Raw genomic sequence first — 72089 nt, forward strand, 5'->3', positions numbered from 1 at the left:
AATGAACAAGGATCAATGATCAATAATGAATGAACGATGAAGAATGAACAAGGATCAATGATTAATGAACAATGAACGATGAAGAATGAACAAGGATCAATGAGCATTGAAGAATGAACGATGAAGAATGAACAAGGATCAATGATCAATGAACAATGAACGATGAAGAATGAAACAGGATCAATGAGCATTGTAGAATGAACGATGAAGAATGTACAAGGATCAATGATGAATAATGAATGAACGATGAAGAATGAACAAGGTTCAATGATCATTGAAGAATGAACGATGAAGAATGAACAAGGATCAATGATCATTGAAGAATGAACGATGAAGAATAAATATGGATCAATGATCATTAAAGAATGAACGATGAAGAATGAACAAGGATCAATGATCATTGAAGAATGAACGATGAAGAATGAACAAGGATCAATGATTAATGAACAATGAACGATGAAGAATGAACAAGGATCAATGAGCATTGAAGAATGAATGATGAAGAATGAACAAGGATCAATGATCAATGAACAATGAAGGATGAAGAATGAACGAGGATCAATGAGCATTGTAGAATGAACGATGATGAATGTACAAGGATCAATGATGAATAATGAATGAACGATGAAGAATGAACAAGGATCAATGATCATTGAAGAATGAACGATGAAGAATGAATATGGATCAATGATCATTAAAGAATGAACGATGAAGAATGAGCAAGGATCAATGATCATTGAAGAATGAACGATGAAGAAAGAACAAGGTTCAATGATCAATGAACAATGAACGATGAAGAATGAACCAGGATCAATGAGCAATGAAGAATGAACGATTTAGAATGAACAAGGATCAATGATCATTGAAGATGGAACGATGAAGAATGAACAAGGATCAATAATCATTGAAGAATGAACGATGGAGAATGAATATGGATCAATGATCATTAAAGAATGAACGATGAAGAATGAACAAGGATCAATGATCATTGAAGAATGAACGATGAAGAATGAACAAGGATCAATGATCAATGAACAATGAACGATGAAGAATGAACCAGGATCAATGAGCATTGAAGAATGAACGATTTAGAATGAACAAGGATCAATGATCATTGAAGATGGAACGATGAAGAATGAACAAGGATCAATGATTAATGAACAATGAACGATGAAGAATGAACAAGGATCAATGAGCATTGAAGAATGAATGATGAAGAATGAACAAGGATCAATGATCAATAAACAATGAACGATGAAGAATGAACGAGGATCAATGAGCATTGTAGAATGAACGATGAAGAATGTACAAGGATCAATGATGAATAATGAATGAACAATGAAGAATGAACAAGGATCAATGATCATTGAAGAATGAACGATGAAGAATGAATATGGATCAATGATCATTAAAGAATGAACGATGAAGAATGAACAAGGATCAATGATCATTAAAGAATGAACGATGAAGAATGAACAAGGATCAATGATCAATGAACAATGAACGATGAAGAATGAACCAGGATCAATGAGCATTGAAGAATGAATGATTTAGAATGAACAAGGATCAATGATCATTCAAGATGGAACGATGAAGAATGAACAAGGATCAATGATCATTGAAGAATGAACGATGAGAAATGAATATGGATCAATGATCATTAAAGAATGAACGATGAAGAATGAACAAGGATCAATGATCAATAAACAATGAACGATGAAGAATGAACCAGGATCAATGAGCAATGAAGAATGAACGATTTAGAATGAACAAGGATCAATGATCATTGAAGATGGAACGATGAAGAATGAACAAGGATCAATGATCATTGAAGAATGAACGATGAAGAATGAATATGGATCAATGATCATTAAAGAATGAACGATGAAGAATGAACAAGGATCAATGATCATTGAAGAATGAACGATGAAGAATGAACAAGGATCAATGATCAATGAACAATGAACGATGAAGAATGAACCAGGATCAATGAGCATTGAAGAATGAACGATTTAGAATGAACAAGGATCAATGATCATTGAAGATGGAACGATGAAGAATGAACAAGGATCAATGATTAATGAACAATGAACGATGAAGAATGAACAAGGATCAATGAGCATTGAAGAATGAATGATGAAGAATGAACAAGGATCAATGATCAATAAACAATGAACGATGAAGAATGAACGAGGATCAATGAGCATTGTAGAATGAACGATGAAGAATGTACAAGGATCAATGATGAATAATGAATGAACGATGAAGAATGAACAAGGATCAATGATCATTGAAGAATGAACGATGAAGAATGAACAAGGATTAATGATCATTGAAGAATGAACGATGAAGAATGAACAAGGATCAATGATCAATGAACAATGAACGATGAAGAATGAACCAGGATCAACGAGCATTGAAGAATGAACGATTTAGAATGAACAAGGATCAATGATCATTCAAGATGGAACGATGAAGAATGAACAAGGATCAATGATCATTGAAGAATGAACGATGAGAAATGAATATGGATCAATGATCATTAAAGAATGAACGATGAAGAATGAACAAGGATCAATGATCATTGAAGAATGAACGATGAAGAATGAACAATGAACGATGAAGAATGAACCAGGATCAATGAGCATTGAAGAATGAACGATTTAGAATGAACAAGGATCAATGATCATTGAAGATGGAACGATGAAGAATGAATAGGATCAATGAGCATTGAAGAATGAATGATGAAGAATGAACAAGGATCAATGATCAATGAACAATGAACGATGAGGAATGAACGAGGATCAATGAGCATTGTAGAATGAACGATGAAGAATGTACAAGGATCAATGATGAATAATGAATGAACGATGAAGAATGAACAAGGATCAATGATCATTGAAGAATGAACGGTGAAGAATGAATATGGATCAATGATCATTAAAGAATGAACGATGAAGAATGAGCAAGGATCAATGATCATTGAAGAATGAACGATGAAGAATGAACAAGGATCAATGATCAATGAACAATGAACGATGAAGAATGAACCAGGATCAATGAGCAATGAAGAATGAACGATTTAGAATGAACAAGGATCAATGATCATTGAAGATGGAACGATGAAGAATGAACAAGGATCAATGATCATTGAAGAATGAACGATGAAGAATAAATATGGATCAATGATCATTAAAGAATGAACGATGAAGAATGAACAAGGATCAATGATCATTGAAGAATGAACGATGAAGAATGAACAAGGATCAATGATCAATGAACAATGAACGATGAAGAATGAACCAGGATCAATGAGCATTGAAGAATGAACGATTTAGAATGAACAAGGATCAATGATCATTGAAGATGGAACGATGAAGAATGAACAAGGATCAATGATCATTAAAGAATGAACGATTTAGAATGAACAAGGATAATTGATCATTGAAGAATGAACGATGAAGAATGAACAAGGATCAATGATCAATAATGAATGAACGATGAAGAATGAACAAGGATCAATGATTAATGAACAATGAACGATGAAGAATGAACAAGGATCAATGAGCATTGAAGAATGAACGATGAAGAATGAACAAGGATCAATGATCAATGAACAATGAACGATGAAGAATGAAACAGGATCAATGAGCATTGTAGAATGAACGATGAAGAATGTACAAGGATCAATGATGAATAATGAATGAACGATGAAGAATGAACAAGGTTCAATGATCATTGAAGAATGAACGATGAAGAATGAACAAGGATCAATGATCATTGAAGAATGAACGATGAAGAATAAATATGGATCAATGATCATTAAAGAATGAACGATGAAGAATGAACAAGGATCAATGATCATTGAAGAATGAACGATGAAGAATGAACAAGGATCAATGATTAATGAACAATGAACGATGAAGAATGAACAAGGATCAATGAGCATTGAAGAATGAATGATGAAGAATGAACAAGGATCAATGATCAATGAACAATGAAGGATGAAGAATGAACGAGGATCAATGAGCATTGTAGAATGAACGATGATGAATGTACAAGGATCAATGATGAATAATGAATGAACGATGAAGAATGAACAAGGATCAATGATCATTGAAGAATGAACGATGAAGAATGAATATGGATCAATGATCATTAAAGAATGAACGATGAAGAATGAGCAAGGATCAATGATCATTGAAGAATGAACGATGAAGAAAGAACAAGGTTCAATGATCAATGAACAATGAACGATGAAGAATGAACCAGGATCAATGAGCAATGAAGAATGAACGATTTAGAATGAACAAGGATCAATGATCATTGAAGATGGAACGATGAAGAATGAACAAGGATCAATAATCATTGAAGAATGAACGATGGAGAATGAATATGGATCAATGATCATTAAAGAATGAACGATGAAGAATGAACAAGGATCAATGATCATTGAAGAATGAACGATGAAGAATGAACAAGGATCAATGATCAATGAACAATGAACGATGAAGAATGAACCAGGATCAATGAGCATTGAAGAATGAACGATTTAGAATGAACAAGGATCAATGATCATTGAAGATGGAACGATGAAGAATGAACAAGGATCAATGATTAATGAACAATGAACGATGAAGAATGAACAAGGATCAATGAGCATTGAAGAATGAATGATGAAGAATGAACAAGGATCAATGATCAATAAACAATGAACGATGAAGAATGAACGAGGATCAATGAGCATTGTAGAATGAACGATGAAGAATGTACAAGGATCAATGATGAATAATGAATGAACAATGAAGAATGAACAAGGATCAATGATCATTGAAGAATGAACGATGAAGAATGAATATGGATCAATGATCATTAAAGAATGAACGATGAAGAATGAACAAGGATCAATGATCATTGAAGAATGAACGATGAAGAATGAACAAGGATCAATGATCAATGAACAATGAACGATGAAGAATGAACCAGGATCAATGAGCATTGAAGAATGAATGATTTAGAATGAACAAGGATCAATGATCATTCAAGATGGAACGATGAAGAATGAACAAGGATCAATGATCATTGAAGAATGAACGATGAGAAATGAATATGGATCAATGATCATTAAAGAATGAACGATGAAGAATGAACAAGGATCAATGATCAATAAACAATGAACGATGAAGAATGAACCAGGATCAATGAGCAATGAAGAATGAACGATTTAGAATGAACAAGGATCAATGATCATTGAAGATGGAACGATGAAGAATGAACAAGGATCAATGATCATTGAAGAATGAACGATGAAGAATGAATATGGATCAATGATCATTAAAGAATGAACGATGAAGAATGAACAAGGATCAATGATCATTGAAGAATGAAAGATGAAGAATGAACAAGGATCAATGATCATTGAAGATGGAACGATGAAGAATGAACAAGGATCAATGATCATTGAAGAATGAACGATGAAAAATGAATATGGATCAATGATCATTAAAAATGAACGATGAAGAATGAACAAGGATCAATGATCATTGAAGAATGAACGATGAGAAATGAATATGGATCAATGATCATTAAAGAATGAACGATGAAGAATGAACAAGGATCAATGATCATTGAAGAATGAACGATGAAGAATGAACAAGGATCAATGAGCAATGAACAATGAACGATGAAGAATGAACCAGGATCAATGAGCATTGAAGAATGAACGATTTAGAATGAACAAGGATCAATGATCATTGAAGATGGAACGATGAAGAATGAACAAGGATCAATGATTAATGAACAATGAACGATGAAGAATGAACAAGGATCAATGATCATTGAAGAATGAACGATGAAGAATGAACAAGGATCAATGATCAATGAACAATGAACGATGAAGAATGAACCAGGATCAATGAGCATTGAAGAATGAATGATTTAGAATGAACAAGGATCAATGATCATTCAAGATGGAACGATGAAGAATGAACAAGGATCAATGATCATTGAAGAATGAACGATGAGAAATGAATATGGATCAATGATCATTAAAGAATGAACGATGAAGAATGAACAAGGATCAATGATCAATAAACAATGAACGATGAAGAATGAACCAGGATCAATGAGCAATGAAGAATGAACGATTTAGAATGAACAAGGATCAATGATCATTGAAGATGGAACGATGAAGAATGAACAAGGATCAATGATCATTGAAGAATGAACGATGAAGAATGAATATGGATCAATGATCATTAAAGAATGAACGATGAAGAATGAACAAGGATCAATGATCATTGAAGAATGAACGATGAAGAATGAACAAGGATCAATGATTAATGAACAATGAACGATGAAGAATGAACAAGGATCAATGAGCATTGAAGAATGAATGATGAAGAATGAACAAGGATCAATGATCAATGAACAATGAAGGATGAAGAATGAACGAGGATCAATGAGCATTGTAGAATGAACGATGAAGAATGTACAAGGATCAATGATGAATAATGAATGAACGATGAAGAATGAACAAGGATCAATGATCATTGAAGAATGAACGGTGAAGAATGAATATGGATCAATGATCATTAAAGAATGAACGATGAAGAATGAGCAAGGATCAATGATCATTGAAGAATGAACGATGAAGAATGAACAAGGATCAATGATCAATGAACAATGAACGATGAAGAATGAACCAGGATCAATGAGCAATGAAGAATGAACGATTTAGAATGAACAAGGATCAATGATCATTGAAGATGGAACGATGAAGAATGAACAAGGATCAATGATCATTGAAGAATGAACGATGAAGAATAAATATGGATCAATGATCATTAAAGAATGAACGATGAAGAATGAACAAGGATCAATGATCATTGAAGAATGAACGATGAAGAATGAACAAGGATCAATGATCAATGAACAATGAACGATGAAGAATGAACCAGGATCAATGAGCATTGAAGAATGAACGATTTAGAATGAACAAGGATCAATGATCATTGAAGATGGAACGATGAAGAATGAACAAGGATCAATGATCATTAAAGAATGAACGATTTAGAATGAACAAGGATAATTGATCATTGAAGAATGAACGATGAAGAATGAACAAGGATCAATGATCAATAATGAATGAACGATGAAGAATGAACAAGGATCAATGATTAATGAACAATGAACGATGAAGAATGAACAAGGATCAATGAGCATTGAAGAATGAACGATGAAGAATGAACAAGGATCAATGATCAATGAACAATGAACGATGAAGAATGAAACAGGATCAATGAGCATTGTAGAATGAACGATGAAGAATGTACAAGGATCAATGATGAATAATGAATGAACGATGAAGAATGAACAAGGTTCAATGATCATTGAAGAATGAACGATGAAGAATGAACAAGGATCAATGATCATTGAAGAATGAACGATGAAGAATAAATATGGATCAATGATCATTAAAGAATGAACGATGAAGAATGAACAAGGATCAATGATCATTGAAGAATGAACGATGAAGAATGAACAAGGATCAATGATTAATGAACAATGAACGATGAAGAATGAACAAGGATCAATGAGCATTGAAGAATGAATGATGAAGAATGAACAAGGATCAATGATCAATGAACAATGAAGGATGAAGAATGAACGAGGATCAATGAGCATTGTAGAATGAACGATGATGAATGTACAAGGATCAATGATGAATAATGAATGAACGATGAAGAATGAACAAGGATCAATGATCATTGAAGAATGAACGATGAAGAATGAATATGGATCAATGATCATTAAAGAATGAACGATGAAGAATGAGCAAGGATCAATGATCATTGAAGAATGAACGATGAAGAAAGAACAAGGTTCAATGATCAATGAACAATGAACGATGAAGAATGAACCAGGATCAATGAGCAATGAAGAATGAACGATTTAGAATGAACAAGGATCAATGATCATTGAAGATGGAACGATGAAGAATGAACAAGGATCAATAATCATTGAAGAATGAACGATGGAGAATGAATATGGATCAATGATCATTAAAGAATGAACGATGAAGAATGAACAAGGATCAATGATCATTGAAGAATGAACGATGAAGAATGAACAAGGATCAATGATCAATGAACAATGAACGATGAAGAATGAACCAGGATCAATGAGCATTGAAGAATGAACGATTTAGAATGAACAAGGATCAATGATCATTGAAGATGGAACGATGAAGAATGAACAAGGATCAATGATTAATGAACAATGAACGATGAAGAATGAACCAGGATCAATGAGCATTGAAGAATGAATGATGAAGAATGAACAAGGATCAATGATCAATAAACAATGAACGATGAAGAATGAACGAGGATCAATGAGCATTGTAGAATGAACGATGAAGAATGTACAAGGATCAATGATGAATAATGAATGAACAATGAAGAATGAACAAGGATCAATGATCATTGAAGAATGAACGATGAAGAATGAATATGGATCAATGATCATTAAAGAATGAACGATGAAGAATGAACAAGGATCAATGATCATTGAAGAATGAACGATGAAGAATGAACAAGGATCAATGATCAATGAACAATGAACGATGAAGAATGAACCAGGATCAATGAGCATTGAAGAATGAATGATTTAGAATGAACAAGGATCAATGATCATTCAAGATGGAACGATGAAGAATGAACAAGGATCAATGATCATTGAAGAATGAACGATGAGAAATGAATATGGATCAATGATCATTAAAGAATGAACGATGAAGAATGAACAAGGATCAATGATCAATAAACAATGAACGATGAAGAATGAACCAGGATCAATGAGCAATGAAGAATGAACGATTCAGAATGAACAAGGATCAATGATCATTGAAGATGGAACGATGAAGAATGAACAAGGATCAATGATCATTGAAGAATGAACGATGAAGAATGAATATGGATCAATGATCATTAAAGAATGAACGATGAAGAATGAACAAGGATCAATGATCATTGAAGAATAAACGATGAAGAATGAACAAGGATCAATGATCATTGAAGATGGAACGATGAAGAATGAACAAGGATCAATGATCATTGAAGAATGAACGATGAAAAATGAATATGGATCAATGATCATTAAAAATGAACGATGAAGAATGAACAAGGATCAATGATCATTGAAGAATGAACGATGAGAAATGAATATGGATCAATGATCATTAAAGAATGAACGATGAAGAATGAACAAGGATCAATGATCATTGAAGAATGAACGATGAAGAATGAACAAGGATCAATGAGCAATGAACAATGAACGATGAAGAATGAACCAGGATCAATGAGCATTGAAGAATGAACGATTTAGAATGAACAAGGATCAATGATCATTGAAGATGGAACGATGAAGAATGAACAAGGATCAATGATTAATGAACAATGAACGATGAAGAATGAACAAGGATCAATGATCATTGAAGAATGAACGATGAAGAATGAACAAGGATCAATGATCAATGAACAATGAACGATGAAGAATGAACCAGGATCAATGAGCATTGAAGAATGAATGATTTAGAATGAACAAGGATCAATGATCATTCAAGATGGAACGATGAAGAATGAACAAGGATCAATGATCATTGAAGAATGAACGATGAGAAATGAATATGGATCAATGATCATTAAAGAATGAACGATGAAGAATGAACAAGGATCAATGATCAATAAACAATGAACGATGAAGAATGAACCAGGATCAATGAGCAATGAAGAATGAACGATTTAGAATGAACAAGGATCAATGATCATTGAAGATGGAACGATGAAGAATGAACAAGGATCAATGATCATTGAAGAATGAACGATGAAGAATGAATATGGATCAATGATCATTAAAGAATGAACGATGAAGAATGAACAAGGATCAATGATCATTGAAGAATGAACGATGAAGAATGAACAAGGATCAATGATTAATGAACAATGAACGATGAAGAATGAACAAGGATCAATGAGCATTGAAGAATGAATGATGAAGAATGAACAAGGATCAATGATCAATGAACAATGAAGGATGAAGAATGAACGAGGATCAATGAGCATTGTAGAATGAACGATGATGAATGTACAAGGATCAATGATGAATAATGAATGAACGATGAAGAATGAACAAGGATCAATGATCATTGAAGAATGAACGATGAAGAATGAATATGGATCAATGATCATTAAAGAATGAACGATGAAGAATGAGCAAGGATCAATGATCATTGAAGAATGAACGATGAAGAAAGAACAAGGTTCAATGATCAATGAACAATGAACGATGAAGAATGAACCAGGATCAATGAGCAATGAAGAATGAACGATTTAGAATGAACAAGGATCAATGATCATTGAAGATGGAACGATGAAGAATGAACAAGGATCAATAATCATTGAAGAATGAACGATGGAGAATGAATATGGATCAATGATCATTAAAGAATGAACGATGAAGAATGAACCAGGATCAATGAGCATTGAAGAATGAACGATGAAGAATGAACAAGGATCAATGATCATTGAAGATGGAACGATGAAGAATGAACAAGGATCAATGATTAATGAACAATGAACGATGAAGAATGAACAAGGATCAATGAGCATTGAAGAATGAATGATGAAGAATGAACAAGGATCAATGATCAATAAACAATGAACGATGAAGAATGAACGAGGATCAATGAGCATTGTAGAATGAACGATGAAGAATGTACAAGGATCAATGATGAATAATGAATGAACAATGAAGAATGAACAAGGATCAATGATCATTGAAGAATGAACGATGAAGAATGAATATGGATCAATGATCATTAAAGAATGAACGATGAAGAATGAACAAGGATCAATGATCATTGAAGAATGAACGATGAAGAATGAACAAGGATCAATGATCAATGAACAATGAACGATGAAGAATGAACCAGGATCAATGAGCATTGAAGAATGAATGATTTAGAATGAACAAGGATCAATGATCATTCAAGATGGAACGATGAAGAATGAACAAGGATCAATGATCATTGAAGAATGAACGATGAGAAATGAATATGGATCAATGATCATTAAAGAATGAACGATGAAGAATGAACAAGGATCAATGATCAATAAACAATGAACGATGAAGAATGAACCAGGATCAATGAGCAATGAAGAATGAACGATTTAGAATGAACAAGGATCAATGATCATTGAAGATGGAACGATGAAGAATGAACAAGGATCAATGATCATTGAAGAATGAACGATGAAGAATGAATATGGATCAATGATCATTAAAGAATGAACGATGAAGAATGAACAAGGATCAATGATCATTGAAGAATAAACGATGAAGAATGAACAAGGATCAATGATCATTGAAGATGGAACGATGAAGAATGAACAAGGATCAATGATCATTGAAGAATGAACGATGAAAAATGAATATGGATCAATGATCATTAAAAATGAACGATGAAGAATGAACAAGGATCAATGATCATTGAAGAATGAACGATGAGAAATGAATATGGATCAATGATCATTAAAGAATGAACGATGAAGAATGAACAAGGATCAATGATCATTGAAGAATGAACGATGAAGAATGAACAAGGATCAATGAGCAATGAACAATGAACGATGAAGAATGAACCAGGATCAATGAGCATTGAAGAATGAACGATTTAGAATGAACAAGGATCAATGATCATTGAAGATGGAACGATGAAGAATGAACAAGGATCAATGATTAATGAACAATGAACGATGAAGAATGAACAAGGATCAATGATCATTGAAGAATGAACGATGAAGAATGAACAAGGATCAATGATCAATGAACAATGAACGATGAAGAATGAACCAGGATCAATGAGCATTGAAGAATGAATGATTTAGAATGAACAAGGATCAATGATCATTCAAGATGGAACGATGAAGAATGAACAAGGATCAATGATCATTGAAGAATGAACGATGAGAAATGAATATGGATCAATGATCATTAAAGAATGAACGATGAAGAATGAACAAGGATCAATGATCAATAAACAATGAACGATGAAGAATGAACCAGGATCAATGAGCAATGAAGAATGAACGATTTAGAATGAACAAGGATCAATGATCATTGAAGATGGAACGATGAAGAATGAACAAGGATCAATGATCATTGAAGAATGAACGATGAAGAATGAATATGGATCAATGATCATTAAAGAATGAACGATGAAGAATGAACAAGGATCAATGATCATTGAAGAATGAACGATGAAGAATGAACAAGGATCAATGATTAATGAACAATGAACGATGAAGAATGAACAAGGATCAATGAGCATTGAAGAATGAATGATGAAGAATGAACAAGGATCAATGATCAATGAACAATGAAGGATGAAGAATGAACGAGGATCAATGAGCATTGTAGAATGAACGATGATGAATGTACAAGGATCAATGATGAATAATGAATGAACGATGAAGAATGAACAAGGATCAATGATCATTGAAGAATGAACGATGAAGAATGAATATGGATCAATGATCATTAAAGAATGAACGATGAAGAATGAGCAAGGATCAATGATCATTGAAGAATGAACGATGAAGAAAGAACAAGGTTCAATGATCAATGAACAATGAACGATGAAGAATGAACCAGGATCAATGAGCAATGAAGAATGAACGATTTAGAATGAACAAGGATCAATGATCATTGAAGATGGAACGATGAAGAATGAACAAGGATCAATAATCATTGAAGAATGAACGATGGAGAATGAATATGGATCAATGATCATTAAAGAATGAACGATGAAGAATGAACCAGGATCAATGAGCATTGAAGAATGAACGATGAAGAATGAACAAGGATCAATGATCATTGAAGATGGAACGATGAAGAATGAACAAGGATCAATGATTAATGAACAATGAACGATGAAGAATGAACAAGAATCAATGAGCATTGAAGAATGAATGATGAAGAATGAACAAGGATCAATGATCAATAAACAATGAACGATGAAGAATGAACGAGGATCAATGAGCATTGTAGAATGAACGATGAAGAATGTACAAGGATCAATGATGAATAATGAATGAACAATGAAGAATGAACAAGGATCAATGATCATTGAAGAATGAACGATGAAGAATGAATATGGATCAATGATCATTAAAGAATGAACGATGAAGAATGAACAAGGATCAATGATCATTGAAGAATGAACGATGAAGAATGAACAAGGATCAATGATCAATGAACAATGAACGATGAAGAATGAACCAGGATCAATGAGCATTGAAGAATGAATGATTTAGAATGAACAAGGATCAATGATCATTCAAGATGGAACGATGAAGAATGAACAAGGATCAATGATCATTGAAGAATGAACGATGAGAAATGAATATGGATCAATGATCATTAAAGAATGAACGATGAAGAATGAACAAGGATCAATGATCAATAAACAATGAACGATGAAGAATGAACCAGGATCAATGAGCAATGAAGAATGAACGATTTAGAATGAACAAGGATCAATGATCATTGAAGATGGAACGATGAAGAATGAACAAGGATCAATGATCATTGAAGAATGAACGATGAAGAATGAATATGGATCAATGATCATTAAAGAATGAACGATGAAGAATGAACAAGGATCAATGATCATTGAAGAATAAACGATGAAGAATGAACAAGGATCAATGATCATTGAAGATGGAACGATGAAGAATGAACAAGGATCAATGATCATTGAAGAATGAACGATGAAAAATGAATATGGATCAATGATCATTAAAAATGAACGATGAAGAATGAACAAGGATCAATGATCATTGAAGAATGAACGATGAGAAATGAATATGGATCAATGATCATTAAAGAATGAACGATGAAGAATGAACAAGGATCAATGATCATTGAAGAATGAACGATGAAGAATGAACAAGGATCAATGAGCAATGAACAATGAACGATGAAGAATGAACCAGGATCAATGAGCATTGAAGAATGAACGATTTAGAATGAACAAGGATCAATGATCATTGAAGATGGAACGATGAAGAATGAACAAGGATCAATGATTAATGAACAATGAACGATGAAGAATGAACAAGGATCAATGATCATTGAAGAATGAACGATGAAGAATGAACAAGGATCAATGATCAATGAACAATGAACGATGAAGAATGAACCAGGATCAATGAGCATTGAAGAATGAATGATTTAGAATGAACAAGGATCAATGATCATTCAAGATGGAACGATGAAGAATGAACAAGGATCAATGATCATTGAAGAATGAACGATGAGAAATGAATATGGATCAATGATCATTAAAGAATGAACGATGAAGAATGAACAAGGATCAATGATCAATAAACAATGAACGATGAAGAATGAACCAGGATCAATGAGCAATGAAGAATGAACGATTTAGAATGAACAAGGATCAATGATCATTGAAGATGGAACGATGAAGAATGAACAAGGATCAATGATCATTGAAGAATGAACGATGAAGAATGAATATGGATCAATGATCATTAAAGAATGAACGATGAAGAATGAACAAGGATCAATGATCATTGAAGAATGAACGATGAAGAATGAACAAGGATCAATGATTAATGAACAATGAACGATGAAGAATGAACAAGGATCAATGAGCATTGAAGAATGAATGATGAAGAATGAACAAGGATCAATGATCAATGAACAATGAAGGATGAAGAATGAACGAGGATCAATGAGCATTGTAGAATGAACGATGATGAATGTACAAGGATCAATGATGAATAATGAATGAACGATGAAGAATGAACAAGGATCAATGATCATTGAAGAATGAACGATGAAGAATGAATATGGATCAATGATCATTAAAGAATGAACGATGAAGAATGAGCAAGGATCAATGATCATTGAAGAATGAACGATGAAGAAAGAACAAGGTTCAATGATCAATGAACAATGAACGATGAAGAATGAACCAGGATCAATGAGCAATGAAGAATGAACGATTTAGAATGAACAAGGATCAATGATCATTGAAGATGGAACGATGAAGAATGAACAAGGATCAATAATCATTGAAGAATGAACGATGGAGAATGAATATGGATCAATGATCATTAAAGAATGAACGATGAAGAATGAACAAGGATCAATGATCATTGAAGAATGAACGATGAAGAATGAACAAGGATCAATGATCATTGAAGATGGAACGATGAAGAATGAACAAGGATCAATGATTAATGAACAATGAACGATGAAGAATGAACAAGGATCAATGAGCATTGAAGAATGAATGATGAAGAATGAACAAGGATCAATGATCAATAAACAATGAACGATGAAGAATGAACGAGGATCAATGAGCATTGTAGAATGAACGATGAAGAATGTACAAGGATCAATGATGAATAATGAATGAACAATGAAGAATGAACAAGGATCAATGATCATTGAAGAATGAACGATGAAGAATGAATATGGATCAATGATCATTAAAGAATGAACGATGAAGAATGAACAAGGATCAATGATCATTGAAGAATGAACGATGAAGAATGAACAAGGATCAATGATCAATGAACAATGAACGATGAAGAATGAACCAGGATCAATGAGCATTGAAGAATGAAAGATTTAGAATGAACAAGGATCAATGATCATTCAAGATGGAACGATGAAGAATGAACAAGGATCAATGATCATTGAAGAATGAACGATGAGAAATGAATATGGATCAATGATCATTAAAGAATGAACGATGAAGAATGAACAAGGATCAATGATCAATAAACAATGAACGATGAAGAATGAACCAGGATCAATGAGCAATGAAGAATGAACGATTTAGAATGAACAAGGATCAATGATCATTGAAGATGGAACGATGAAGAATGAACAAGGATCAATGATCATTGAAGAATGAACGATGAAGAATGAATATGGATCAATGATCATTAAAGAATGAACGATGAAGAATGAACAAGGATCAATGATCATTGAAGAATGAACGATGAAGAATGAACAAGGATCAATGATCATTGAAGATGGAACGATGAAGAATGAACAAGGATCAATGATCATTGAAGAATGAACGATGAAAAATGAATATGGATCAATGATCATTAAAAATGAACGATGAAGAATGAACAAGGATCAATGATCATTGAAGAATGAACGATGAGAAATGAATATGGATCAATGATCATTAAAGAATGAACGATGAAGAATGAACAAGGATCAATGATCATTGAAGAATGAACGATGAAGAATGAACAAGGATCAATGAGCAATGAACAATGAACGATGAAGAATGAACCAGGATCAATGAGCATTGAAGAATGAACGATTTAGAATGAACAAGGATCAATGATCATTGAAGATGGAACGATGAAGAATGAACAAGGATCAATGATTAATGAACAATGAACGATGAAGAATGAACAAGGATCAATGATCATTGAAGAATGAACGATGAAGAATGAACAAGGATCAATGATCAATGAACAATGAACGATGAAGAATGAACCAGGATCAATGAGCATTGAAGAATGAATGATTTAGAATGAACAAGGATCAATGATCATTCAAGATGGAACGATGAAGAATGAACAAGGATCAATGATCATTGAAGAATGAACGATGAGAAATGAATATGGATCAATGATCATTAAAAAATGAACGATGAAGAATGAACAAGGATCAATGATCAATAAACAATGAACGATGAAGAATGAACCAGGATCAATGAGCAATGAAGAATGAACGATTTAGAATGAACAAGGATCAATGATCATTGAAGATGGAACGATGAAGAATGAACAAGGATCAATGATCATTGAAGAATGAACGATGAAGAATGAATATGGATCAATGATCATTAAAGAATGAACGATGAAGAATGAACAAGGATCAATGATCATTGAAGAATGAACGATGAAGAATGAACAAGGATCAATGATCATTGAAGATGGAACGATGAAGAATGAACAAGGATCAATGATCATTGAAGAATGAACGATGAAAAATGAATATGGATCAATGATCATTAAAGAATGAACGATGAAGAATAAACAAGGATCAATGATCATTGAAGAATGAACGATGAGAAATGAATATGGATCAATGATCATTAAAGAATGAACGATGAAGAATGAACAAGGATCAATGATCATTGAAGAATGAACGATGAAGAATGAACAAGGATCAATGAGCAATGAACAATGAACGATGAAGAATGAACCAGGATCAATGAGCATTGAAGAATGAACGATTTAGAATGAACAAGGATCAATGATCATTGAAGATGGAACGATGAAGAATGAACAAGGATCAATGATTAATGAACAATGAACGATGAAGAATGAACAAGGATCAATGAGCATTGAAGAATGAATGATGAAGAATGAACAAGGATCAATGATCAATAAACAATGAACGATGAAGAATGAACGAGGATCAATGAGCATTGTAGAATGAACGATGAAGAATGTACAAGGATCAATGATGAATAATGAATGAACAATGAAGAATGAACAAGGATCAATGATCATTGAAGAATGAACGATGAAGAATGAATATGGATCAATGATCATTAAAGAATGAACGATGAAGAATGAACAAGGATCAATGATCATTGAAGAATGAACGATGAAGAATGAACAAGGATCAATGATCAATGAACAATGAACGATGAAGAATGAACCAGGATCAATGAGCATTGAAGAATGAATGATTTAGAATGAACAAGGATCAATGATCATTCAAGATGGAACGATGAAGAATGAACAAGGATCAATGATCATTGAAGAATGAACGATGAGAAATGAATATGGATCAATGATCATTAAAGAATGAACGATGAAGAATGAACAAGGATCAATGATCAATAAACAATGAACGATGAAGAATGAACCAGGATCAATGAGCAATGAAGAATGAACGATTTAAAATGAACAAGGATCAATGATCATTGAAGATTGAACGATGAAGAATGAACAAGGATCAATGATCATTGAAGAATGAACGATGAAGAATGAATATGGATCAATGATCATTAAAGAATGAACGATGAAGAATGAACAAGGATTAATGATCATTGAAGAATGAACGATGAAGAATGAACAAGGATCAATGATCATTGAAGATGGAACGATGAAGAATGAACAAGGATCAATGATCATTGAAGAATGAACGATGAAAAATGAATATGGATCAATGATCATTAAAGAATGAACGATGAAGAATGAACAAGGATCAATGATCATTGAAGAATGAACGATGAGAAATGAATATGGATCAATGATCATTAAAGAATGAACGATGAAGAATGAACAAGGATCAATGATCATTGAAGAATGAACGATGAAGAATGAACAAGGATCAATGAGCAATGAACAATGAACGATGAAGAATGAACCAGGATCAATGAGCATTGAAGAATGAACGATTTAGAATGAACAAGAATCAATGATCATTGAAGATGGAACGATGAAGAATGAACAAGGATCAATGATCATTGAAGAATGAACGATGAAGAATGAATATGGATCAATAATCATTAAAGAATGAACGATGAAGAATGAACAAGGATCAATGATCATTGAAGAATGAACGATGAAGAATGAACAAGGATCAATGATCAATGAACAATGAACGATGAAGAATGAACGATGAAGAATGAACATGGATCAATGATCAATAATGAATGAACAATGAAGAATGAACAAGGATCAATGATCATTGAAGAATGAACGATGAAGAATGTACAAGGATCAATGATGAATAATGAATGAACGATGAAGAATGAACAAGGATCAATGATCATTGAAGAATGAACGATGAAGAATGAATATGGATCAATGATCATTAAAGAATGAACGATGAAGAATAAGCAAGGATCAATGATCATTGAAGAATGAACGATGAAGAATGAATAAGGATCAATGATCAATGAACAATGAACGATGAAGAATGAACCAGGATCAATGAGCAATGAAGAATGAACGATTTAGAATGAACAAGGATCAATGATCATTGAAGATGGAACGATGAAGAATGAACAAGGATCAATGATCATTGAAGAATGAACGATGAAGAATGAATATGGATCAATGATCATTAAAGAATGAACGATGAAGAATGAACAAGGATCAATGATCATTGAAGAATGAACGATGAAGAATGAACGAGGATCAATGATCAATGAACAATGAACGATGAAGAATGAACCAGGATCAATGAGCATTGAAGAATGAACGATTTAGAATGAACAAGGATCAATGATCATTGAAGATGGAACGATGAAGAATGAACAAGGATCAATGATTAATGAACAATGAACGATGAAGAATGAACAAGGATCAATGAGCATTGAAGAATGAATGATGAAGAATGAACAAGGATCAATGATCAATAAACAATGAACGATGAAGAATGAACGAGGATCAATGAGCATTGTAGAATGAACGATGAAGAATGTACAAGGATCAATGATGAATAATGAATGAACGATGAAGAATGAACAAGGATCAATGATCATTGAAGAATGAACGATGAAGAATGAACAAGGATTAATGATCATTGAAGAATGAACGATGAAGAATGAACAAGGATCAATGATCAATGAACAATGAACGATGAAGAATGAACCAGGATCAACGAGCATTGAAGAATGAACGATTTAGAATGAACAAGGATCAATGATCATTCAAGATGGAACGATGAAGAATGAACAAGGATCAATGATCATTGAAGAATGAACGATGAGAAATGAATATGGATCAATGATCATTAAAGAATGAACGATGAAGAATGAACAAGGATCAATGATCATTGAAGAATGAACGATGAAGAATGAACAATGAACGATGAAGAATGAACCAGGATCAATGAGCATTGAAGAATGAACGATTTAGAATGAACAAGGATCAATGATCATTGAAGATGGAACGATGAAGAATGAATAGGATCAATGAGCATTGAAGAATGAATGATGAAGAATGAACAAGGATCAATGATCAATGAACAATGAACGATGAGGAATGAACGAGGATCAATGAGCATTGTAGAATGAACGATGAAGAATGTACAAGGATCAATGATGAATAATGAATGAACGATGAAGAATGAACAAGGATCAATGATCATTGAAGAATGAACGGTGAAGAATGAATATGGATCAATGATCATTAAAGAATGAACGATGAAGAATGAGCAAGGATCAATGATCATTGAAGAATGAACGATGAAGAATGAACAAGGATCAATGATCAATGAACAATGAACGATGAAGAATGAACCAGGATCAATGAGCAATGAAGAATGAACGATTTAGAATGAACAAGGATCAATGATCATTGAAAATGGAACGATGAAGAATGAACAAGGATCAATGGTCATTGAAGAATGAACGATGAAGAATAAATATGGATCAATGATCATTAAAGAATGAACGATGAAGAATGAACAAGGATCAATGATCATTGAAGAATGAACGATGAAGAATGAACAAGGATCAATGATCAATGAACAATGAACGATGAAGAATGAACCAGGATCAATGAGCATTGAAGAATGAACGATTTAGAATGAACAAGGATCAATGATCATTGAAGATGGAACGATGAAGAATGAACAAGGATCAATGATCATTAAAGAATGAACGATTTAGAATGAACAAGGATAATTGATCATTGAAGAATGAACGATGAAGAATGAACAAGGATCAATGATCAATAATGAATGAACGATGAAGAATGAACAAGGATCAATGATTAATGAACAATGAACGATGAAGAATGAACAAGGATCAATGAGCATTGAAGAATGAACGATGAAGAATGAACAAGGATCAATGATCAATGAACAATGAACGATGAAGAATGAAACAGGATCAATGAGCATTGTAGAATGAACGATGAAGAATGTACAAGGATCAATGATGAATAATGAATGAACGATGAAGAATGAACAAGGTTCAATGATCATTGAAGAATGAACGATGAAGAATGAATATGGTTCAATGATCATTAAAGAATGAACGATGAAGAATGAACAAGGATCAATGATCATTGAAGAATGAACGATGAAGAATGAACAAGGATCAATGATCAATGAACAATGAATGATGAAGAATCAACCAGGATCAATGAGCATTGAAGAATGAACGATTTAGAATGAACAAGGATCAATGATCAATGAAGATGGAACGATGAAGAATGAACAAGGATCAATGATCATTGAAGAATGAACGATGAAGAATAAATATGGATCAATGATCATTAAAGAATGAACGATGAAGAATGAACAAGGATCAATGATCATTGAAGAATGAACGATGAAGAATGAACAAGGATCAATGATTAATGAACAATGAACGATGAAGAATGAACAAGGATCAATGAGCATTGAAGAATGAATGATGAAGAATGAACAAGGATCAATGATCAATGAACAATGAAGGATGAAGAATGAACGAGGATCAATGAGCATTGTAGAATGAACGATGATGAATGTACAAGGATCAATGATGAATAATGAATGAACGATGAAGAATGAACAAGGATCAATGATCATTGAAGAATGAACGATGAAGAATGAATATGGATCAATGATCATTAAAGAATGAACGATGAAGAATGAGCAAGGATCAATGATCATTGAAGAATGAACGATGAAGAAAGAACAAGGTTCAATGATCAATGAACAATGAACGATGAAGAATGAACCAGGATCAATGAGCAATGAAGAATGAACGATTTAGAATGAACAAGGATCAATGATCATTGAAGATGGAACGATGAAGAATGAACAAGGATCAATAATCATTGAAGAATGAACGATGGAGAATGAATATGGATCAATGATCATTAAAGAATGAACGATGAAGAATGAACAAGGATCAATGATCATTGAAGAATGAACGATGAAGAATGAACAAGGATCAATGATCAATGAACAATGAACGATGAAGAATGAACCAGGATCAATGAGCATTGAAGAATGAACGATTTAGAATGAACAAGGATCAATGATCATTGAAGATGGAACGATGAAGAATGAACAAGGATCAATGATTAATGAACAATGAACGATGAAGAATGAACAAGGATCAATGAGCATTGAAGAATGAATGATGAAGAATGAACAAGGATCAATGATCAATAAACAATGAACGATGAAGAATGAACGAGGATCAATGAGCATTGTAGAATGAACGATAAAGAATGTACAAGGATCAATGATGAATAATGAATGAACAATGAAGAATGAACAAGGATCAATGATCATTGAAGAATGAACGATGAAGAATGAATATGGATCAATGATCATTAAAGAATGAACGATGAAGAATGAACAAGGATCAATGATCATTGAAGAATGAACGATGAGGAATGAACAAGGATCAATGATCAATGAACAATGAACGATGAAGAATGAACCAGGATCAATGAGCATTGAAGAATGAATGATTTAGAATGAACAAGGATCAATGATCATTCAAGATGGAACGATGAAGAATGAACAAGGATCAATGATCATTGAAGAATGAACGATGAGAAATGAATATGGATCAATGATCATTAAAGAATGAACGATGAAGAATGAACAAGGATCAATGATCAATAAACAATGAACGATGAAGAATGAACCAGGATCAATGAGCAATGAAGAATGAACGATTTAGAATGAACAAGGATCAATGATCATTGAAGATGGAACGATGAAGAATGAACAAGGATCAATGATCATTGAAGAATGAACGATGAAGAATGAATATGGATCAATGATCATTAAAGAATGAACGATGAAGAATGAACAAGGATCAATGATCATTGAAGAATGAACGATGAAGAATGAACAAGGATCAATGATCATTGAAGATGGAACGATGAAGAATGAACAAGGATCAATGATCATTGAAGAATGAACGATGAAAAATGAATATGGATCAATGATCATTAAAGAATGAACGATGAAGAATGAACAAGGATCAATGATGATTGAAGAATGAACGATGAGAAATGAATATGGATCAATGATCATTAAAGAATGAACGATGAAGAATGAACAAGGATCAATGATCATTGAAGAATGAACGATGAAGAATGAACAAGGATCAATGAGCAATGAACAATGAACGATGAAGAATGAACCAGGATCAATGAGCATTGAAGAATGAACGATTTAGAATGAACAAGAATCAATGATCATTGAAGATGGAACGATGAAGAATGAACAAGGATCAATGATCATTGAAGAATGAACGATGAAGAATGAATATGGATCAATAATCATTAAAGAATGAACGATGAAGAATGAACAAGGATCAATGATCATTGAAGAATGAACGATGAAGAATGAACAAGGATCAATGATCAATGAACAATGAACGATGAAGAATGAACGATGAAGAATGAACATGGATCAATGATCAATAATGAATGAACAATGAAGAATGAACAAGGATCAATGATCATTGAAGAATGAACGATGAAGAATGTACAAGGATCAATGATGAATAATGAATGAACGATGAAGAATGAACAAGGATCAATGATCATTGAAGAATGAACGATGAAGAATGAATATGGATCAATGATCATTAAAGAATGAACGATGAAGAATGAGCAAGGATCAATGATCATTGAAGAATGAACGATGAAGAATGAATAAGGATCAATGATCAATGAACAATGAACGATGAAGAATGAACCAGGATCAATGAGCAATGAAGAATGAACGATTTAGAATGAACAAGGATCAATGATCATTGAAGATGGAACGATGAAGAATGAACAAGGATCAATGATCATTGAAGAATGAACGATTAAGAATGAATATGGATCAATGATCATTAAAGAATGAACGATGAAGAATGAACAAGGATCAATGATCATTGAAGAATGAACGATGAAGAATGAACAAGGATCAATGATCAATGAACAATGAACGATGAAGAATGAACCAGGATCAATGAGCATTGAAGAATGAACGATTTAGAATGAACAAGGATCAATGATCATTGAAGATGGAACGATGAAGAATGAACAAGGATCAATGATTAATGAACAATGAACGATGAAGAATGAACAAGGATCAATGAGCATTGAAGAATGAATGATGAAGAATGAACAAGGATCAATGATCAATAAACAATGAACGATGAAGAATGAACGAGGATCAATGAGCATTGTAGAATGAACGATGAAGAATGTACAAGGATCAATGATGAATAATGAATGAACGATGAAGAATGAACAAGGATCAATGATCATTGAAGAATGAACGATGAAGAATGAACAAGGATTAATGATCATTGAAGAATGAACGATGAAGAATGAACAAGGATCAATGATCAATGAACAATGAACGATGAAGAATGAACCAGGATCAACGAGCATTGAAGAATGAACGATTTAGAATGAACAAGGATCAATGATCATTCAAGATGGAACGATGAAGAATGAACAAGGATCAATGATCATTGAAGAATGAACGATGAGAAATGAATATGGATCAATGATCATTAAAGAATGAACGATGAAGAATGAACAAGGATCAATGATCATTGAAGAATGAACGATGAAGAATGAACAATGAACGATGAAGAATGAACCAGGATCAATGAGCATTGAAGAATGAACGATTTAGAATGAACAAGGATCAATGATCATTGAAGATGGAACGATGAAGAATGAATAGGATCAATGACCATTGAAGAATGAATGATGAAGAATGAACAAGGATCAATGATCAATGAACAATGAACGATGAGGAATGAACGAGGATCAATGAGCATTGTAGAATGAACGATGAAGAATGTACAAGGATCAATGATGAATAATGAATGAACGATGAAGAATGAACAAGGATCAATGATCATTGAAGAATGAACGGTGAAGAATGAATATGGATCAATGATCATTAAAGAATGAACGATGAAGAATGAGCAAGGATCAATGATCATTGAAGAATGAACGATGAAGAATGAACAAGGATCAATGATCAATGAACAATGAACGATGAAGAATGAACCAGGATCAATGAGCAATGAAGAATGAACGATTTAGAATGAACAAGGATCAATGATCATTGAAAATGGAACGATGAAGAATGAACAAGGATCAATGATCATTGAAGAATGAACGATGAAGAATAAATATGGATCAATGATCATTAAAGAATGAACGATGAAGAATGAACAAGGATCAATGATCATTGAAGAATGAACGATGAAGAATGAACAAGGATCAATGATCAATGAACAATGAACGATGAAGAATGAACCAGGATCAATGAGCATTGAAGAATGAACGATTTAGAATGAACAAGGATCAATGATCATTGAAGATGGAACGATGAAGAATGAACAAGGATCAATGATCATTAAAGAATGAACGATTTAGAATGAACAAGGATAATTGATCATTGAAGAATGAACGATGAAGAATGAACAAGGATCAATGATCAATAATGAATGAACGATGAAGAATGAACAAGGATCAATGATTAATGAACAATGAACGATGAAGAATGAACAAGGATCAATGAGCATTGAAGAATGAACGATGAAGAATGAACAAGGATCAATGATCAATGAACAATGAACGATGAAGAATGAAACAGGATCAATGAGCATTGTAGAATGAACGATGAAGAATGTACAAGGATCAATGATGAATAATGAATGAACGATGAAGAATGAACAAGGTTCAATGATCATTGAAGAATGAACGATGAAGAATGAATATGGTTCAATGATCATTAAAGAATGAACGATGAAGAATGAACAAGGATCAATGATCATTGAAGAATGAACGATGAAGAATGAACAAGGATCAATGATCAATGAACAATGAATGATGAAGAATCAACCAGGATCAATGAGCATTGAAGAATGAACGATTTAGAATGAACAAGGATCAATGATCAATGAAGATGGAACGATGAAGAATGAACAAGGATCAATGATCATTGAAGAATGAACGATGAAGAATAAATATGGATCAATGATCATTAAAGAATGAACGATGAAGAATGAACAAGGATCAATGATCATTGAAGAATGAACGATGAAGAATGAACAAGGATCAATGATTAATGAACAATGAACGATGAAGAATGAACAAGGATCAATGAGCATTGAAGAATGAATGATGAAGAATGAACAAGGATCAATGATCAATGAACAATGAAGGATGAAGAATGAACGAGGATCAATGAGCATTGTAGAATGAACGATGATGAATGTACAAGGATCAATGATGAATAATGAATGAACGATGAAGAATGAACAAGGATCAATGATCATTGAAGAATGAACGATGAAGAATGAATATGGATCAATGATCATTAAAGAATGAACGATGAAGAATGAGCAAGGATCAATGATCATTGAAGAATGAACGATGAAGAAAGAACAAGGTTCAATGATCAATGAACAATGAACGATGAAGAATGAACCAGGATCAATGAGCAATGAAGAATGAACGATTTAGAATGAACAAGGATCAATGATCATTGAAGATGGAACGATGAAGAATGAACAAGGATCAATAATCATTGAAGAATGAACGATGGAGAATGAATATGGATCAATGATCATTAAAGAATGAACGATGAAGAATGAACAAGGATCAATGATCATTGAAGAATGAACGATGAAGAATGAACAAGGATCAATGATCAATGAACAATGAACGATGAAGAATGAACCAGGATCAATGAGCATTGAAGAATGAACGATTTAGAATGAACAAGGATCAATGATCATTGAAGATGGAACGATGAAGAATGAACAAGGATCAATGATTAATGAACAATGAACGATGAAGAATGAACAAGGATCAATGAGCATTGAAGAATGAATGATGAAGAATGAACAAGGATCAATGATCAATAAACAATGAACGATGAAGAATGAACGAGGATCAATGAGCATTGTAGAATGAACGATAAAGAATGTACAAGGATCAATGATGAATAATGAATGAACAATGAAGAATGAACAAGGATCAATGATCATTGAAGAATGAACGATGAAGAATGAATATGGATCAATGATCATTAAAGAATGAACGATGAAGAATGAACAAGGATCAATGATCATTGAAGAATGAACGATGAGGAATGAACAAGGATCAATGATCAATGAACAATGAACGATGAAGAATGAACCAGGATCAATGAGCATTGAAGAATGAATGATTTAGAATGAACAAGGATCAATGATCATTCAAGATGGAACGATGAAGAATGAACAAGGATCAATGATCATTGAAGAATGAACGATGAGAAATGAATATGGATCAATGATCATTAAAGAATGAACGATGAAGAATGAACAAGGATCAATGATCAATAAACAATGAACGATGAAGAATGAACCAGGATCAATGAGCAATGAAGAATGAACGATTTAGAATGAACAAGGATCAATGATCATTGAAGATGGAACGATGAAGAATGAACAAGGATCAATGATCATTGAAGAATGAACGATGAAGAATGAATATGGATCAATGATCATTAAAGAATGAACGATGAAGAATGAACAAGGATCAATGATCATTGAAGAATGAACGATGAAGAATGAACAAGGATCAATGATCATTGAAGATGGAACGATGAAGAATGAACAAGGATCAATGATCATTGAAGAATGAACGATGAAAAATGAATATGGATCAATGATCATTAAAGAATGAACGATGAAGAATGAACAAGGATCAATGATGATTGAAGAATGAACGATGAGAAATGAATATGGATCAATGATCATTAAAGAATGAACGATGAAGAATGAACAAGGATCAATGATCATTGAAGAATGAACGATGAAGAATGAACAAGGATCAATGAGCAATGAACAATGAACGATGAAGAATGAACCAGGATCAATGAGCATTGAAGAATGAACGATTTAGAATGAACAAGAATCAATGATCATTGAAGATGGAACGATGAAGAATGAACAAGGATCAATGATCATTGAAGAATGAACGATGAAGAATGAATATGGATCAATAATCATTAAAGAATGAACGATGAAGAATGAACAAGGATCAATGATCATTGAAGAATGAACGATGAAGAATGAACAAGGATCAATGATCAATGAACAATGAACGATGAAGAATGTACGATGAAGAATGAACATGGATCAATGATCAATAATGAATGAACAATGAAGAATGAACAAGGATCAATGATCATTGAAGAATGAACGATGAAGAATGTACAAGGATCAATGATGAATAATGAATGAACGATGAAGAATGAACAAGGATCAATGATCATTGAAGAATGAACGATGAAGAATGAATATGGATCAATGATCATTAAAGAATCAACGATGAAGAATGAGCAAGGATCAATGATCATTGAAGAATGAACGATGAAGAATGAATAAGGATCAATGATCAATGAACAATGAACGATGAAGAATGAACCAGGATCAATGAGCAATGAAGAATGAACGATTTAGAATGAACAAGGATCAATGATCATTGAAGATGGAACGATGAAGAATGAACAAGGATCAATGATCATTGAAGAATGAACGATGAAGAATGAATATGGATCAATGATCATTAAAGAATGAACGATGAAGAATGAACAAGGATCAATGATCATTGAAGAATGAACGATGAAGAATGAACAAGGATCAATGATCAATGAACAATGAACGATGAAGAATGAACCAGGATCAATGAGCATTGAAGAATGAACGATTTAGAATGAACAAGGATCAATGATCATTGAAGATGGAACGATGAAGAATGAACAAGGATCAATGATTAATGAACAATGAACGATGAAGAATGAACAAGGATCAATGAGCATTGAAGAATGAATGATGAAGAATGAACAAGGATCAATGATCAATAAACAATGAACGATGAAGAATGAACGAGGATCAATGAGCATTGTAGAATGAACGATGAAGAATGTACAAGGATCAATGATGAATAATGAATGAACGATGAAGAATGAACAAGGATCAATGATCATTGAAGAATGAACGATGAAGAATGAACAAGGATTAATGATCATTGAAGAATGAACGATGAAGAATGAACAAGGATCAATGATCAATGAACAATGAACGATGAAGAATGAACCAGGATCAACGAGCATTGAAGAATGAACGATTTAGAATGAACAAGGATCAATGATCATTCAAGATGGAACGATGAAGAATGAACAAGGATCAATGATCATTGAAGAATGAACGATGAGAAATGAATATGGATCAATGATCATTAAAGAATGAACGATGAAGAATGAACAAGGATCAATGATCATTGAAGAATGAACGATGAAGAATGAAGAATGAACGATGAAGAATGAACCAGGATCAATGAGCATTGAAGAATGAACGATTTAGAATGAACAAGGATCAATGATCATTGAAGATGGAACGATGAAGAATGAATAGGATCAATGAGCATTGAAGAATGAATGATGAAGAATGAACAAGGATCAATGATCAATGAACAATGAACGATGAGGAATGAACGAGGATCAATGAGCATTGTAGAATGAACGATGAAGAATGTACAAGGATCAATGATGAATAATGAATGAACGATGAAGAATGAACAAGGATCAATGATCATTGAAGAATGAACGGTGAAGAATGAATATGGATCAATGATCATTAAAGAATGAACGATGATGAATGAACAAGGATCAATGATCATTGAAGAATGAACGATGAAGAATGAACAAGGATGAATGATCAATGAACAATGAACGATGAAGAATGAACCAGGATCAATGAGCATTGAAGAATGAACGATTTAGAATGAACAAGGATCAATGATCATTGAAGATGGAACGATGAAGAATGAACAAGGATCAATGATCATTAAAGAATGAACGATTTAGAATGAACAAGGATAATTGATCATTGAAGAATGAATGATGAAGAATGAACAAGGATCAATGATCAATAATGAATGAACGATGAAGAATGAACAAGGATCAATGATTAATGAACAATGAACGATGAAGAATGAACAAGGATCAATGAGCATTGACGAATGAATGATGAAGAATGAACAAGGATCAATGATCAATGAACAATGAAGGATGAAGAATGAACGAGGATCAATGAGCATTGTAGAATGAACGATGAAGAATGTACAAGGATCAATGATGAATAATGAATGAACGATGAAGAATGAACAAGGATCAATGATCATTGAAGAATGAACGATGAAGAATGAATATCGATCAATGATCATTAAAGAATGAACGATGAAGAATGAGCAAGGATCAATGATCATTGAAGAATGAACGATGAAGAATGAATAAGGATCAATGATCAATGAACAATGAACGATGAAGAATGAACCAGGATCAATGAGCAATGAAGAATGAACGATTTAGAATGAACAAGGATCAATGATCATTGAAGATGGAACGATGAAGAATGAACAAGGATCAATGATCATTGAAGAATGAACGATGAAGAATGAATATGGATCAATGATCATTAAAGAATGAACGATGAAGAATGAACAAGGATCAATGATCATTGAAGAATGAACGATGAAGAATGAACAAGGATCAATGATCAATGAACAATGAACGATGAAGAATGAACCAGGATCAATGAGCATTGAAGAATGAACGATTTAGAATGAACAAGGATCAATGATCATTGAAGATGGAACGATGAAGAATGAACAAGGATCATTGATCATTAAAGAATGAACGATTTAGAATGAACAAGGATAATTGATCATTGAAGAATGAACGATGAAGAATGAACAAGGATCAATGATCAATAATGAATGAACGATGAAGAATGAACAAGGATCAATGATTAATGAACAATGAACGATGAAGAATGAACAAGGATCAATGAGCATTGAAGAATGAACGATGAAGAATGAACAAGGATCAATGATCAATGAACAATGAACGATGAAGAATGAAACAGGATCAATGAGCATTGTAGAATGAACGATGAAGAATGTACAAGGATCAATGATGAATAATGAATGAACGATGAAGAATGAACAAGGATCAATGATCATTGAAGAATGAACGATGAAGAATGAATATGGTTCAATGATCATTAAAGAATGAACGATGAAGAATGAACAAGGATCAATGATCATTGAAGAATGAACGATGAAGAATGAACAAGGATCAATGATCAATGAACAATGAATGATGAAGAATCAACCAGGATCAATGAGCATTGAAGAATGAACGATTTAGAATGAACAAGGATCAATGATCAATGAAGATGGAACGATGAAGAATGAACAAGGATCAATGATCATTGAAGAATGAACGATGAAAAATGAATATGGATCAATGATCATTAAAGAATGAACGATGAAGAATGAACAAGGATTAATGATCATTGAAGAATGAACGATGAAGAATGAACAAGGATCAATGATTAATGAACAATGAACGATGAAGAATGAACAAGGATCAATGAGCATTGAAGAATGAATGATGAAGAATGAACAAGGATCAATGATCAATGAACAATGAAGGATGAAGAATGAACGAGGATCAATGAGCATTGTAGAATGAACGATGAAGAATGTGCAAGGATCAATGATGAATAATGAATGAACGATGAAGAATGAACAAGGATCAATGATCATTGAAGAATGAACGATGAAGAATGAATATGGATCAATGATCATTAAAGAATGAACGATGAAGAATGAGCAAGGATCAATGATCATTGAAGAATGAACGATGAAGAATGAACAAGGATCAATGATCAATGAACAATGAACGATGAAGAATGAACCAGGATCAATGAGCAATGAAGAATGAACGATTTAGAATGAACAAGGATCAATGATCATTGAAGATGGAACGATGAAGAATGAACAAGGATCAATGATCATTGAAGAATGAATGATGAAGAATGAATATGGATCAATGATCATTAAAGAATGAACGATGAAGAATGAACAAGGATCAATGATCATTGAAGAATGAACGATGAAGAATGAACAAGGATCAATGATCAATGAACAATGAACGATGAAGAATGAACCAGGATCAATGAGCATTGAAGAATGAACGATTTAGAATGAACAAGGATCAATGATCATTGAAGATGGAACGATGAAGAATGAACAAGGATCAATGATTAATGAACAATGAACGATGAAGAATGAACAAGGATCAATGAGCATTGAAGAATGAATGATGAAGAATGAACAAGGATCAATGATCAATAAACAATGAACGATGAAGAATGAACGAGGATCAATGAGCATTGTAGAATGAACGATGAAGAATGAACAAGGATCAATGATCATTGAAGAATGAACGATGAAGAATGAACAAGGATCAATGATCAATGAACAATGAACGATGAAGAATGAACCAGGATCAATGAGCATTGAAGAATGAACGATTTAGAATGAACAAGAATCAATGATCATTGAAGATGGAACGATGAAGAATGAACAAGGATCAATGATCATTGAAGAATGTACAAGGATCAATGATGAATAATGAATGAACGATGAAGAATGAACAAGGATCAATGATCATTGAAGAATGAACGATGAAGAATGAATATGGATCAATGATCATTAAAGAATGAACGATGAAGAATGAACAAGGATCAATGATTAATGAACAATGAACGATGAAGAATGAACAAGGATCAATGAGCATTGAAGAATGAATGATGAAGAATGAACAAGGATCAATGATCAATGAACAATGAACGATGAAGAATGAACGAGGATCAATAAGCATTGTAGAATGAACGATGAAGAATGTACAAGGATCAATGATGAATAATGAATGAACGATGAAGAATGAACAAGGATCAATGATCATTGAAGAATGAACGGTGAAGAATGAATATGGATCAATGATCATTAAAGAATGAACGATGAAGAATGAACAAGGATCAATGATCATTGAAGAATGAACGATGAAGAATGAACAAGGATCAATGATCAATGAACAATGAACGATGAAGAATGAACCATGATCAATGAGCATTGAAGAATGAACGATTTAGAATGAACAAGGATCAATGATCATTCAAGATGGAACGATGAAGAATGAACAAGGATCAATGATCATTGAAGAATGAACGATGAGAAATGAATATGGATCAATGATCATTAAAGAATGAACGATGAAGAATGAACAAGGATTAATGATCATTGAAGAATGAACGATGAAGAATGAACAAGGATCAATGATTAATGAACAATGAACGATGAAGAATGAACAAGGATCAATGAGCATTGAAGAATGAATGATGAAGAATGAACAAGGATCAATGATCAATGAACAATGAAGGATGAAGAATGAACGAGGATCAATGAGCATTGTAGAATGAACGATGAAGAATGTGCAAGGATCAATGATGAATAATGAATGAACGATGAAGAATGAACAAGGATCAATGATCATTGAAGAATGAACGATGAAGAATGAATATGGATCAATGATCATTAAAGAATGAACGATGAAGAATGAGCAAGGATCAATGATCATTGAAGAATGAACGATGAAGAATGAACAAGGATCAATGATCAATGAACAATGAACGATGAAGAATGAACCAGGATCAATGAGCAATGAAGAATGAACGATTTAGAATGAACAAGGATCAATGATCATTGAAGATGGAACGATGAAGAATGAACAAGGATCAATGATCATTGAAGAATGAACGATGAAGAATGAATATGGATCAATGATCATTAAAGAATGAACGATGAAGAATGAAAAAGGATCAATGATCATTGAAGAATGAACGATGAAGAATGAACAAGGATCAATGATCAATGAACAATGAACGATGAAGAATGAACCAGGATCAATGAGCATTGAAGAATGAACGATTTAGAATGAACAAGGATCAATGATCATTGAAGATGGAACGATGAAGAATGAACAAGGATCATTGATCATTAAAGAATGAACGATTTAGAATGAACAAGGATAATTGATCATTGAAGAATGAACGATGAAGAATGAACAAGGATCAATGATCAATAATGAATGAACGATGAAGAATGAACAAGGATCAATGATTAATGAACAATGAACGATGAAGAATGAACAAGGATCAATGAGCATTGAAGAATGAACGATGAAGAATGAACAAGGATCAATGATCAATGAACAATGAACGATGAAGAATGAAACAGGATCAATGAGCATTGTAGAATGAACGATGAAGAATGTACAAGGATCAATGATGAATAATGAATGAACGATGAAGAATGAACAAGGATCAATGATCATTGAAGAATGAACGATGAAGAATGAATATGGTTCAATGATCATTAAAGAATGAACGATGAAGAATGAACAAGGATCAATGATCATTGAAGAATGAACGATGAAGAATGAACAAGGATCAATGATCAATGAACAATGAATGATGAAGAATCAACCAGGATCAATGAGCATTGAAGAATGAACGATTTAGAATGAACAAGGATCAATGATCAATGAAGATGGAACGATGAAGAATGAACAAGGATCAATGATCATTGAAGAATGAACGATGAAAAATGAATATGGATCAATGATCATTAAAGAATGAACGATGAAGAATGAACAAGGATTAATGATCATTGAAGAATGAACGATGAAGAATGAACAAGGATCAATGATTAATGAACAATGAACGATGAAGAATGAACAAGGATCAATGAGCATTGAAGAATGAATGATGAAGAATGAACAAGGATCAATGATCAATGAACAATGAAGGATGAAGAATGAACGAGGATCAATGAGCATTGTAGAATGAACGATGAAGAATGTGCAAGGATCAATGATGAATAATGAATGAACGATGAAGAATGAACAAGGATCAATGATCATTGAAGAATGAACGATGAAGAATGAATATGGATCAATGATCATTAAAGAATGAACGATGAAGAATGAGCAAGGATCAATGATCATTGAAGAATGAACGATGAAGAATGAACAAGGATCAATGATCAATGAACAATGAACGATGAAGAATGAACCAGGATTAATGAGCAATGAAGAATGAACGATTTAGAATGAACAAGGATCAATGATCATTGAAGATGGAACGATGAAGAATGAACAAGGATCAATGATCATTGAAGAATGAACGATGAAGAATGAATATGGATCAATGATCATTAAAGAATGAACGATGAAGAATGAACAAGGATCAATGATCATTGAAGAATGAACGATGAAGAATGAACAAGGATCAATGATCAATGAACAATGAACGATGAAGAATGAACCAGGATCAATGAGCATTGAAGAATAAACGATTTAGAATGAACAAGGATCAATGATCATTGAAGATGGAACGATGAAGAATGAACAAGGATCAATGATTAATGAACAATGAACGATGAAGAATGAACAAGGATCAATGAGCATTGAAGAATGAATGATGAAGAATGAACAAGGATCAATGATCAATAAACAATGAACGATGAAGAATGAACGAGGATCAATGAGCATTGTAGAATGAACGATGAAGAATGTACAAGGATCAATGATGAATAATGAATGAACGATGAAGAATGAACAAGGATCAATGATCATTGAAGAATGAACGATGAAGAATGAATATGGATCAATGATCATTAAAGAATGAACGATGAAGAATGAACAAGGATCAATGATCATTGAAGAATGAACGATGAAGAATGAACAAGGATCAATGATCAATGAACAATGAACGATGAAGAATGAACCAGGATCAATGAGCATTGAAGAATGAACGATTTAGAATGAACAAGAATCAATGATCATTGAAGATGGAACGATGAAGAATGAACAAGGATCAATGATCATTGAAGAATGTACAAGGATCAATGATGAATAATGAATGAACGATGAAGAATGAACAAGGATCAATGATCATTGAAGAATGAACGATGAAGAATGAATATGGATCAATGATCATTAAAGAATGAACGATGAAGAATGAACAAGGATCAATGATTAATGAACAATGAACGATGAAGAATGAACAAGGATCAATGAGCATTGAAGAATGAATGATGAAGAATGAACAAGGATCAATGATCAATGAACAATGAACGATGAAGAATGAACGAGGATCAATAAGCATTGTAGAATGAACGATGAAGAATGTACAAGGATCAATGATGAATAATGAATGAACGATGAAGAATGAACAAGGATCAATGATCATTGAAGAATGAACGGTGAAGAATGAATATGGATCAATGATCATTAAAGAATGAACGATGATGAATGAACAAGGATCAATGATCATTGAAGAATGAACAATGAAGAATGAACAAGGATGAATGATCAATGAACAATGAACGATGAAGAATGAACCAGGATCAATGAGCATTGAAGAATGAACGATTTAGAATGAACAAGGATCAATGATCATTGAAGATGGAACGATGAAGAATGAACAAGGATCAATGATCATTAAAGAATGAACGATTTAGAATGAACAAGGATAATTGATCATTGAAGAATGAACGATGAAGAATGAACAAGGATCAATGATCAATAATGAATGAACGATGAAGAATGAACAAGGATCAATGATTAATGAACAATGAACGATGAAGAATGAACAAGGATCAATGAGCATTGAAGAATGAACGATGAAGAATGAACAAGGATCAATGATCAATGAACAATGAACGATGAAGAATGAAACAGGATCAATGAGCATTGTAGAATGAACGATGAAGAATGTACAAGGATCAATGATGAATAATGAATGAACGATGAAGAATGAACAAGGATCAATGATCATTGAAGAATGAACGATGAAGAATGAATATGGTTCAATGATCATTAAAGAATGAACGATGAAGAATGAACAAGGATCAATGATCATTGAAGAATGAACGATGAAGAATGAACAAGGATCAATGATCAATGAACAATGAATGATGAAGAATCAACCAGGATCAATGAGCATTGAAGAATGAACGATTTAGAATGAACAAGGATCAATGATCAATGAAGATGGAACGATGAAGAATGAACAAGGATCAATGATCATTGAAGAATGAACGATGAAAAATGAATATGGATCAATGATCATTAAAGAATGAACGATGAAGAATGAACAAGGATCAGTGATCATTGAAGAATGAACGATGAAGAATGAACAAGGATCAATGATTAATGAACAATGAACGATGAAGAATGAACAAGGATCAATGAGCATTGAAGAATGAATGATGAAGAATGAACAAGGATCAATGATCAATGAACAATGAAGGATGAAGAATGAACGAGGATCAATGAGCATTGTAGAATGAACGATGAAGAATGTACAAGGATCAATGATGAATAATGAATGAACGATGAAGAATGAACAAGGATCAATGATCATTGAAGAATGAACGATGAAGAATGAATATGGATCAATGATCATTAAAGAATGAACGATGAAGAATGAGCAAGGATCAATGATCATTGAAGAATGAACGATGAAGAATGAACAAGGATCAATGATCAATGAACAATGAACGATGAAGAATGAACCAGGATCAATGAGCAATGAAGAATGAACGATTTAGAATGAACAAGGATCAATGATCATTGAAGATGGAACGATGAAGAATGAACAAGGATCAATGATCATTGAAGAATGAACGATGAAGAATGAATATGGATCAATGATCATTAAAGAATGAACGATGAAGAATGAACAAGGATCAATGATCATTGAAGAATGAACGATGAAGAATGAACAAGGATCAATGATCAATGAACAATGAACGATGAAGAATGAACCAGGATCAATGAGCATTGAAGAATGAACGATTTAGAATGAACAAGGATCAATGATCATTGAAGATGGAACGATGAAGAATGAACAAGGATCAATGATTAATGAACAATGAACGATGAAGAATGAACAAGGATCAATGAGCATTGAAGAATGAATGATTAAGAATGAACAAGGATCAATGATCAATAAACAATGAACGATGAAGAATGAACGAGGATCAATGAGCATTGTAGAATGAACGATGAAGAATGTACAAGGATCAATGATGAATAATGAATGAACGATGAAGAATGAACAAGGATCAATGATCATTGAAGAATGAACGATGAAGAATGAATATGGATCAATGATCATTAAAGAATGAACGATGAAGAATGAACAAGGATCAATGATCATTGAAGAATGAACGATGAAGAATGAACAAGGATCAATGATCAATGAACAATGAACGATGAAGAATGAACCATGATCAATGAGCATTGAAGAATGAACGATTTAGAATGAACAAGGATCAATGATCATTCAAGATGGAACGATGAAGAATGAACAAGGATCAATGATCATTGAAGAATGAACGATGAGAAATGAATATGGATCAATGATCATTAAAGAATGAACGAAGAAGAATGAACAAGGATCAATGATCATTGAAGAATGAACGATGAAGAATGAACAATGAACGATGAAGAATGAACCAGGATCAATGAGCATTGAAGAATGAACGATTTAGAATGAACAAGGATCAATGATCATTGAAGATGGAACGATGAAGAATGAACATTGATCAATGATTAATGAACAATGAACGATGAAGAATGAACAAGGATCAATGAGCATTGAAGAATGAATGATGAAGAATGAACAAGGATCAATGATCAATGAACAATGAACGATGAGGAATGAACGAGGATCAATGAGCATTGTAGAATGAACGATGAAGAATGTACAAGGATCAATGATGAATAATGAATGAACGATGAAGAATGAACAAGGATCAATGATCATTGAAGAATGAACGGTGAAGAATGAATATGGATCAATGATCATTAAAGAATGAACGATGATGAATGAACAAGGATCAATGATCATTGAAGAATGAACGATGAAGAATGAACAAGGATGAATGATCAATGAACAATGAACGATGAAGAATGAACCAGGATCAATGAGCATTGAAGAATGAACGATTTAGAATGAACAAGGATCAATGATCATTGAAGATGGAACGATGAAGAATGAACAAGGATCAATGATCATTAAAGAATGAACGATTTAGAATGAACAAGGATAATTGATCATTGAAGAATGAACGATGAAGAATGAACAAGGATCAATGATCAATAATGAATGAACGATGAAGAATGAACAAGGATCAATGATTAATGAACAATGAACGATGAAGAATCAACAAGGATCAATGAGCATTGAAGAATGAACGATGAAGAATGAACAAGGATCAATGAATAATGAACAATGAACGATGAAGAATGAAACAGGATCAATGAGCATTGTAGAATGAACGATGAAGAATGTACAAGGATCAATGATGAATAATGAATGAACGATGAAGAATGAACAAGGATCAATGATCATTGAAGAATGAACGATGAAGAATGAATATGGATCAATGATCATTAAAGAATGAACGATGAAGAATGAGCAAGGATCAATGATCATTGAAGAATGAACGATGAAGAATGAACAAGGATCAATGATCAATGAACAATGAACGATGAAGAATGAACCAGGATCAATGAGCAATGAAGAATGAACGATTTAGAATGAACAAGGATCAATGATCATTGAAGATGGAACGATGAAGAATGAACAAGGATCAATGATCATTGAAGAATGAACGATGAAGAATGAATATGGATCAATGATCATTAAAGAATGAACGATGAAGAATGAACAAGGATCAATGATCATTGAAGAATGAACGATGAAGAATGAACAAGGATCAATGATCAATGAACAATGAACGATGAAGAATGAACCAGGATCAATGAGCATTGAAGAATGAACGATTTAGAATGAACAAGGATCAATGATCATTGAAGATGGAACGATGAAGAATGAACAAGGATCAATGATTAATGAACAATGAACGATGAAGAATGAACAAGGATCAATGAGCATTGAAGAATGAATGATTAAGAATGAACAAGGATCAATGATCAATAAACAATGAACGATGAAGAATGAACGAGGATCAATGAGCATTGTAGAATGAACGATGAAGAATGTACAAGGATCAATGATGAATAATGAATGAACGATGAAGAATGAACAAGGATCAATGATCATTGAAGAATGAACGATGAAGAATGAATATGGATCAATGATCATTAAAGAATGAACGATGAAGAATGAACAAGGATCAATGATCATTGAAGAATGAACGATGAAGAATGAACAAGGATCAATGATCAATGAACAATGAACGATGAAGAATGAACCATGATCAATGAGCATTGAAGAATGAACGATTTAGAATGAACAAGGATCAATGATCATTCAAGATGGAACGATGAAGAATGAACAAGGATCAATGATCATTGAAGAATGAACGATGAGAAATGAATATGGATCAATGATCATTAAAGAATGAACGATGAAGAATGAACAAGGATCAATGATCATTGAAGAATGAACGATGAAGAATGAACAATGAACGATGAAGAATGAACCAGGATCAATGAGCATTGAAGAATGAACGATTTAGAATGAACAAGGATCAATGATCATTGAAGATGGAACGATGAAGAATGAACATTGATCAATGATTAATGAACAATGAACGATGAAGAATGAACAAGGATCAATGAGCATTGAAGAATGAATGATGAAGAATGAACAAGGATCAATGATCAATGAACAATGAACGATGAGGAATGAACGAGGATCAATGAGCATTGTAGAATGAACGATGAAGAATGTACAAGGATCAATGATGAATAATGAATGAACGATGAAGAATGAACAAGGATCAATGATCATTGAAGAATGAACGGTGAAGAATGAATATGGATCAATGATCATTAAAGAATGAACGATGATGAATGAACAAGGATCAATGGTCATTGAAGAATGAACGATGAAGAATGAACAAGGATGAATGATCAATGAACAATGAACGATGAAGAATGAACCAGGATCAATGAGCATTGAAGAATGAACGATTTAGAATGAACAAGGATCAATGATCATTGAAGATGGAACGATGAAGAATGAACAAGGATCAATGATCATTAAAGAATGAACGATTTAGAATGAACAAGGATAATTGATCATTGAAGAATGAACGATGAAGAATGAACAAGGATCAATGATCAATAATGAATGAACGATGAAGAATGAACAAGGATCAATGATTAATGAACAATGAACGATGAAGAATCAACAAGGATCAATGAGCATTGAAGAATGAACGATGAAGAATGAACAAGGATCAATGATCAATGAACAATGAACGATGAATAATGAAACAGGATCAATGAGCATTGTAGAATGAACGATGAAGAATGTACAAGGATCAATGATGAATAATGAATGAACGATGAAGAATGAACAAGGATCAATGATCATTGAAGAATGAACGATGAAGAATGAATATGGTTCAATGATCATTAAAGAATGAACGATGAAGAATGAAGAAGGATCAATGATCATGGAAGAATGAACGATGAAGAATGAACAAGGATCAATGATCAATGAACAATGAACGATGAAGAATGAACCAGGATCAATGAGCAATGAAGAATGAACGATTTAGAATGAACAAGGATCAATGATCATTGAAGATGGAACAATGAAGAATGAACAAGGATCAATGATCATTGAAGAATGAACGATGAAGAATGAATATGGATCAATGATCATTAAAGAATGAACGATGAAGAATGAACAAGGATCAATGATCATTGAAGAATGAACGATGAAGAATGAATAAGGATCAATGATCAATGAACAATGAACGATGAAGAATAAACCAGGATCAATGAGCATTGAAAAATGAACGATTTAGAATGAACAAGGATCAATGATCATTGAAGATGGAACGATGAAGAATGAACAAGGATCAATGGTTAATGAACAATGAACGATGAAGAATGAACAAGGATCAATGAGCATTGAAGAATGAATGATGAAGAATGAACAAGGTTCAATGATCAATGAACAATGAACGATGAAGAATGAACGAGGATCAATGAGCATTGTAGAATGAACGATGAAGAATGTACAAGGATCAATGATGAATAATGAATGAACGATGAAGAACGAACAAGGATCAATGATCATTGAAGAATGAACGATGAAGAATGAATATGGATCAATGATCATTAAAGAATGAACGATGAAGAATGAACAAGGATCAATGATTAATGAACAATGAACGATGAAGAATGAACAAGGATCAATGAGCATTGAAGAATGAATGATGAAGAATGAACAAGGATCAATGATCAATGAACAATGAACGATGAAGAATGAACGAGGATCAATGAGCATTGTAGAATGAACGATGAAGAATGTACAAGGATCAATGATGAATAATGAATGAACGATGAAGAATGAACAAGGATCAATGATCATTGAAGAATGAACGGTGAAGAATGAATATGGATCAATGATCATTAAAGAATGAACGATGATGAATGAACAAGGATCAATGATCATTGAAGAATGAACAATGAAGAATGAACAAGGATGAATGATCAATGAACAATGAACGATGAAGAATGAACCAGGATCAATGAGCATTGAAGAATGAACGATTTAGAATGAACAAGGATCAATGATCAATGAAGATGGAACGATGAAGAATGAACAAGGATCAATGATCATTAAAGAATGAACGATTTAGAATGAACAAGGATAATTGATCATTGAAGAATGAACGATGAAGAATGAACAAGGATCAATGATCAATAATGAATGAACGATGAAGAATGAACAAGGATCAATGATTAATGAACAATGAACGATGAATAATGAACAAGGATCAATGAGCATTGAAGAATGAACGATGAAGAATGAACAAGGATCAATGATCAATGAACAATGAACGATGAAGAATGAAACAGGATCAATGAGCATTGTAGAATGAACGATGAAGAATGTACAAGGATCAATGATGAATAATGAATGAACGATGAAGAATGAACAAGGATCAATGATCATTGAAGAATGAACGATGAAGAATGAATATGGTTCAATGATCATTAAAGAATGAACGATGAAGAATGAACAAGGATCAATGATCATTGAAGAATGAACGATGAAGAATGAACAAGGATCAATGATCAATGAACAATGAACGATGAAGAATGAACCAGGATCAATGAGCAATGAAGAATGAACGATTTAGAATGAACAAGGATCAATGATCATTGAAGATGGAACAATGAAGAATGAACAAGGATCAATGATCATTGAAGAATGAACGATGAAGAATGAATATGGATCAATGATCATTAAAGAATGAACGATGAAGAATGAACAAGGATCAATGATCATTGAAGAATGAACGATGAAGAATGAATAAGGATCAATGATCAATGAACAATGAACGATGAAGAATGAACCAGGATCAATGAGCATTGAAAAATGAACGATTTAGAATGAACAAGGATCAATGATCATTGAAGATGGAACGATGAAGAATGAACAAGGATCAATGATTAATGAACAATGAACGATGAAGAATGAACAAGGATCAATGAGCATTGAAGAATGAATGATGAAGAATGAACAAGGTTCAATGATCAATGAACAATGAACGATGAAGAATGAACGAGGATCAATGAGCATTGTAGAATGAACGATGAAGAATGTACAAGGATCAATGATGAATAATGAATGAACGATGAAGAATGAACAAGGATCAATGATCATTGAAGAATGAACGATGAAGAATGAATATGGTTCAATGATCATTAAAGAATGAACGATGAAGAATGAACAAGGATCAATGATCATTGAAGAATGAACGATGAAGAATGAACAAGGATCAATGATCAATGAACAATGAATGATGAAGAATCAACCAGGATCAATGAGCATTGAAGAATGAACGATTTAGAATGAACAAGGATCAATGATCAATGAAGATGGAACGATGAAGAATGAACAAGGATCAATGATCATTGAAGAATGAACGATGAAAAATGAATATGGATCAATGATCATTAAAGAATGAACGATGAAGAATGAACAAGGATCAATGATCATTGAAGAATGAACGATGAAGAATGAACAAGGATCAATGATTAATGAACAATGAACGATGAAGAATGAACAAGGATCAATGAGCATTGAAGAATGAATGATGAAGAATGAACAAGGATCAATGATCAATGAACAATGAACGATGAAGAATGAAACAGGATCAATGAGCATTGTAGAATGAACGATGAAGAATGTACAAGGATCAATGATGAATAATGAATGAACGATGAAGAATGAACAAGGATCAATGATCATTGAAGAATGAACGAAGAAGAATGAATATGGTTCAATGATCATTAAAGAATGAACGATGAAGAATGAACAAGGATCAATGATCATTGAAGAATGAACGATGAAGAATGAATATGGATCAATGATCATTAAAGAATGAACGATGAAGAATGAACAAGGATCAATGATCATTGAAGAATGAACGATGAAGAATGAATAAGGATCAATGATCAATGAACAATGAACGATGAAGAATGAACCAGGATCAATGAGCATTGAAAAATGAACGATTTAGAATGAACAAGGATCAATGATCATTGAAGATGGAATGATGAAGAATGAACAAGGATCAATGATTAATGAACAATGAACGATGAAGAATGAACAAGGATCAATGAGCATTGAAGAATGAATGATGAAGAATGAACAAGGTTCAATGATCAATGAACAATGAACGATGAAGAATGAACGAGGATCAATGAGCATTGTAGAATGAACGATGAAGAATGTACAAGGATCAATGATGAATAATGAATGAACGATGAAGAATGAACAAGGATCAATGATCATTGAAGAATGAACGATGAAGAATGAATATGGTTCAATGATCATTAAAGAATGAACGATGAAGAATGAACAAGGATCAATGATCATTGAAGAATGAACGATGAAGAATGAACAAGGATCAATGATCAATGAACAATGAATGATGAAGAATCAACCAGGATCAATGAGCATTGAAGAATGAACGATTTAGAATGAACAAGGATCAATGATCAATGAAGATGGAACGATGAAGAATGAACAAGGATCAATGATCATTGAAGAATGAACGATGAAAAATGAATATGGATCAATGATCATTAAAGAATGAACGATGAAGAATGAACAAGGATCAATGATCATTGAAGAATGAACGATGAAGAATGAACAAGGATCAATGATTAATGAACAATGAACGATGAAGAATGAACAAGGATCAATGAGCATTGAAGAATGAATGATGAAGAATGAACAAGGATCAATGATCAATGAACAATGAACGATGAAGAATGAAACAGGATCAATGAGCATTGTAGAATGAACGATGAAGAATGTACAAGGATCAATGATGAATAATGAATGAACGATGAAGAATGAACAAGGATCAATGATCATTGAAGAATGAACGAAGAAGAATGAATATGGTTCAATGATCATTAAAGAATGAACGATGAAGAATGAACAAGGATCAATGATCATTGAAGAATGAACGATGAAGAATGAATATGGATCAATGATCATTAAAGAATGAACGATGAAGAATGAACAAGGATCAATGATCATTGAAGAATGAACGATGAAGAATGAATAAGGATCAATGATCAATGAACAATGAACGATGAAGAATGAACCAGGATCAATGAGCATTGAAAAATGAACGATTTAGAATGAACAAGGATCAATGATCATTGAAGATGGAATGATGAAGAATGAACAAGGATCAATGATTAATGAACAATGAACGATGAAGAATGAACAAGGATCAATGAGCATTGAAGAATGAATGATGAAGAATGAACAAGGTTCAATGATCAATGAACAATGAACGATGAAGAATGAACGAGGATCAATGAGCATTGTAGAATGAACGATGAAGAATGTACAAGGATCAATGATGAATAATGAATGAACGATGAAGAATGAACAAGGATCAATGATCATTGAAGAATGAACGATGAAGAATGAATATGGTTCAATGATCATTAAAGAATGAACGATGAAGAATGAACAAGGATCAATGATCATTGAAGAATGAACGATGAAGAATGAACAAGGATCAATGATCAATGAACAATGAATGATGAAGAATCAACCAGGATCAATGAGCATTGAAGAATGAACGATTTAGAATGAACAAGGATCAATGATCAATGAAGATGGAACGATGAAGAATGAACAAGGATCAATGATCATTGAAGAATGAACGATGAAAAATGAATATGGATCAATGATCATTAAAGAATGAACGATGAAGAATGAACAAGGATCAATGATCATTGAAGAATGAACGATGAAGAATGAACAAGGATCAATGATTAATGAACAATGAACGATGAAGAATGAACAAGGATCAATGAGCATTGAAGAATGAATGATGAAGAATGAACAAGGATCAATGATCAATGAACAATGAACGATGAAGAATGAAACAGGATCAATGAGCATTGTAGAATGAACGATGAAGAATGTACAAGGATCAATGATGAATAATGAATGAACGATGAAGAATGAACAAGGATCAATGATCATAGAAGAATGAACGAAGAAGAATGAATATGGTTCAATGATCATTAAAGAATGAACGATGAAGAATGAACAAGGATCAATGATCATTGAAGAATGAACGATGAAGAATGAACAAGGATCAATGATCAATGAACAATGAACGATGAAGAATGAACCATGATCAATGAGCATTGAAGAATGAACGATTTAGAATGAACAAGGATCAATGATCATTCAAGATGGAACGATGAAGAATGAACAAGGATCAATGATCATTGAAGAATGAACGATGAGAAATGAATATGGATCAATGATCATTAAAGAATGAACGATGAAGAATGAACAAGGATCAATGATCATTGAAGAATGAACGATGAAGAATGAACAATGAACGATGAAGAATGAACCAGGATCAATGAGCATTGAAGAATGAACGATTTAGAATGAACAAGGATCAATGATCATTGAAGATGGAACGATGAAGAATGAACATTGATCAATGATTAATGAACAATGAACGATGAAGAATGAACAAGGATCAATGAGCATTGAAGAATGAATGATGAAGAATGAACAAGGATCAATGATCAATGAACAATGAACGATGAGGAATGAACGAGGATCAATGAGCATTGTAGAATGAACGATGAAGAATGTACAAGGATCAATGATGAATAATGAATGAACGATGAAGAATGAACAAGGATCAATGATCATTGAAGAATGAACGGTGAAGAATGAATATGGATCAATGATCATTAAAGAATGAACGATGATGAATGAACAAGGATCAATGATCATTGAAGAATGAACGATGAAGAATGAACAAGGATGAATGATCAATGAACAATGAACGATGAAGAATGAACCAGGATCAATGAGCATTGAAGAATGAACGATTTCGAATGAACAAGGATCAATGATCATTGAAGATGGAACGATGAAGAATGAACAAGGATCAATGATCATTAAAGAATGAACGATTTAGAATGAACAAGGATAATTGATCATTGAAGAATGAACGATGAAGAATGAACAAGGATCAATGATCAATAATGAATGAACGATGAAGAATGAACAAGGATCAATGATTAATGAACAATGAACGATGAAGAATCAACAAGGATCAATGAGCATTGAAGAATGAACGATGAAGAATGAACAAGGATCAATGATCAATGAACAATGAACGATGAAGAATGAAACAGGATCAATGAGCATTGTAGAATGAACGATGAAGAATGTACAAGGATCAATGATGAATAATGAATGAACGATGAAGAATGAACAAGGATCAATGATCATTGAAGAATGAACGATGAAGAATGAATATGGTTCAATGATCATTAAAGAATGAACGATGAAGAATGAAGAAGGATCAATGATCATGGAAGAATGAACGATGAAGAATGAACAAGGATCAATGATCAATGAACAATGAACGATGAAGAATGAACCAGGATCAATGAGCAATGAAGAATGAACGATTTAGAATGAACAAGGATCAATGATCATTGAAGATGGAACAATGAAGAATGAACAAGGATCAATGATCATTGAAGAATGAACGATGAAGAATGAATATGGATCAATGATCATTAAAGAATGAACGATGAAGAATGAACAAGGATCAATGATCATTGAAGAATGAACGATGAAGAATGAATAAGGATCAATGATCAATGAACAATGAACGATGAAGAATGAACCAGGATCAATGAGCATTGAAAAATGAACGATTTAGAATGAACAAGGATCAATGATCATTGAAGATGGAACGATGAAGAATGAACAAGGATCAATGATTAATGAACAATGAACGATGAAGAATGAACAAGGATCAATGAGCATTGAAGAATGAATGATGAAGAATGAACAAGGTTCAATGATCAATGAACAATGAACGATGAAGAATGAACGAGGATCAATGAGCATTGTAGAATGAACGATGAAGAATGTACAAGGATCAATGATGAATAATGAATGAACGATGAAGAACGAACAAGGATCAATGATCATTGAAGAATGAACGATGAAGAATGAATATGGATCAATGATCATTAAAGAATGAACGATGAAGAATGAACAAGGATCAATGATTAATGAACAATGAACGATGAAGAATGAACAAGGATCAATGAGCATTGAAGAATGAATGATGAAGAATGAACAAGGATCAATGATCAATGAACAATGAACGATGAAGAATGAACGAGGATCAATGAGCATTGTAGAATGAACGATGAAGAATGTACAAGGATCAATGATGAATAATGAATGAACGATGAAGAATGAACAAGGATCAATGATCATTGAAGAATGAACGGTGAAGAATGAATATGGATCAATGATCATTAAAGAATGAACGATGATGAATGAACAAGGATCAATGATCATTGAAGAATGAACAATGAAGAATGAACAAGGATGAATGATCAATGAACAATGAACGATGAAGAATGAACCAGGATCAATGAGCATTGAAGAATGAACGATTTAGAATGAACAAGGATCAATGATCATTGAAGATGGAACGATGAAGAATGAACAAGGATCAATGATCATTAAAGAATGAACGATTTAGAATGAACAAGGATAATTGATCATTGAAGAATGAACGATGAAGAATGAACAAGGATCAATGATCAATAATGAATGAACGATGAAGAATGAACAAGGATCAATGATTAATGAACAATGAACGATGAATAATGAACAAGGATCAATGAGCATTGAAGAATGAACGATGAAGAATGAACAAGGATCAATGATCAATGAACAATGAACGATGAAGAATGAAACAGGATCAATGAGCATTGTAGAATGAACGATGAAGAATGTACAAGGATCAATGATGAATAATGAATGAACGATGAAGAATGAACAAGGATCAATGATCATTGAAGAATGAACGATGAAGAATGAATATGGTTCAATGATCATTAAAGAATGAACGATGAAGAATGAACAAGGATCAATGATCATTGAAGAATGAACGATGAAGAATGAAGAAGGATCAATGATCAATGAACAATGAACGATGAAGAATGAACCAGGATCAATGAGCAATGAAGAATGAACGATTTAGAATGAACAAGGATCAATGATCATTGAAGATGGAACAATGAAGAATGAACAAGGATCAATGATCATTGAAGAATGAACGATGAAGAATGAATATGGATCAATGACCATTAAAGAATGAACGATGAAGAATGAACAAGGATCAATGATCATTGAAGAATGAACGATGAAGAATGAATAAGGATCAATGATCAATGAACAATGAACGATGAAGAATGAACCAGGATCAATGAGCATTGAAAAATGAACGATTTAGAATGAACAAGGATCAATGATCATTGAAGATGGAACGATGAAGAATGAACAAGGATCAATGATTAATGAACAATGAACGATGAAGAATGAACAAGGATCAATGAGCATTGAAGAATGAATGATGAAGAATGAACAAGGTTCAATGATCAATGAACAATGAACGATGAAGAATGAACGAGGATCAATGAGCATTGTAGAATGAACGATGAAGAATGTACAAGGAACAATGATGAATAATGAATGAACGATGAAGAATGAACAAGGATCAATGATCATTGAAGAATGAACGATGAAGAATGAATATGGATCAATGATCATTAAAGAATGAACGATGAAGAATGAACAAGGATCAATGATTAATGAACAATGAACGATGAAGAATGAACAAGGATCAATGAGCATTGAAGAATGAATGATGAAGAATGAACAAGGATCAATGATCAATGAACAATGAACGATGAAGAATGAACGAGGATCAATGAGCATTGTAGAATGAACGATGAAGAATGTACAAGGATCAATGATGAATAATGAATGAACGATGAAGAATGAACAAGGATCAATGATCATTGAAGAATGAACGGTGAAGAATGAATATGGATCAATGATCATTAAAGAATGAACGATGATGAATGAACAAGGATCAATGATCATTGAAGAATGAACAATGAAGAATGAACGAGGATGAATGATCAATGAACAATGAACGATGAAGAATGAACCAGGATCAATGAGCATTGAAGAATGAACGATTTAGAATGAACAAGGATCAATGATCATTGAAGATGGAACGATGAAGAATGAACAAGGATCAATGATCATTAAAGAATGAACGATTTAGAATGAACAAGGATAATTGATCATTGAAGAATGAACGATGAAGAATAAACAAGGATCAATGATCAATAATGAATGAACGATGAAGAATGAACAAGGATCAATGATTAATGAACAATGAACGATGAATAATGAACAAGGATCAATGAGCATTGAAGAATGAACGATGAAGAATGAACAAGGATCAATGATCAATGAACAATGAACGATGAAGAATGAAACAGGATCAATGAGCATTGTAGAATGAACGATGAAGAATGTACAAGGATCAATGATGAATAATGAATGAACGATGAAGAATGAACAAGGATCAATGATCATTGAAGAATGAACGATGAAGAATGAATATGGTTCAATGATCATTAAAGAATGAACGATGAAGAATGAACAAGGATCAATGATCATTGAAGAATGAACGATGAAGAATGAACAAGGATCAATGATCAATGAACAATGAATGATGAAGAATCAACCAGGATCAATGAGCATTGAAGAATGAACGATTTAGAATGAACAAGGATCAATGATCAATGAAGATGGAACGATGAAGAATGAACAAGGATCAATGATCATTGAAGAATGAACGATGAAAAATGAATATGGATCAATGATCATTAAAGAATGAACGATGAAGAATGAACAAGGATCAATGATCATTGAAGAATGAACGATGAAGAATGAACAAGGATCAATGATTAATGAACAATGAACGATGAAGAATGAACAAGGATCAATGAGCATTGAAGAATGAATGATGAAGAATGAACAAGGATCAATGATCAATGAACAATGAACGATGAAGAATGAAACAGGATCAATGAGCATTGTAGTATGAACGATGAAGAATGTACAAGGATCAACGATGAATAATGAATGAACGATGAAGAATGAACAAGGATCAATGATCATTGAAGAATGAACGAAGAAGAATGAATATGGTTCAATGATCATTAAAGAATGAACGATGAAGAATGAACAAGGATCAATGATCATTGAAGAATGAACGATGAAGAATGAACAAGGATCAATGATCAATGAACAATGAACGATGAAGAATGAACCATGATCAATGAGCATTGAAGAATGAACGATTTAGAATGAACAAGGATCAATGATCATTCAAGATGGAACGATGAAGAATGAACAAGGATCAATGATCATTGAAGAATGAACGATGAGAAATGAATATGGATCAATGATCATTAAAGAATGAACGATGAAGAATGAACAAGGATCAATGATCATTGAAGAATGAACGATGAAGAATGAACAATGAACGATGAAGAATGAACCAGGATCAATGAGCATTGAAGAATGAACGATTTAGAATGAACAAGGATCAATGATCATTGAAGATGGAACGATGAAGAATGAACATTGATCAATGATTAATGAACAATGAACGATGAAGAATGAACAAGGATCAATGAGCATTGAAGAATGAATGATGAAGAATGAACAAGGATCAATGATCAATGAACAATGAACGATGAGGAATGAACGAGGATCAATGAGCATTGTAGAATGAACGATGAAGAATGTACAAGGATCAATGATGAATAATGAATGAACGATGAAGAATGAACAAGGATCAATGATCATTGAAGAATGAACGGTGAAGAATGAATATGGATCAATGATCATTAAAGAATGAACGATGATGAATGAACAAGGATCAATGATCATTGAAGAATGAACGATGAAGAATGAACAAGGATGAATGATCAATGAACAATGAACGATGAAGAATGAACCAGGATCAATGAGCATTGAAGAATGAACGATTTAGAATGAACAAGGATCAATGATCATTGAAGATGGAACGATGAAGAATGAACAAGGATCAATGATCATTAAAGAATGAACGATTTAGAATGAACAAGGATAATTGATCATTGAAGAATGAACGATGAAGAATGAACAAGGATCAATGATCAATAATGAATGAACGATGAAGAATGAACAAGGATCAATGATTAATGAACAATGAACGATGAAGAATCAACAAGGATCAATGAGCATTGAAGAATGAACGATGAAGAATGAACAAGGATCAATGATCAATGAACAATGAACGATGAAGAATGAAACAGGATCAATGAGCATTGTAGAATGAACGATGAAGAATGTACAAGGATCAATGATGAATAATGAATGAACGATGAAGAATGAACAAGGATCAATGATCATTGAAGAATGAACGATGAAGAATGAATATGGTTCAATGATCATTAAAGAATGAACGATGAAGAATGAAGAAGGATCAATGATCATGGAAGAATGAACGATGAAGAATGAACAAGGATCAATGATCAATGAACAATGAACGATGAAGAATGAACCAGGATCAATGAGCAATGAAGAATGAACGATTTAGAATGAACAAGGATCAATGATCATTGAAGATGGAACAATGAAGAATGAACAAGGATCAATGATCATTGAAGAATGAACGATGAAGAATGAATATGGATCAATGATCATTAAAGAATGAACGATGAAGAATGAACAAGGATCAATGATCATTGAAGAATGAACGATGAAGAATGAATAAGGATCAATGATCAATGAACAATGAACGATGAAGAATGAACCAGGATCAATGAGCATTGAAAAATGAACGATTTAGAATGAACAAGGATCAATGATCATTGAAGATGGAACGATGAAGAATGAACAAGGATCAATGATTAATGAACAATGAACGATGAAGAATGAACAAGGATGAATGAACGATTTAGAATGAACAAGGATCAATGATCATTGAAGATGGAACGATGAAGAATGAACAAGGATTAATGATCATTGAAGAATGAACGATGAAGAATGAATATGGATCAATGATCATTAAAGAATGAACGATGAAGAATGAACAAGGATCAATGATCATTGAAGAATGAACGATGAAGAATGAACAAGGATCAATGATCAATGAACAATGAACGATGAAGAATGAACCAGGATCAATGAGCATTGAAGAATGAACGATTTAGAATGAACAAGGATCAATGATCATTGAAGATGGAACGATGAAGAATGAACAAGGATCAATGATTAATGAACAATGAACGATGAAGAATGAACAAGGATCAATGAGCATTGAAGAATGAATGATGAAGAATGAACAAGGATCAATGATCAATAAACAATCAACGATGAAGAATGAACGAGGATCAATGAGCATTGTAGAATGAACGATGAAGAATGTACAAGGATCAATGATGAATAATGAATGAACGATGAAGAATGAACAAGGATCAATGATCATTGAAGAATGAACGATGAAGAATGAACAAGGATTAATGATCATTGAAGAATGAACGATGGAGAATGAACAAGGATCAATGATCAATAAACAATGAACGATGAAGAATGAACGAGGATCAATGAGCATTGTAGAATGAACGATGAAGAATGTACAAGGATCAATGATGAATAATGAATGAACGATGAAGAATGAACAAGGATCAATGATCATTGAAGAATGAACGATGAAGAATGAACAAGGATTAATGATCATTGAAGAATGAACGATGGAGAATGAACAAGGATCATTGATCAATGAACAATGAACGATGAAGAATGAACCAGGATCAACGAGCATTGAAGAATGAACGATTTAGAATGAACAAGGATCAATGATCATTCAAGATGGAACGATGAAGAATGAACAAGGATCAATGATCATTGAAGAATGAACGATGAGAAATGAATATGGATCAATGATCATTAAAGAATGAACGATGAAGAATGAACAAGGATCAATGATCATTGAAGAATGAACGATGAAGAATGAACAATGAACGATGAAGAATGAACCAGGATCAATGAGCATTGAAGAATGAACGATTTAGAATGAACAAGGATCAATGATCATTGAAGATGGAACGATGAAGAATGAATAGGATCAATGAGCATTGAAGAATGAATGATGAAGAATGAACAAGGATCAATGATCAATGAACAATGAACGATGAGGAATGAACGAGGATCAATGAGCATTGTAGAATGAACGATGAAGAATGTACAAGGATCAATGATGAATAATGAATGAACGATGAAGAATGAACAAGGATCAATGATCATTGAAGAATGAACGGTGAAGAATGAATATGGATCAATGATCATTAAAGAATGAACGATGATGAATGAACAAGGATCAATGATCATTGAAGAATGAACGATGAAGAATGAACAAGGATGAATGATCAATGAACAATGAACGATGAAGAATGAACCAGGATCAATGAGCATTGAAGAATGAACGATTTAGAATGAACAAGGATCAATGATCATTGAAGATGGAACGATGAAGAATGAACAAGGATCAATGATCATTAAAGAATGAACGATTTAGAATGAACAAGGATAATTGATCATTGAAGAATGAATGATGAAGAATGAACAAGGATCAATGATCAATAATGAATGAACGATGAAGAATGAACAAGGATCAATGATTAATGAACAATGAACGATGAAGAATGAACAAGGATCAATGAGCATTGACGAATGAATGATGAAGAATGACCAAGGATCAATGATCAATGAACAATGAAGGATGAAGAATGAACGAGGATCAATGAGCATTGTAGAATGAACGATGAAGAATGTACAAGGATCAATGATGAATAATGAATGAACGATGAAGAATGAACAAGTATCAATGATCATTGAAGAATGAACGATGAAGAATGAATATCGATCAATGATCATTAAAGAATGAACGATGAAGAATGAGCAAGGATCAATGATCATTGAAGAATGAACGATGAAGAATGAATAAGGATCAATGATCAATGAACAATGAACGATGAAGAATGAACCAGGATCAATGAGCAATGAAGAATGAACGATTTAGAATGAACAAGGATCAATGATCATTGAAGATGGAACGATGAAGAATGAACAAGGATCAATGATCATTGAAGAATGAACGATGAAGAATGAATATGGATCAATGATCATTAAAGAATGAACGATGAAGAATGAACAAGGATCAATGATCATTGAAGAATGAACGATGAAGAATGAACAAGGATCAATGATCAATGAACAATGAACGATGAAGAATGAACCAGGATCAATGAGCATTGAAGAATGAACGATTTAGAATGAACAAGGATCAATGATCATTGAAGATGGAACGATGAAGAATGAACAAGGATCATTGATCATTAAAGAATGAACGATTTAGAATGAACAAGGATAATTGATCATTGAAGAATGAACGATGAAGAATGAACAAGGATCAATGATCAATAATGAATGAACGATGAAGAATGAACAAGGATCAATGATTAATGAACAATGAACGATGAAGAATGAACAAGGATCAATGAGCATTGAAGAATGAACGATGAAGAATGAACAAGGATCAATGATCAATGAACAATGAACGATGAAGAATGAAACAGGATCAATGAGCATTGAAGAATGAATGATGAAGAATGAACAAGGATCAATGATCAATGAACAATGAACGATGAGGAATGAACGAGGATCAATGAGCATTGTAGAATGAACGATGAAGAATGTACAAGGATCAATGATGAATAATGAATGAACGATGAAGAATGAACAAGGATCAATGATCATTGAAGAATGAACGGTGAAGAATGAATATGGATCAATGATCATTAAAGAATGAACGATGATGAATGAACAAGGATCAATGATCATTGAAGAATGAACGATGAAGAATGAACAAGGATGAATGATCAATGAACAATGAACGATGAAGAATGAACCAGGATCAATGAGCATTGAAGAATGAACGATTTAGAATGAACAAGGATCAATGATCATTGAAGATGGAACGATGAAGAATGAACAAGGATCAATGATCATTAAAGAATGAACGATTTAGAATGAACAAGGATAATTGATCATTGAAGAATGAATGATGAAGAATGAACAAGGATCAATGATCAATAATGAATGAACGATGAAGAATGAACAAGGATCAATGATTAATGAACAATGAACGATGAAGAATGAACAAGGATCAATGAGCATTGACGAATGAATGATGAAGAATGACCAAGGATCAATGATCAATGAACAATGAAGGATGAAGAATGAACGAGGATCAATGAGCATTGTAGAATGAACGATGAAGAATGTACAAGGATCAATGATGAATAATGAATGAACGATGAAGAATGAACAAGTATCAATGATCATTGAAGAATGAACGATGAAGAATGAATATCGATCAATGATCATTAAAGAATGAACGATGAAGAATGAGCAAGGATCAATGATCATTGAAGAATGAACGATGAAGAATGAATAAGGATCAATGATCAATGAACAATGAACGATGAAGAATGAACCAGGATCAATGAGCAATGAAGAATGAACGATTTAGAATGAACAAGGATCAATGATCATTGAAGATGGAACGATGAAGAATGAACAAGGATCAATGATCATTGAAGAATGAACGATGAAGAATGAATATGGATCAATGATCATTAAAGAATGAACGATGAAGAATGAACAAGGATCAATGATCATTGAAGAATGAACGATGAAGAATGAACAAGGATCAATGATCAATGAACAATGAACGATGAAGAATGAACCAGGATCAATGAGCATTGAAGAATGAACGATTTAGAATGAACAAGGATCAATGATCATTGAAGATGGAACGATGAAGAATGAACAAGGATCATTGATCATTAAAGAATGAACGATTTAGAATGAACAAGGATAATTGATCATTGAAGAATGAACGATGAAGAATGAACAAGGATCAATGATCAATAATGAATGAACGATGAAGAATGAACAAGGATCAATGATTAATGAACAATGAACGATGAAGAATGAACAAGGATCAATGAGCATTGAAGAATGAACGATGAAGAATGAACAAGGATCAATGATCAATGAACAATGAACGATGAAGAATGAAACAGGATCAATGAGCATTGTAGAATGAACGATGAAGAATGTACAAGGATCAATGATGAATAATGAATGAACGATGAAGAATGAACAAGGATCAATGATCATTGAAGAATGAACGATGAAGAATGAATATGGTTCAATGATCATTAAAGAATGAACGATGAAGAATGAACAAGGATCAATGATCATTGAAGAATGAACGATGAAGAATGAACAAGGATCAATGATCAATGAACAATGAATGATGAAGAATCAACCAGGATCAATGAGCATTGAAGAATGAACGATTTAGAATGAACAAGGATCAATGATCAATGAAGATGGAACGATGAAGAATGAACAAGGATCAATGATCATTGAAGAATGAACGATGAAAAATGAATATGGATCAATGATCATTAAAGAATGAACGATGAAGAATGAACAAGGATTAATGATCATTGAAGAATGAACGATGAAGAATGAACAAGGATCAATGATTAATGAACAATGAACGATGAAGAATGAACAAGGATCAATGAGCATTGAAGAATGAATGATGAAGAATGAACACGGATCAATGATCAATGAACAATGAAGGATGAAGAATGAACGAGGATCAATGAGCATTGTAGAATGAACGATGAAGAATGTGCAAGGATCAATGATGAATAATGAATGAACGATGAAGAATGAACAAGGATCAATGATCATTGAAGAATGAACGATGAAGAATGAATATGGATCAATGATCATTAAAGAATGAACGATGAAGAATGAGCAAGGATCAATGATCATTGAAGAATGAACGATGAAGAATGAACAAGGATCAATGATCAATGAACAATGAACGATGAAGAATGAACCAGGATCAATGAGCAATGAAGAATGAACGATTTAGAATGAACAAGGATCAATGATCATTGAAGATGGAACGATGAAGAATGGACAAGGATCAATGATCATTGAAGAATGAACGATGAAGAATGAATATGGATCAATGATCATTAAAGAATGAACGATGAAGAATGAACAAGGATCAATGATCATTGAAGAATGAACGATGAAGAATGAACAAGGATCAATGATCAATGAACAATGAACGATGAAGAATGAACCAGGATCAATGAGCATTGAAGAATGAACGATTTAGAATGAACAAGGATCAATGATCATTGAAGATGGAACGATGAAGAATGAACAAGGATCAATGATTAATGAACAATGAACGATGAAGAATGAACAAGGATCAATGAGCATTGAAGAATGAATGATGAAGAATGAACAAGGATCAATGATCAATAAACAATGAACGATGAAGAATGAACGAGGATCAATGAGCATTGTAGAATGAACGATGAAGAATGTACAAGGATCAATGATGAATAATGAATGAACGATGAAGAATGAACAAGGATCAATGATCATTGAAGAATGAACGATGAAGAATGAATATGGATCAATGATCATTAAAGAATGAACGATGAAGAATGAACAAGGATCAATGATCATTGAAGAATGAACGATGAAGAATGAACAAGGATCAATGATCAATGAACAATGAACGATGAAGAATGAACCAGGATCAATGAGCATTGAAGAATGAACGATTTAGAATGAACAAGAATCAATGATCATTGAAGATGGAACGATGAAGAATGAACAAGGATCAATGATCATTGAAGAATGTACAAGGATCAATGATGAATAATGAATGAACGATGAAGAATGAACAAGGATCAATGATCATTGAAGAATGAACGATGAAGAATGAATATGGATCAATGATCATTAAAGAATGAACGATGAAGAATGAACAAGGATCAATGATTAATGAACAATGAACGATGAAGAATGAACAAGGATCAATGAGCATTGAAGAATGAATGATGAAGAATGAACAAGGATCAATGATCAATGAAGAATGAACGATGAAGAATGAACGAGGATCAATAAGCATTGTAGAATGAACGATGAAGAATGTACAAGGATCAATGATGAATAATGAATGAACGATGAAGAATGAACAAGGATCAATGATCATTGAAGAATGAACGGTGAAGAATGAATATGGATCAATGATCATTAAAGAATGAACGATGATGAATGAACAAGGATCAATGATCATTGAAGAATGAACAATGAAGAATGAACAAGGATGAATGATCAATGAACAATGAACGATGAAGAATGAACCAGGATCAATGAGCATTGAAGAATGAACGATTTAGAATGAACAAGGATCAATGATCATTGAAGATGGAACGATGAAGAATGAACAAGGATCAATGATCATTAAAGAATGAACGATTTAGAATGAACAAGGATAATTGATCATTGAAGAATGAACGATGAAGAATGAACAAGGATCAATGATCAATAATGAATGAACGATGAAGAATGAACAAGGATCAATGATTAATGAACAATGAACGATGAAGAATGAACAAGGATCAATGAGCATTGAAGAATGAACGATGAAGAATGAACAAGGATCAATGATCAATGAACAATGAACGATGAAGAATGAACCAGGATCAATGAGCATTGAAGAATGAACGATTTAGAATGAACAAGAATCAATGATCATTGAAGATGGAACGATGAAGAATGAACAAGGATCAATGATCATTGAAGAATGTACAAGGATCAATGATGAATAATGAATGAACGATGAAGAATGAACAAGGATCAATGATCATTGAAGAATGAACGATGAAGAATGAATATGGATCAATGATCATTAAAGAATGAACGATGAAGAATGAACAAGGATCAATGATTAATGAACAATAAACGATGAAGAATGAACAAGGATCAATGAGCATTGAAGAATGAATGATGAAGAATGAACAAGGATCAATGATCAATGAACAATGAACGATGAAGAATGAACGAGGATCAATAAGCATTGTAGAATGAACGATGAAGAATGTACAAGGATCAATGATGAATAATGAATGAACGATGAAGAATGAACAAGGATCAATGATCATTGAAGAATGAACGGTGAAGAATGAATATGGATCAATGATCATTAAAGAATGAACGATGATGAATGAACAAGGATCAATGATCATTGATGATATAGGTTGGCTATGTTTTGAACAAGGACCAAACTATATGCACACGTATGTTTTGAGGTTTCGAAATTTCAGCAATTAAGGCTGAAGTGTAGGTGATATTGTAAAATGTTTTTTTTGTGATTTTTGTGGGTTTTGTAATAAGAAGAACTAAGAAAAGATATGTTGAATTGAACAACTTGAAAATGGCTGATCCAAGGATTAATTTGATACAGATTCACCACAAATTAAAACCAAGGGCTCCTAAGAACACATTCAAACTTTAAGCCAAAAGAATGAAAAGCATAGGAACTTCAACTTACTAAAACCAATCCAAGTTAAAGTAAATTGCAAAGAGAGAACAAAGGGATTTGCTCAAAGGTTGTTTTGTATTCAGAATGTAAAAATCAGGTTGTTTATTACAAGAGTTCATACATCCTATTTATACTAAAGCATTCAGCAATGAGTACAAACTTTGAAAATGACAGTACAACCAAAATGGCAATAAAATGCAACAGCTAGTAAAAGAACAAGGAGATTTTTGCTGATTTTTTTTTGTTGTCTCTAACAGCTAGTTTTGTTGTCTCCAACAGCTAGTTTTTCTTTGGGATTTGAAAATCAGCTCTTCTATCTTCTTGGGATTATTTGTGGCTGATTTGTAAGAGATATTATCATAAAAATCCCACTCAATCTTCAAAACATATGGCTGTGGTAAATCAGCTGGTTTTGAAGAATGCAACGGCTCAATTTGGAGAATCTGATTGCTTGTTTTGATCCATGCGTTTTAATTTTGTAAAGGACGTCCCATGAGCAAAATAAATATTAGACTCAATAAAATAAAAATTACAACTCGACTAACTAAACATGAGACATGATTAAGCTTGATCCTAAACCTGGCTTAATCATCTCTAAGACTTTGTTTCATTATAAAAATGAAAATACAAAATAAAAATTAAAGAAGAAGATTTAGTTCATGATTACAAAATTAAAAGACTTAACATTTGAACCTTGAATTTGAGCATCTTCCATATGATGAATCATGGTATTGATCCGTGTTAGTTCATCAGAACCAGATGTAGGTGATCCTACATCATCCTCCCCTTCTTTGGAGAAGCTTGACCTCAAGCTTGGTAACATATCATCAAAATAAACCACTACAAAGTGACCTAAGAAAGGCTTCAAGGTTTGGTTCACAAGTCTCATAAAGGTAGAAGGTGCATTAGATAAACCAACGGGCATAACTAACCATTCATAGAGTCCTTCCTTACTCTTAAATGTGGTTTTCCACTCATCCCCCTCATGGATTCTAACTCGGTGATATCCACTCCTCAGGTCAATCTTAGAGAAAATTTTAGAGCCATATAGGTCATCTAACAAATCATTAAGTCTAGGTATGGGAAATCTATACTTGATAGTGATTCTATTGATGGCTCTACTATCCACACACATCCTCATTTCTCCATTCTTTTTTGGCACAAGTAAAGTAGGAACGGCACAAGGACTTATGGATTCTCTAATCAAACCTTTAGCTAACAAATCATCAACTTGTCTCCTAATTTCTTCAGTTTCCTTAGGATTAGTCCTATAGGCTGGTTTGTTAGGCAATGAGGAACCGGGAATGAAATCAATTTTATGTTGTATATCCCTTTTAGGTGGAAGTCCATTTGGTATTTCATTAGGAAAAACATATGCAAATTCATCAAGCACAGGTTCAATTAAAGGGTGATCATGCAAAACAGATTCAGTTTCATCATTTAGCAATAACAATTCTTTTCGTTCCTCAAGTTCATGTTGTTCACTTTTAAGTATAGGAATTAAAGAATGAAAATTAGTTAAAGTTGCTTGCAATTTAGAATTAGCGTTAGGTGCATATGGTGCTAAAGTTATCTGTTTGTTATTTAAAACAAAAGTATGTGTGTTTTTAAAACCATCATGCATAACTTTCCTATCATACTGCCACGGCCTACCTAATAAAACATGACATGCATCCATAGGTATAACATCACATAAAAGACTCTCCTTATAGCTATTACCAATGGAAAATGAAAGCAAAACTTGAGAGTTTACAGGAATACCTTTGTTTTGATTCAACCATTGAATCATGTATGGCTTGGGGTGTGGAGTGGCGGTGAGATTAAGCTTGTCCACCATAGTCTTTGAAGCGACATTAGTGCAACTTCCTCCATCAATGATAAGCGAACAGATCTTACCTTTAACTGTACATTTTGTGTGGAATATTGCTTCCCTTTGTGGGTTTGGATCTTTGGCTTTGACCCCACTAAGAGCTCTTCGCATAACCAATAATTCTCCTTCATCCGGGTATATTATTTCCTCATCAAGTTCAGCATCGTCACAGAAATCCTCCTCGTTTTCCTCTTGATGATCATCAAATTCAACCAAGTTCACCATTTTTCGGTTTGGGCATTCGGAAGAAATATGTCCTAGGCCTTGACACTTAAAACATCTCCTAGGTGTGAATGAATTGGTGTTTGGTTTGGGTGTATTGGGCATGCTTAGGGGCTGCTTTGAATTATTATTTTGCAAAGCTGTTGAATCTTGTGAATGGGCTTTAGAATAGGAATGGGGAGTGTTCTCTTGGTAGGAATTGAAATTGGTAGTTCTTGCTGAAGTGAAACGTGAGGTTTCCTTCATTTTAGTTCTTTGTTGTTTATCCACTTTATGTGCAAGGTTAATTAAATCATCAAGGCAAGCATAAGGTTGTAATTCAACAATGTTTCTGATTTTTGAATTTAAACCATTTAAAAATCTTACCAAAGTTTGATGATCATCCTCCTTCAGGTCGCATCTCATGATCATTGTCTCGAACTCTCGACCATACTCTTCTACACTCCTGCCATCTTGTTGTAGATGTTGAAGTTTGGTGAAATTCTCTTGCATGTAGTATGAAGGCAGAAACTTTTCCTTCATTTGCTTCTTCATCTTTTCCCATGATCTAATCTTGTCTTTCCCTTCTCTTTCTCGTTTTGCACATTTGCTAGCCCACCAAGTAGAAGCATATTTGCGCAATTTTAAGGCTACTATCTTTACCTTCTTTTCTTCATCCGTATTCTTGTAATCAAATACTCTTTCAACAGTTCTTACCCATTCAAGGAACTCATCTCCATCTAATCTTCCTTCAAATTCTGGAATGTCAACTTTAAGATCATCTCCACGGCTTGTTTGCCTATTAACTTTAGGACTTTCAGATTCATAATACCCACCTTCCCTTAAGGTGCGTTTTAGGTCTAAAAACTCTTTAAGTTGGGCTCGTAAGTAATTAATGGTGGCATTTTGCTCTTCAACAATTCTGCTCAAATCACTTGTTTCTCCTTCACCACTTTGAGACATGGTGTTTAGCTTTGTGAATGAACGAAATTAAGGTAAGGAGCGTAGCCTTGGCTCTGATACCAAGATGATATAGGTTGGCTATGTTTTGAACAAGGACCAAACTATATGCACACGTATGTTTTGAGGTTTCGAAATTTCAGCAATTAAGGCTGAAGTGTAGGTGATATTGTAAAATGTTTTTTTTGTGATTTTTGTGGGTTTTGTAATAAGAAGAACTAAGAAAAGATATGTTGAATTGAACAACTTGAAAATGGCTGATCCAAGGATTAATTTGATACAGATTCACCACAAATTAAAACCAAGGGCTCCTAAGAACACATTCAAACTTTAAGCCAAAAGAATGAAAAGCATAGGAACTTCAACTTACTAAAACCAATCCAAGTTAAAGTAAATTGCAAAGAGAGAACAAAGGGATTTGCTCAAAGGTTGTTTTGTATTCAGAGTGTAAAAATCAGGTTGTTTATTACAAGAGTTCATACATCCTATTTATACTAAAGCATTCAGCAATGAGTACAAACTTTGAAAATGACAGTACAACCAAAATGGCAATAAAATGCAACAGCTAGTAAAAGAACAAGGAGATTTTTGCTGATTTTTTTTTGTTGTCTCTAACAGCTAGTTTTGTTGTCTCCAACAGCTAGTTTTTCTTTGGGATTTGAAAATCAGCTCTTCTATCTTCTTGGGATTATTTGTGGCTGATTTGTAAGAGATATTATCATAAAAATCCCACTCAATCTTCAAAACATATGGCTGTGGTAAATCAGCTGGTTTTGAAGAATGCAACGGCTCAATTTGGAGAATCTGATTGCTTGTTTTGATCCATGCGTTTTAATTTTGTAAAGGACGTCCCATGAGCAAAATAAATATTAGACTCAATAAAATAAAAATTACAACTCGACTAACTAAACATGAGACATGATTAAGCTTGATCCTAAACCTGGCTTAATCATCTCTAAGACTTTGTTTCATTATAAAAATGAAAATACAAAATAAAAATTAAAGAAGAAGATTTAGTTCATGATTACAAAATTAAAAGACTTAACATTTGAACCTTGAATTTGAGCATCTTCCATATGATGAATCATGGTATTGATCCGTGTTAGTTCATCAGAACCAGATGTAGGTGATCCTACATCAATTGAAGAATGAACAATGAAGAATGAACAAGGATGAATGATCAATGAACAATGAACGATGAAGAATGAACCAGGATCAATGAGCATTGAAGAATGAACGATTTAGAATGAACAAGGATCAATGATCATTGAAGATGGAACGATGAAGAATGAACAAGGATCAATGATCATTAAAGAATGAACGATTTAGAATGAACAAGGATAATTGATCATTGAAGAATGAACGATGAAGAATGAACAAGGATCAATGATCAATAATGAATGAACGATGAAGAATGAACAAGGATCAATGATTAATGAACAATGAACGATGAAGAATGAACAAGGATCAATGAGCATTGAAGAATGAACGATGAAGAATGAACAAGGATCAATGATCAATGAACAATGAACGATGAAGAATGAAACAGGATCAATGAGCATTGTAGAATGAACGATGAAGAATGTACAAGGATCAATGATGAATAATGAATGAACGATGAAGAATGAACAAGGATCAATGATCATTGAAGAATGAACGATGAAGAATGAATATGGTTCAATGATCATTAAAGAATGAACGATGAAGAATGAACAAGGATCAATGATCATTGAAGAATGAACGATGAAGAATGAACAAGGATCAATGATCAATGAACAATGAATGATGAAGAATCAACCAGGATCAATGAGCATTGAAGAATTAACGATTTAGAATGAACAAGGATCAATGATCAATGAAGATGGAATGATGAAGAATGAACAAGGATCAATGATCATTGAAGAATGAACGATGAAAAATGAATATGGATCAATGATCATTAAAGAATGAACGATGAAGAATGAACAAGGATCAGTGATCATTGAAGAATGAACGATGAAGAATGAACAAGGATCAATGATTAATGAACAATGAACGATGAAGAATGAACAAGGATCAATGAGCATTGAAGAATGAATGATGAAGAATGAACAAGGATCAATGATCAATGAACAATGAAGGATGAAGAATGAACGAGGATCAATGAGCATTGTAGAATGAACGATGAAGAATGTACAAGGATCAATGATGAATAATGAATGAACGATGAAGAATGAACAAGGATCAATGATCATTGAAGAATGAACGATGAAGAATGAATATGGATCAATGATCATTAAAGAATGAACGATGAAGAATGAGCAAGGATCAATGATCATTGAAGAATGAACGATGAAGAATGAACAAGGATCAATGATCAATGAACAATGAACGATGAAGAATGAACCAGGATCAATGAGCAATGAAGAATGAACGATTTAGAATGAACAAGGATCAATGATCATTGAAGATGGAACGATGAAGAATGAACAAGGATCAATGATCATTAAAGAATGAACGATTTAGAATGAACAAGGATAATTGATCATTGAAGAATGAACGATGAAGAATGAACAAGGATCAATGATCAATAATGAATGAACGATGAAGAATGAACAAGGATCAATGATTAATGAACAATGAACGATGAAGAATGAACAAGGATCAATGAGCATTGAAGAATGAACGATGAAGAATGAACAAGGATCAATGATCAATGAACAATGAACGATGAAGAATGAACCAGGATCAATGAGCATTGAAGAATGAACGATTTAGAATGAACAAGAATCAATGATCATTGAAGATGGAACGATGAAGAATGAACAAGGATCAATGATCATTGAAGAATGTACAAGGATCAATGATGAATAATGAATGAACGATGAAGAATGAACAAGGATCAATGATCATTGAAGAATGAACGATGAAGAATGAATATGGATCAATGATCATTAAAGAATGAACGATGAAGAATGAACAAGGATCAATGATTAATGAACAATGAACGATGAAGAATGAACAAGGATCAATGAGCATTGAAGAATGAATGATGAAGAATGAACAAGGATCAATGATCAATGAACAATGAACGATGAAGAATGAACGAGGATCAATAAGCATTGTAGAATGAACGATGAAGAATGTACAAGGATCAATGATGAATAATGAATGAACGATGAAGAATGAACAAGGATCAATGATCATTGAAGAATGAACGGTGAAGAATGAATATGGATCAATGATCATTAAAGAATGAACGATGATGAATGAACAAGGATCAATGATCATTGAAGAATGAACAATGAAGAATGAACAAGGATGAATGATCAATGAACAATGAACGATGAAGAATGAACCAGGATCAATGAGCATTGAAGAATGAACGATTTAGAATGAACAAGGATCAATGATCATTGAAGATGGAACGATGAAGAATGAACAAGGATCAATGATCATTAAAGAATGAACGATTTAGAATGAACAAGGATAATTGATCATTGAAGAATGAACGATGAAGAATGAACAAGGATCAATGATCAATAATGAATGAACGATGAAGAATGAACAAGGATCAATGATTAATGAACAATGAACGATGAAGAATGAACAAGGATCAATGAGCATTGAAGAATGAACGATGAAGAATGAACAAGGATCAATGAACAATGAACAATGAACGATGAAGAATGAAACAGGATCAATGAGCATTGTAGAATGAACGATGAAGAATGTACAAGGATCAATGATGAATAATGAATGAACGATGAAGAATGAACAAGGATCAATGATCATTGAAGAATGAACGATGAAGAATGAATATGGTTCAATGATCATTAAAGAATGAACGATGAAGAATGAACAAGGATCAATGATCATTGAAGAATGAACGATGAAGAATGAACAAGGATCAATGATCAATGAACAATGAATGATGAAGAATCAACCAGGATCAATGAGCATTGAAGAATGAACGATTTAGAATGAACAAGGATCAATGATCAATGAAGATGGAACGATGAAGAATGAACAAGGATCAATGATCATTGAAGAATGAACGATGAAAAATGAATATGGATCAATGATCATTAAAGAATGAACGATGAAGAATGAACAAGGATCAGTGATCATTGAAGAATGAACGATGAAGAATGAACAAGGATCAATGATTAATGAACAATGAACGATGAAGAATGAACAAGGATCAATGAGCATTGAAGAATGAATGATGAAGAATGAACAAGGATCAATGATCAATGAACAATGAAGGATGAAGAATGAACGAGGATCAATGAGCATTGTAGAATGAACGATGAAGAATGTACAAGGATCAATGATGAATAATGAATGAACGATGAAGAATGAAAAAGGATCAATGATCATTGAAGAATGAACGATGAAGAATGAATATGGATCAATGATCATTAAAGAATGAACGATGAAGAATGAGCAAGGATCAATGTTCATTGAAGAATGAACGATGAAGAATGAACAAGGATCAATGATCAATGAACAATGAACGATGAAGAATGAACCAGGATCAATGAGCAATGAAGAATGAACGATTTAGAATGAACAAGGATCAATGATCATTGAAGATGGAACGATGAAGAATGAACAAGGATCAATGATCATTGAAGAATGAACGATGAAGAATGAATATGGATCAATGATCATTAAAGAATGAACGATGAAGAATGAACAAGGATCAATGATCATTGAAGAATGAACGATGAAGAATGAACAAGGATCAATGATCAATGAACAATGAACGATGAAGAATGAACCAGGATCAATGAGCATTGAAGAATGAACGATTTAGAATGAACAAGGATCAATGATCATTGAAGATGGAACGATGAAGAATGAACAAGGATCAATGATTAATGAACAATGAACGATGAAGAATGAACAAGGATCAATGAGCATTGAAGAATGAATGATTAAGAATGAACAAGGATCAATGATCAATAAACAATGAACGATGAAGAATGAACGAGGATCAATGAGCATTGTAGAATGAACGATGAAGAATGTACAAGGATCAATGATGAATAATGAATGAACGATGAAGAATGAACAAGGATCAATGATCATTGAAGAATGAACGATGTAGAATGAATATGGATCAATGATCATTAAAGAATGAACGATGAAGAATGAACAAGGATCAATGATCATTGAAGAATGAACGATGAAGAATGAACAAGGATCAATGATCAATGAACAATGAACGATGAAGAATGAACCATGATCAATGAGCATTGAAGAATGAACGATTTAGAATGAACAAGGATCAATGATCATTCAAGATGGAACGATGAAGAATGAACAAGGATCAATGATCATTGAAGAATGAACGATGAGAAATGAATATGGATCAATGATCATTAAAGAATGAACGATGAAGAATGAACAAGGATCAATGATCATTGAAGAATGAACGATGAAGAATGAACAATGAACGATGAAGAATGAACCAGGATCAATGAGCATTGAAGAATGAACGATTTAGAATGAACAAGGATCAATGATCATTGAAGATGGAACGATGAAGAATGAACATTGATCAATGATTAATGAACAATGAACGATGAAGAATGAACAAGGATCAATGAGCATTGAAGAATGAATGATGAAGAATGAACAAGGATCAATGATCAATGAACAATGAACGATGAGGAATGAACGAGGATCAATGAGCATTGTAGAATGAACGATGAAGAATGTACAAGGATCAATGATGAATAATGAATGAACGATGAAGAATGAACAAGGATCAATGATCATTGAAGAATGAACGGTGAAGAATGAATATGGATCAATGATCATTAAAGAATGAACGATGATGAATGAACAAGGATCAATGATCATTGAAGAATGAACGATGAAGAATGAACAAGGATGAATGATCAATAAACAATGAAGGATGAAGAATGAACGAGGATCAATGAGCATTGTAGAATGAACGATGAAGAATGTACAAGGATCAATGATGAATAATGAATGAACGATGAAGAATGAACAAGGATCAATGATCATTGAAGAATGAACGATGAAGAATGAATATGGATCAATGATCATTAAAGAATGAACGATGAAGAATGAGCAAGGATCAATGATCATTGAAGAATGAACGATGAAGAATGAACAAGGATCAATGATCAATGAACAATGAACGATGAAGAATGAACCAGGATCAATGAGCAATGAAGAATGAACGATTTAGAATGAACAAGGATCAATGATCATTGAAGATGGAACAATGAAGAATGAACAAGGATCAATGATCATTGAAGAATGAACGATGAAGAATGAATATGGATCAATGATCATTAAAGAATGAACGATGAAGAATGAACAAGGATCAATGATCATTGAAGAATGAACGATGAAGAATGAATAAGGATCAATGATCAATGAACAATGAACGATGAAGAATGAACCAGGATCAATGAGCATTGAAAAATGAACGATTTAGAATGAACAAGGATCAATGATCACTGAAGATGGAACGATGAAGAATGAACAAGGATCAATGATTAATGAACAATGAACGATGAAGAATGAACAAGGATCAATGAGCATTGAAGAATGAATGATGAAGAATGAACAAGGTTCAATGATCAATGAACAATGAACGATGAAGAATGAACGAGGATCAATGAGCATTGTAGAATGAACGATGAAGAATGTACAAGGATCAATGATGAATAATGAATGAACGATGAAGAACGAACAAGGATCAATGATCATTGAAGAATGAACGATGAAGAATGAATATGGATCAATGATCATTAAAGAATGAACGATGAAGAATGAACAAGGATCAATGATTAAAGAACAATGAACGATGAAGAATGAACAAGGATCAATGAGCATTGAAGAATGAATGATGAAGAATGAACAAGGATCAATGATCAATGAACAATGAACGATGAAGAATGAACGAGGATCAATGAGCATTGTAGAATGAACGATGAAGAATGTACAAGGATCAATGATGAATAATGAATGAACGATGAAGAATGAACAAGGATCAATGATCATTGAAGAATGAACGGTGAAGAATGAATATGGATCAATGATCATTAAAGAATGAACAATGATGAATGAACAAGGATCAATGATCATTGAAGAATGAACAATGAAGAATGAACAAGGATGAATGATCAATGAACAATGAACGATGAAGAATGAACCAGGATCAATGAGCATTGAAGAATGAACGATTTAGAATGAACAAGGATCAATGATCATTGAAGATGGAACGATGAAGAATGAACAAGGATCAATGATCATTAAAGAATGAACGATTTAGAATGAACAAGGATAATTGATCATTGAAGAATGAACGATGAAGAATGAACAAGGATCAATGATCAATAATGAATGAACGATGAAGAATGAACAAGGATCAATGATTAATGAACAATGAACGATGAATAATGAACAAGGATCAATGAGCATTGAAGAATGAACGATGAAGAATGAACAAGGGTCAATGATCAATGAACAATGAACGATGAAGAATGAAACAGGATCAATGAGCATTGTAGAATGAACGATGAAGAATGTACAAGGATCAATGATGAATAATGAATGAACGATGAAGAATGAACAAGGATCAATGATCATTGAAGAATGAACGATGAAGAATGAATATGGTTCAATGATCATTAAAGAATGAACGATGAAGAATGAACAAGGATCAATGATCATTGAAGAATGAACGATGAAGAATGAACAAGGATCAATGATCAATGAACAATGAACGATGAAGAATGAACCAGGATCAATGAGCAATGAAGAATGAACGATTTAGAATGAACAAGGATCAATGATCATTGAAGATGGAACAATGAAGAATGAACAAGGATCAATGATCATTGAAGAATGAACGATGAAGAATGAATATGGATCAATGATCATTAAAGAATGAACGATGAAGAATGAACAAGGATCAATGATCATTGAAGAATGAACGATGAAGAATGAATAAGGATCAATGATCAATGAACAATGAACGATGAAGAATGAACCAG

This window comes from Amaranthus tricolor, chromosome 7 (genome assembly GCF_026212465.1).
Source record: "Amaranthus tricolor cultivar Red isolate AtriRed21 chromosome 7, ASM2621246v1, whole genome shotgun sequence".
In the NCBI taxonomy this organism is placed as follows: Eukaryota; Viridiplantae; Streptophyta; class Magnoliopsida; order Caryophyllales; family Amaranthaceae; genus Amaranthus; species Amaranthus tricolor.